General features: G+C 38.9%; 1 protein-coding gene across 2 annotated transcripts; it reads left to right on the top strand.

Moving 5' to 3' along the window:
* Nucleotides 1-14,624: 14,624 nt before the first annotated feature.
* VAPA (VAMP associated protein A) lies at nucleotides 14,625-60,398 on the top strand. Of its 2 annotated transcripts, XM_047827384.1 has the most exons (7): nucleotides 14,625-14,972; nucleotides 37,928-38,080; nucleotides 42,045-42,148; nucleotides 42,807-42,887; nucleotides 51,638-51,772; nucleotides 56,310-56,483; nucleotides 59,607-60,398. In XM_047827384.1, exons 1-7 carry the CDS (start codon nucleotides 14,894-14,896, stop codon nucleotides 59,763-59,765), a joined length of 885 nt encoding a protein of 294 aa, XP_047683340.1. In that variant the 5' UTR covers nucleotides 14,625-14,893; the 3' UTR covers nucleotides 59,766-60,398. The 2 variants fall into 2 exon arrangements, with proteins under 2 accessions (XP_047683340.1, XP_047683341.1); XM_047827385.1 differs by lacking the exon at nucleotides 51,638-51,772 and having other exon boundaries at nucleotides 14,630-14,972.
* The last annotated feature ends 11,691 nt before the right edge of the window (nucleotides 60,399-72,089 follow it).

Below are 72,089 nucleotides of genomic sequence, written 5' to 3'. Positions count from 1 at the left end.
CACACACACGAGATTTATCATGTGAGGTTCAGATACTATGCATGTTTACCACTGGTGTTCATGTTGAAGGCAGAAAGATAGGTATACATGTCAGTAATGAGCTCTACTCATAGCCAATGGGTGAACTGTTCTGAATGCAGGGAATATTCAGAGCCCATAGGCTGTCCTCTGGGAAGCCTACTTAGAGGTGTTCATGAAATGGAAAACTCCTGTGTTTGTAATTAAAATCAATAAATTGATTTTTAATTCTTAGGATTCTTCTATTCTTTATTGACTTGCTTAAATACGCACTCTTGATAACTCTAGTTTATCCCCTGGGATGGAGATTCAATGCCTTTTCAATAATTCAAGTGAAACATGTCCAAATGTCTCCTCTCCAGGAGGGATAGGGCTTGAGCTGACCAGCAAGCGAATAGGGAGTTCCTGAAGGTCAAGGGCTGAGAGTAGAGGTCTCTCTCGTCTCAGGCAGCAGAGATGCCTATACAGCTGAAAATGAAGCACTAACAATGAGACCCAAGAAACCAGGAGGGGACTATAGAAGTTGCCCAAACCATAGGGGTGATCAGGGGGTATAAAAGTCAAAATGTGGTTACTGGGCATCGAGACAAGATTGGCTCGGGTGAGATGACATGTGGAGGGTGTGTGGAGTGGAGGAGGCCATCACCTGGGACAACCACTGGTGAATGGGGCAGACATGCAGAGTTGGGTTGCCTTGACTTCAAGAGACATGGTCAGAATGTACAAGATCTTAGCATTTGAGTGCCACCCTAGCAACACACTTACTATGTCTTTTCTAAGTAGATCATTGGGCTGCACCAGAAATTTAAAATCATATTGTTTAAGAAATTTTTAGAAACTGTAACCAGATTATGTTTACCAATCTCACTGTAAATTAGGTAATAGAATGCATGTCCCAAAAGGTCTATTTGAAATACAAGATATTTAATCCCATAATGGAGTTTGTTATCCCTTGATAAAAGACAGAACAAAGTTTACTAATGTATGGGGGAAAAATTGACAATTTTGGGTCCTTGACGGGTGGGGTAAGAATCATCGCACTGGGTAAGTCTAGGAATGAACCTATTAAACTGCCCCCATTCCCCAGGTCGTAACGGTAAATCAGGGCAATATTGCATCACAGAGATTCATGCCTGTGTTAAAGCCTGAAAGGATACAGGGTAGTGGTCTCTCCTATCACATCTTCATTTGAAGAGCCAGTCTGGCACCTGCAGAAAACGGATGGTAGAACACCACAAGCTAAACCAAGCTGTAGTTCCATTGAGGCTGCCGGACAGAAGCAGTATTGATGCTAAAGCAGATTAATAAGGCTTCGGGTACATATTATATGGCCAGTGATTTGGCAAATATGTTCTTTTCCATTCTGGGGGAAAAAAAAACAGTAACAACCCAACAGTAACCTGTATTCAGGTGGAATAGGCAGCAACATTCACTGACTGTTCTGTTCCAGGGTGTTTTGAAGTTTTCCATCCTCCGTTATAACACCATATGAAGGAATAGGAAGTGCCTGGACATCCTGTATGCCAGTGATCCATGACATTGATGACGTGTGATGGAGCAGGACAGCAGGAAAAGCTAGTGTCCTGAAGGCCTTGACAGGATGCTGGAAATTCAGGGACCTGTCATTCAGGAAAGTTCTCAGGGGTCCAGTGATCAGATGGGCGCTGAGACACGTTCTCCGGATTAGAAGATAAATTCTTGTTTTTGCATCCCCTACCAGGAGGCAGAAGCACAGTGCCTGGTATGTCTGTCTGGCTTCTGGATGTAACGCACTCCACATCGAGAACACTGCTCTGGCTCAGGTGACACAGGAGAAAGGCCTCCAGCTCTGAGTGGGGCCCCAAGCCTTGCCACGTGGCCCATAGGATCCAGCAGAGTCTATGGTGTTGGAGGTGTCAGTGGTGGGAGAAGAGGCAGTCACACAGCTGATGGCAAGCCCTGGTGTTCTGGGGCGTGATCATATCACCTGCGGCAGATATTCCAACACTTTTTGAAAAACAGATCCCGGTGTGTCACTGGGACACCCGGTGACTATACACCTGGGACTGCCTCTTAGGAACTGTCATAAAGATTTCTGTCAGATCCACCACGTCGTAAAGTGGGACGGGCCCTGCAGCAGTTCATTACGAGAGATGGGCGTGATACGCTGGGACTGAGCCCAAGCAGGAAGAAGAGTACCATTAGATTGTCTGAACAGGGAGCTCAAACTCCACGCCACTCGTGGTAGATGCCCCAGCGCCCCACCACCAGCTCACATCCGTGGCCATGTGGAGGTTCTGTACAACCAGCTCAAGAAGAGGAAAGAGCTCAAACTTGGTTTACACATCATTGGTTAGCTCAGTATATGGGTGCACACTTCAGAGAAGATAATTAAAAAAAAAAAAAAAACACGGTGGAGATGAGAATCCCAGGGTATACTTCTCTTGCTTTTGTCCTGTAGCCCCCCCTCTGCAAGGCTTTGGGGTCAGCAAGGATAGAAAAACTGCAGGGAGGGGCGCCTGGGTGGCGCAGTCGGTTAAGCGTCCGACTTCAGCCAGGTCACGATCTCGCGGTCCGTGAGTTCGAGCCCCGCGTCAGGCTCTGGGCTGATGGCTCGGAGCCTGGAGCCTGTTTCCGATTCTGTGTCTCCCTCTCTCTCTGCCCCTCCCCCGTTCATGCTCTGTCTCTCTCTGTCCCAAAAATAAATAAATGTTAAAAAAAAAAAAAAAAAAAAAAAAAAAAAGAAAAACTGCAGGGAAAGGAGATGAAGGGATCTAGCAGTGGGGTCCAAGGTTGGTCTAAAACCGTTGCCAAGAAGTCCAGGTTCATCTACCCATCCCAAGTCTTAACTTGATTTGAAAAGGTTTGGGAGCAGGGGCTATCAATCAGAGAATTAAAAATATGCTGGTTTTGAAGTAATCTTTGAAACACATAGCTTTGGTGGGGGGGGGAACAAAGCAAAAGGGAAGGGAATTTGTCAACATCTAAAACTATACATAGAATTACCTTTGATCTAAAAATTTCATTTGAGTTTTTAGGTCAAACTCCAGACCTCCAACAATATGAAAAGACATATATATATATAAGGTTGTTCACTGAAGCCTTGGTTGCTTATCACAAAATATCGGAAACAGCCTAACTACTCATACAAAGGAGAGCAGTTGATAGTATCTGCCCTGTGGAGTACTATGCAGCCATAAAAAAGAGTGAGGAAGCTCTCTGTGAACTGATATGGAGTGATTTCCAGGATATACTATGTGAAAAAAGGGAAGTATGAAAAAGAATATAATATTTAGCCCTTCAAGTGAAAGTGAGGGTTATATTAGAAAATACACATGTATCTGCTCCTTATGCCAAAGGACGAAAAAAAGAATATTTTTTGACTCTAAGAAGCATATCCATGCTTCACATACCCCAAAATTAGTAATTGAAGCAAAGAGGAGAGGCAAAATGGAATACAAACAGTAAAAATGAATTTAAGTGTATTATAAGTGAATAATACAATCATACTGAATAATAGAACCATAGTGAAGGAAGTGAGAAAGAAAAACACGTAAGTAACCTTGGAAAACAGTATGCTGACTGTATACTATAAAGTATACTTTTACTGTAAAGTAAAAGACAATATGAACTGTACAGAAATATCCTGCCCTAGTCAGTAAATCTGTTTTTCACAGAGGTATGGGTTAGCGATTCTGAGATTCCTCTACGTGCATTCGAGGATTGAGCAAGTAAGTACATTTATTGTGGGTAATGAGAGTTAGGTCTCCTACTATCTTACATGAAAGAAGTTGCAAATAAGGAGGCAGAAGTCTAGAACGAACTCTGGGATGTTAGATTGGGATGGAAGGCATCGGTATGATCATCATTTTTGATGTAGATAGATAGATAGATAGATAGATAGATAGATAGAAAGAAACTATATGGATTTCCTAGCTTTGTCCATGAAAGGGCCTGAAGGCAATGACATTCCAGTAGCATGAGCACATCTAGGGGCCAATCTTGGTTTCTAACCAAGGTCCCAAGATCAGGACCTTCAGGGATTTAGCAGGGAAAATATATGATGATCCTGAAGGAGCCCCCACTGGCCAAATGTGGGACAAGGTGATCAACAATATAAATGATGATAATAGTGGGTTATAATAAAATAAATTTCCATGGGTCCATACTTAGATAAATAAGTGGATGAATAAGTAAAGAAATGATGGGAAAGGGACAGTTGTTCCTTCCAGCAGATTCCAGTGAGCAAATGTGGAAGGAATGATGGAAACAGATAGTCTCTGGTTCCAGGCAAGACTCATATGGATACTAAAATATACGAGTGAAAGTTTGATTAGAAACTGCGGCTGCAATGTCTCAAAGTGTCTTGTTACAAGATACTTATCACAAAGGGAAAAATAGCAACTTTCCAGTGAGGAACCTGGGAGACACCACCTTAACCACACGAACAAAGTTGTGAAAACCAGGAATAAACTGGCATTATGGACATCTGACTGAATGCACTGAGAAGGGCCGGCTATCACTACTGCAGTATCCTTGCTAAAAATGCAGAACCTCAACCCAATCAGGAAAAAAAATCAGACAAACCCCAAATGTGGGGCATTGGAAAATAATTGGCCAATACCCTTCAAAAATATCAAGGTTATGAAAGTCAAAAAAGACTGAGGAATTGTCCCAGTTTGGAGGAGATGAGGGAGAGATCACAGCTAAATGCAAGATGGGGACCTGAATTGTACCCTGGACAAGTCAGAAGACATTAATGGGAAAACTGGAGAAATTGCAAGAAGGTCTATGGGCTAGTCAACAATATCGAAGCAATATTGTTTTCCTGTTTTTGGTAATTGTTCTAGGGTTATGTAAGATATTAATGTTAGGGGGAGCTGAGGGAGGGCAAGGTGTAAGTTGAACTTGATGAACTCTTTTTGCAGCTTTTCTGTAAGCCTAAAATTATTTCCAAGGAAAAATTAGAAAACAATAAATGTATATTGAGTACCTTCTGTATCCCAGGCCCTGTTCCAGATGATGGAGATACAGCAGTGAACAAACTGAGGTCTCTGCTCACAGAGGCTACATTAAATTCTAGACCTCACATTAATCACTGACCATTTGTAATAGAGACAACAAGAATACAATCTTTACAGACAGAATTATTCTGACTCAAGGTTTACATAATTTATGGTGACACGCCGCTTCCATCTCAATGGTTTCATAAAAGCCAACGTACAATCAAGGACCGAGCATTGTTTACCACAATGCCAAACAATTTTGGAATTTATATGCCCTTTCTAAAATTGCATGGGGACTAAGTCTTCTTGGTGAGCATAGTCTAATTTCAGCGTAATGTATTTCTTCTGAAACTGAACCATGCTGGTAAGATTGATGTGTGATAAACCACACATTATCTGGATTGCACTTTAGATGTAACTATAGAAATGTAAAGAACAATTCATACACATTAAATCCATGGCTCGCAACTGAATTTCGATTTCATTTCCATCCTTCAGCTTTATAATTCTTCCAAATCTGTGATTCTATTGATTTTTCAACCAGATTAAAAATAGGAGGAATCATATATCCCAGGTGCTTTGTGCTTGGATTTATTTGTTTGAGTTGTGTCCAATTACCCTCTGTGGGTGAGGAAACGGCCAGAGGCAGCCTGGTGGGTCGGTTGTGATGCTGACTCTTGTCCCTGACCACAGAGTGCAATTGCAGGGGTATTGAAGAAACCCTGTAAGGTGAAACTGGCCAGAAATGAGGATGGGTGCTGTAAGTCTGGAGTCAGAGCTCTGATGTTTAGGTGACTTATTCTTTGCCCGCGTGTGCCGGCACTGGTGGATCAGTCATATAAAGGGAGCGGAGAGGAGATAAACAGAATGCGAAAAAAAAAAAAAAAAAAAAAGGCAACGTCTGTGTTTTTCCAAGGATCCGAGCATTTTTATCACATCTGTAAGGAAGTAAAATCTTGTGAACCACTGAGGCTATGGTAAATTTCTCAGAGCCTTTTAATTCTAACCAAAATGTCCAATCTGAGGAAGCAGCTCAATGAATGTCTTCCACAAGTTTCCATGGCCATGCAATTGTATCTAAATAAAATCAAATCTACATGCTTGGCTTCAGCTTCTTGCAAACATGCTGCAAATTGGCCATGGCTACTAAGTAAAGTACAAGGAACATTGCACTAAGGGCAGTACCTAGAATGCCTACGGTGTAGAGCACTTCCCCTATAACATCGCGCTGTCTACTTGACTTACACATTTCATGGCACAAACTGTCCAAATGAATGAATCAGTGGAGTCCAGGCACACCTCTGGACTGACCTGTTTAGTCCATGCCTGCCAGCCTTTCTCCACCTCACGGGAGCAATGGTTGCGGAGAGTGAATTTATACTGAACTTTTCAGTTTCCTGACTGGCAGCTGGTTAGGTCTCAGGTTGGGTATCTATTTCATCACTGGGTCCCCATCCTCCATTGGGCCCATTGGCTTAAACCACCGATTTTACTAAATCTCTGCAATAAAAATAAGTGATCCCCAAATAGACTGATATTTCTATTTTTAATGTAATGAATAAGAGCTTACTTACTATGCCGATAGCATATAATCCAGACTGATGTGACAGCACCAGCATCAAAGCTCAATGAGAAAAGCCTAAAGGGAATTTTTATGAAAGTGAGTATTTGTCAAAGTTTGCCACTGAGTTTCCAGTGGAACAATTCAATGTCTTGATTTTTATTTTCTTCATATGAATGTATGGTCTGAGGTATCCCAAGCTATATAATTTCTTAAAAAGGAGTCAAAAATGGACATTCATGCCTACCTATGAATGAGCAATTATGAAGTAAATAACAATAATGGTAACATTTATTGAGCCCTTACACGTGCCAGGTATTGTGTACAGGTATATACAAGTATTGTCTCATTTAATTTTCACAACAATCTTGTGAGGTAAATGGTTTTATTATCCCCATATAAATGACAGAGACAGAAATTGAACCCAGATTTGAGTAAGCCTGAGTTCTCATCCTCAAGCTATTGTTTAAAATGGCCAGGATAGGGTCTCCTGTTTGGCTCAGTTGGTTAAGAGTCAGACTCTTTAATTTTTTTTTAATGTTCACTTTATTTTTGAGAGAGAGAGAGAGAGAGAGAGAGAGAGAGAGAGAGAGAACGAGTGGGGAGAGAGAGGGAGACACAGAATCTGAAACAGGCTCCAGGTCTGAGCTTTCAGCATAGAGCCCGACGCGGGGCTCGAACCCACGGACTGTGAGATCATGACCTGAGCCGAAGTCAGACGCTTAACTGAGCCACTCAGGCGCCCCTATACGTCAGACTCTTGATTTCAGTTCAGGTCATGATCTTGTGGTTGGTGAGTTCCAGCCCATGTCTGGCTCCACACTGACAGTGCAGAGCCTGCTTGGGATTCTCTCTCTCTCTTCCCCTCTCCGTCTGTCCCTCCCTCCCATCTCAAAAACCAAAGCAAAACCCAACCCTACAAATTAAAACCAAACCAAACCAAACACAAACAGCCCGAGAGAAGCTACTGAAATGCAAGGAAATAGTAATAATACTGTTACAGAGTGAAACGAACAACCTATTTGTGCTAAACAAAACAAATGTTTTTAGCCTTTCATTTTATTGTGGTAAAAGTTATCTAGATGACATAGAATTTACCAGGTTAACCATTTTTAAGTTTACAGTTCAGCAGCATTAAGCGCATTCACACTATCTTGCTGCCATTACCACCATCCATGCACAACTGAACAGAAACTCTGTAACCATGAAAATCTAACTCCCCATTCCCATTCCCCGCCCCCCTGCTCCCCAGAAACCACCATTCTACTTCCTGTCTTATTTCACTTAGCTTAATTAATTCACTTCCTGGCTAATTTCACTTAGCATAATGTCTTTCAAGTTTCATTCCTACAGGAGCATGTGTCAGAATTTCCTTTTTAAGGCTGAATAATATGGTCTTGTATGTATCTAGCATGTTTTGCTTAACCACGCATCTGTTGATGGACGTCACGGCTGCTTTCAGCTTTTGGCTATGGTGAATAATGCTGCCAGGAACATCAAATTTTTTTGTTCTTGGAGGTAAACAACAACAACAAAACACCACCACTACCACCCACAACAACAACAAACTGCAAAACACCCTCCAGAGAAAATAAAGTGCTCTAGTAGAAAATCTCAGAAAGGTGAGTGAGTGAGTGTGAGTGTGTGTGTATGAGTGCGGGCCTGTGTGTTTATATGTACCTGGGTATAAAAAATGGCACGATCTGGGGCGCCTGGGTGGCGCAGTCGGTTAAGCGGCCGACTTCAGCCAGGTCACGATCTCGCGGTCCGTGAGTTCGAGCCCCGCGTCGGGCTCTGGGCTGACGGCTCGGAGCCTGGAGCCTGTTTCCGATTCTGTGTCTCCCTCTCTCTCTGCTCCTCCCCCGTTCATGCTCTGTCTCTCTCTGTCCCAAAAAATAAATAAAAAACTTTGAAAAAAAATTAAAAAAAAAAAATGGCACGATCTTGAAAGGGCCAGATACCTGCGACGCATTTCCCGACTCTCAAGGATTGAATGACTTCTGACAATTCTTCCATAATCCCTTTCAATTCCTTCCCTTAAAGCCCACCACGCATTGGATTATGCTTAAGTCCATTTATTTTATTATTATTTTTTTTCCAACGTTTTTTATTTATTTTTGGGACAGAGAGAGACAGAGCATGAACGGGGGAGGGGCAGAGAGAGAGGGAGACACAGAATCGGAAACAGGCTCCAGGCTCCGAGCCATCAGCCCAGAGCCCGACGCGGGGCTCGAACTCACGGACCGCGAGATCGTGACCTGGCTGAAGTCGGACGCTTAACCGACTGCGCCACCCAGGCGCCCCGCTTAAGTCCATTTAGACCATCAACATTTTCAGGACTGAAAGTAAGTATTAGTCTTCTTTGTGTCTGCCCTCCCCTATACCACAGGACTTGGCCCAAAACAAGTCGTCAGCCAGCAACGGGAATAAAGGAAAACAAAAAAAGGATCCTCATTATTTTCAGAATACCCTAGGAAATTATTTCCGGCTTTTAAAGTTTCTCATGAAGAAGATAACATTTGGTTGTGGGTTTAAATGTCCAATAATGTACATATATATGGCTTATATTTCAAAGGAGATATCAAATTTTGTGAACAATCATGTCACCATCGTTAAATGCCAAGCACTATGCTAAGCACTTTATACACATTGTACCTTCTAGTATGTACAGCCAATATCGAATGTGGGATGTATTGTTGCCATGTGATAGATAAGGCCATAGTATTTAATCATATGACAGGGATGGAGTCTGAATTCCAGTCTGTCTGATGTCCAAATCTATGTTTTTCACCCCACATCTACTCTAGGTTTTGTTAAGGCTATACAAAGAAGCCTGTGTGTTCAGAGACTATGAGAAGTCAGGCAAGGTGTCAGATGTGGATTTTATGTTCATAGGCATCTTTTAATTTCTTCTTGCTGGGTTGCCTTCCAGAATAACTGTATTCATGGGAGAAAACACATTAAAAGCCACACTAGGGCCTGGTGACAATGGGGGAGACAGACATCCTCACTCTGTTCCTGATGGAGGTGTGAGTTGTTACAACCTTTTGGATAAAAGTATGCAATATATATTGAAATAGAAAATATCTTTGATCCAGTGATCCCAGAACTGGAAATCTCCCTGTGGAAATAAAAGCATTCTATGATAAAGATACACATACAAGGATGCTTATTGCAGTGCTGTTGGTTGTGATAAAAGCCTAGATCAATTTACATATTTACCAGTAAGGGAGCAAAGAGTTCTATAGTAGGGTAATCTATTCTATGGATTTAGCTGTTAAAAGACTGAGTTAGAGGGGCCCCTGGGTGGCTCAGTCGGTTAAGCGTCCGGCTTCAGCCAGGTCACGATCTCGCGGTCCGTGAGTTCGAGCCCCGCGTCGGGCTCTGGGCTGATGGCTCAGAGCCTGGAACCTGCTTCTGATTCTGTGTCTCCCTCTCTCTCTGCCCCTCCCCCGTTCATGCTCTGTCTCTCTCTGTCTCAAAAATAAATAAACGTTAAAAAATTAAAAAAAAAAAGACTGAGTTAGATCTATGCCAAGACCTGGCCAGATATCAACAATATACTGCAAAGTGAATAAAGCAATGGTATGGTAATATGTTAGAATTCGTGTTAAAACACACACACACACACACACACACACACCAAAAAGCAAACTGGCTATGTTTGTATAAGTATGGATAAAGTTAGAGAGTGATAACACAACTCAGGCAGTTAAACGGGTTACTCTAAGTGGAGTAGAAATTGGGAGGTGTAGGAAGAAACTTTTTGTCCATATGCTTGTGGATTATGTCATTTGTTACAATGACACATGTTGCTTTTACAGTAGAAAAGATTAACTGAGAAAACGCGTAGTCTTCAAACGATTTTTCATAAACAAAGATGATTAATCTCACAGTCTTAACTGTTTTAAATGGTTATAAAAAGAAAAACCCCCAAGATAAGTCCTTTTTCTAACTCTTCTTCCAGCCTCGATTTTATCTGGGGAGATTCCCATCTGCCTTCTTTGAGAATCTACATTTCTCACGGATGTCTGACAAATATGCCACAATAAGCGCCACCAATTAATCCACATTTACATGACATTGCATCCCAGTGATACTTCTGGGCCTCGTACCTGTTTTGGTCAGTGGTCGGTCTCTATGATGTCTCTCTGTTTTAGACCCATGTTTTTGTGTGCACTGACTCAGGTTCATTCCTGGTTTACCTGCAGCATCCTTGTTACTCAGTCAGGAGTCACTTGCTACTCAGCAGATTTCCATCCTGTTGACCTCCTTCTTGATCCACTCTTGGCTTCCCCGCTGCCTCCCTCACTGCAATACTCTAACATCCTAAGCTGAAAGAACACATCGAAGGGAAGCAGGTGCTTATAAAATTTGGGGGAGGGGTGGAGAAGCAGGCTCTGGATGAGGCTCTCCAGGAGTGACTCCAGGGCAAGACTGACCTGCCCCACCTGGGCAGCTGCCGTCTCTGAGGCTGCACCTCTTGCCTCTGACCCAGGGCTCAGGAAGCTGGAGCCAAGAAAGGGCCGCTGCTCCTGCTGACCTGTAACAACGGTCTCTTGACATCCAGGAAGCAAGCTAGTAAATGGCTGCTGGAGTGTTGGTGCAGAAAACTGCAAGTGTCTGGGGGTCCTCGCCTTGCCTCAGCAGAAAACAGCCAGAAGGGACAGAAAGCTGGCCTTTACTCTCACGTCTAACTTTCAAATCTCGTTGGAGCATATTTTACTACTCAAACTTACTTCGAGAACAGAATCCTAGCCACAAGAGAGCTACTTCATGTTTGTCTCTCCTGCTTGGATGTAGCCCTACAGGGCCAGAGACCATGTCTACTGGCTCACCATTATGCCACCAGCACCTACCACGGTCCCGGGCACACAGCAACAATTCCACATGTGGCATGTATAAGGCAACAACGCTGGATCCAGGCACCACCCTAAGCTCTCCGTGTGTGTTAACTCATTTCATTCTCACAACAAGCCTCAGATGTAGGTATTTGTAGCCTCCCCAGTTTACACATGTAGAACAGGCACAGGGAGGTGATGTAAGCTGCTAAGATCATATGGTGGTAAACAGGACTTGAACCAAGCAGTTCAGACCCAAGGTCTGTACTCTTATTCAACACGCTTTACTGCCTCAATGTTTATGGCAGGTATGAGCATTTCAGTGTTTACTGAGTTGTATTCCACTGAGAATAACTGATCATATACAAATTCAAAATCACAGAGCACCTTTATAAAGTAAAGCTTAACGTGTTTAACTATGGAGAAGATGGTTATACTTTGTTACCATAGGTACTGGTAACTTCTTTTTTATTTTTATCCTTGCCAAACCTATGAGATAATCTGTCCAAAGGTGAATATTATTAGTGATTCAAGTGCGTCGAAGTAATATTCAAGGACTTCATACTTCTGAGACTCATAAAAACTTCTTAGTAGCTAGAGAAATATACTTGAGTATACATATACTCAACATATATGTATATATACTTTCTCTCTTTGCTAATACCTTAAGAGAACTTTATATAAAGTTCTCTTTATATATATATACATATATATGTGTATATATATATGTGTGTGTGTGTATATATATGTGTATATATATATGTGTGGGTGTGTATATATATATGTGTATATATATATGTGTGTGTGTATATATATATGTGTGTGTGTATATATATATGTGTATATATCTATATATATATCTATATATATAAAACCTTAGAGAGAGAGGGATTGCACACGAGTGAGAGAGCAAGCGCAAACAATGAACATTGTTCTCTTAATCATTTTCAGTTTTCATTTCGTTGCGGCTTTGGGAAAGGCAAAAATGCACAGGATGGAAAATTGGGCAACTTCTCCCCCATAGTTTAGCTCCATTACTGCCATGAGATGTTCTCACCTGCGTTTTCATTTCTCTATTTAACAACAAAAGTAAAACTTGCTGATATTCAGTTGTTCTGAGAAGAGTGTGATGATGTTTGTAAGGATCTTTGAACTGCTGGAAGAAACGTATTCATAAATACCAAAGCAGAAGCCACTTAAATAGTGCACTATTTAATGAGGAATAGACGATTCAGGAGGACTCTGAGTCATTATTAATTTAATGCTCTAAAATAGTAATAGGGGAATTATTCCAAAGATGTTTCATGTATTCTTAGACTACCAGATAAATTCTTATGGAGTTTAAGACCTATATCTATATGATATTTGAAGCCATACTGAGAAGGCAAAAACGGTTGATCCCAAAGGTGATGACTTAAATGGACTGGAAAACTGGAATACATCCAATTCAGGCTTCCTATTGAATTCATGGTGAAGGGGCAACCGTTGTCCCATATGGAAGTGACTGAGAACTTCCTCAGCATGTTATACTTGCTAATTGCTGTTTGTACACTGGGATTCCCAAATACTTTCCGGTAAGAGAAATGTCTGTCTAGCCGTGGAGAAGCCAGTTCAGCCAAGGCTAATTTGCCCATGGATAACAGTTCCGAGGCAAGCAAAGATACTGGAAGTTGTGACAGCTTCGGGTTGTCGGTTCACAACTAAACATGTGTGAGACACCATCCTATGGAGTAATTGTTAACCTAACCTTTTTCTTTTTTTAAACCTTAAGCCCTCTTTTGATAAACATACAATCGTTGTATTTTCCTTTAATGATGATTGAAATTTCAAAATAAATTTTGTGAATAAAAAGAAATCAAAGGAAAGGTAAATTTAGAATATACTTTTCAAACTATTTAAGCACTCCCATCCCATCCTCCGAGGTTTTTCACGGCTTAAGATACATTCTTCTTGTGTAGTGCAATCTTCTGCGGATGCTAGGTTAGCTATTCTGGAGAGCTATTCCCAGATGGGCTTTGATACATTTTTTGCACTTGAAAACTTTGGACTTTGTGCCTAAGCTTAGATTACTGTTCATTTGCTCATTTATTTTCAAGACAAACTGGGCTCCTCCTTCGGGGTGGCAGCATCAATATGTCCTTTCTTTTGTGGTGTTTCCTAGAGACTTCAAGTAGTACTGGACAGATTTATTTACGGCACGTTCATTTGTTTCATTTGATGTTCCTGTCCCTGATTACCCTGGCAATCGGGGAAAGATTTGTCACCACCTTTGCTCACGAGATTTTCCTCATTTGGTTCAGTTTACTACACGCTATCATAACGATGCAGATGGAATTCATTTCCAATACGGGAACGTGAACAACTGTTTCGGTTTTGGTCTATCATTAATAAAACCCAAGAACAGACGCCAGCAACTGAACGCTGTAGATTTTGACTTCTATTTCTAGCTTGGTAAATGTGCCTTGTCAGATTTCTCCAACGCCGCGTTTGCTTCCTAAACGTGGTGTGTTTCCTCATTTGCTTTCCATCACTGGATTGAATTCAGGAAGCAGTAGACGTTGGCTTGGAATACGACAGAGAATGTAGCCCTACCAACAGAGGGATGGGTCGATTTGGAGAACAGATTGACAAATCCTGGCCTGTTTTCCACAGGGCATATTTTATATTTCTAAGCGGGAGATCTCGGGTCAGTTTTCAAAAAAAAAATTTTTTTTTTTCCTTCTTAGCACAGACGAGACGATATCTGAGAGCCAAAAATGAGCGTCAGCGAGCCCCACCCCATTCGCCGCCAACGGACCTCAGTCTCCTTCCCGCCCACAAACAGCCACTACTACAATTCCCAGCAAGCATCGCACAGTGCCGCACAAGGGCCAGGCCCCACTGGTATGCTGGGAGTTGTAGTGAATGAACCTGACCACTCTTTCCTTCCACTAGGCATTCTCACTTGGAAGATGGTGATGTGCTGCTATAGCAGTTACTCCACTCTCGTAATCGGAGCTAAACGTGACCAAAGATTGCGCCCTTCTGCCCTGCGTTGCGCATCGCGTCGGTGCCACGGGGCTTAGCTCCGCCCCCTGCCCACACCCGTTCCCCTGACAGCTCGAGCTCCCGGCGGCCGAGAGGCCCAGATTGCGCAGGCGCACCAGCCGGCGCCGCGCTGGGCAGGACTTGAGGGCGGGACGAGAGCTAGGGGCTCCCGGCCGCCGGGGCGCGCACGTAGGCACGCAGGGGCCGTCACGTGGGGCGCCGAGGATCGCAGTGCGCGTGGCCGCGGCGGCTGGTGTGGGGTTGAGTCAGTTGTGAGACCCGGAGCTGCTGACCCAGCGGGCGGCCCAGTGGCCCGGCCACAGAGCGGCAGGCGTCGGGGGTTCGGGAGCGGTGAGCTGGCCGCATCATAGAGCTCAGCCGAGCCGGCGCCGCCGTCGTCCCCCGCCCCCAGCTAGCAAACCGCCGCCGCGGGCGCGCCCCCGCTCTGCGCTGTCTCTCCGATGGCGTCCGCCTCCGGGGCCATGGCGAAGCATGAGCAGATCCTGGTCCTCGACCCGCCCACAGACCTCAAATTCAAAGGTAGGCAGGGAGAGGGCAGCTGACCGGGGTGGGGCGGGCGGACGGCGAGATTTAGGGTGGGTGGGGGGGGTAGAGGGAAGGTCGGCGGCTGGCCGCGAGTGAGCGTCCCCTCCCCCACGGCCCGGCACTTTCCATTCTCCGGCTGCGCCCCGCTTCTGCCCTCGGCCCGCCTGCTCCGCGCCCGGCCCGCTCCCTCCCTCGCCCGCTCGCGCCTCGGTGCGCGCGCCGGCCGGGGCGAGGCGGAGGGGCCCGGCCCTGGCGCCGCCGCCGCCGCCGCCATCTTGCGGTCCCGCGGGGGCGCCTCCCGGGTGCTGTCCGCGCCGCTGCCCGCGCCTGGCACTTGTCCTTGGCCCCCGAGGGCCGTCGGGCGTTGTCTGGGAGGGTGTGGGTGGGCGGTGACCTTAGAGCGTGCGCTCTGGTCTGCGGCGGGAAGGGGGGCTCTGGGAGTGGCGCAAGTGCGTCGGTCGCCGGCGCCGGCTGTCAGCGGCGGTGGGAGGCGAGAGGCGAGGCAGCGGTGCGGCGGCCCTGGACTCGGTTCCGAGAGAGAACCACCCTTCGGCCTCGAGCAGGGCCTGGGTGGAGCCGGCCCTCGGCCCTCGCAGAGGGAGTTGCTGCCTCCCTTTTTACCTTGTTTAGAACTCGCTGTCAGGTACCTGGAGCGCTAGGGAGGCGGAGAAGCCCGTGAAGTTCTCTGGTTATGACTTACCCGGTTGTGTTGGCAGAGACCCAAGAGCGTGCGGGCAGGAAGGCTATGCGTCAGCCCGGGAATTGATAGTAGTAGGTTAATAGTAGACGTCTTCCTGGTCCTCCCGTGTGACATTTCAGCTCACCTTCTGTGCAGGGCGGACCTGGTGTTTGTCTGCTCTTGTTTAGCCCCCTAACTTAGCTTATTTCCTGCGGAATCTTCCGTATTGGTGACTTTTGCCTTTGCGTTGCGGTTTATGTGGGGGCCGATGAGGTGTTACTCAGCTCTGGAGCGTCCTTGTATATTTTGTAGCAACGCCTGTGATGAATTGTTAGTCCGATTTTGGTGATTCCTGAGGAACAATCTAAGGGGCCCCTTGGCCCATTTGGGTACTTTAGGGAAGAGAGTTAAACTAGTTTCTTTTTAGGAATACTGAAAGTGTGTGGAGATCCAAAAGCAGATTCCTTGCTGTCTTCGTTTAAGTGTATTGCGAATCGCCTTTTGGATGATTCCTTATCTTGTATTTCAATTTCAGCAGCTCCCATGAGAAAATTTTTGTGAAATGTGTAGCTATTCCAGTGCTTAAAACAAATGAAATCCTTCGCTGTTGTACAAGATTGAGTCCAAAGGAAAAACAATTGTTTTCCATAGGAAACGTTCTGAATAGTTTCAGGGATTTTAAAATACTGTCTTCTGGTATTATGAGAGTAATATTGTGTAACTTCTTTATTTTGTAAGCTTTGTAGTACATTTCCAAATATCTTTGAGTGGAAATGTAAGTGAGCTCCTTTTCTAGTAAGGGTTTCAAGACCGCTCTTAAATATTTTGAGGGGCACTAAGTGCGTCTTATTGTAACAAGTTCATGTGTGTGGCATGCTGTCACATAGCTTTAGCTGAAAGGAAAAAAAAACACCTTTGGGGAATCATGAAATTAACTTATTTTAGGTAGACATTATCTTTGGTTGGAGGAATTCAATGTAAATCTCTATAATCGTATATAACATATTTTTGAGAAGTTAAAAGAATTTTTGCTTTTACTTTTTGACAGGCTGAGTTTACAAAGTAAATTTCTTTTACTAGATGAGCATGTGTGTATTACCATTAGGGACTTAGAATCATTAAAAAGCCAATTTTAGGCCAGGAAATGTCTACAGTGTTTGAAGCTTTCTCCCTAGAGAAGTTGTAATGTTGCCATAGTAAGAGACTAATAATAGTGGAGAACAAGCTAAAAAACAAAAAAACCACCTAAAACCCTACACAGTAATATTCATATAGTTCACTTAGTTCAGGTATTGAAGAGTTACTACTTATGATTATAGAACAGGTTCTTCTTGTGTTAGGATGAAAGTAATTCACGAGGACCATTTTTAAAAGTTTGGACATCTATAACCACTTTTTAAAATTGACTTTAAAAAAAGTGTTTCATTGAAATGTTTATAGAAACACATTCAGCTGGGCCATTTAGTGAACACTTACTGAAAGCTTTGTGCCATCCCTAGATTTGATTAAGACTAATTCAAGTTACTAGTTTTCTGTTTAGGCCTTGAGTGCTAAACAAGGTGGGGAAAGGATTTACAGGTTGTAGTTTAATGGGAAAAGTATACGGTTAAACAGTAAACTGTGTTAGGTTTTATCTTTGCCCTTGAAGAACTCTGAGACTAGTGAGGGAGACGCAAAAGGCAGATAGGTGCTGTAACAAGAGGCAAAACTTGAATGAAGAAAGAAGCCCGCCCGTTGGGAAGCTTTCTTAGAAGAGGCTTATTTTCATTTTGGGGGGAAGGATTGGGCTAGGGAGTGGTTGTTTACTCAACCCCTGATGGGAGAGAACATGTGGCTTATACTTAAGTACCCTGTCAGTTTGCTGTGTGCTTCTGTTCTAGGGTGGGATAAAGGAGAGGATTGGGAAGGAGGAGGGATAGGATGAATTGGGAGGTGACCTTTGGTGTCATTTGATTCTTTCTTAATCTTATTCTTCTAGTCAGAGGTAAATCATTTGCTTTGATGTATTCAGTTGCACAGTTCAACACTAGGAGACTCATTTAGAATCAACAATGTATGCTTAGTTTGATAAGGCTATAAAGTCATTTCATTCTGACTTGCCCTAAATCACCTGTAAATTTTAGTTTAAGTCTATTAAAAGATAGTTTGCAAAATTCTTTATCATTCAGTAGGTTTATTCGAATTAGTTTGAACTCTACGTTTGACTAGGATGGATTCTCTTAAGTGACTCATTTAATCATTCTGAGAATAGGTGGTGAATTTTTCTGTCACATGCCTAACAATCATCTTGGTACGAATTATCAGCATTTTGCACAATTATGGAGAAACAGGTACCAGTTTAATGCATTTTTTAAATACCTTTGTATCTTACTTAAAAATTTTGTTTTAGGGGCACCTGGGTGGTTCAGTCGGTTGAGCGTCCAGCCTTCGGCTCAGGTCATGATCTCGAGGTTCGTGAGTTCAAGCCCCACATCCAGACTTGATTGCTGTTAGCCTGTCAGCGCGAGCCCGCTTCCGATCCTCTGTCCCCCTCTCTCTGCTCCTTCTCTGCTTGCATTCTCCCAAAAATAAGTCAATATTAAAAAATTTTTTTGTTTGATATGATTGTCAATATACGAAAGTGCTTTTATAATGGTGTGACGAATTCTACAGTAGCTCTTCTGTTGCATTGGTTTAATGAAAAAGAGGTAGGCATTTTCAAATTATGTTGAAACCCTGGCAGTAATTTGACACAGAATTCAGGTTTGAAATTTGATGTTAACATATGAGAGGCTATTTTTTTTGTCCTTAAATTTTTTACTATGATGAAATTTCTTCCTTTGTAGTATACATTTTGTTTTTCCTACTTACTAGTAGTTTTGGAGAAAAGTTGGAAGAAGGAAATTTAGAAGATGCTAAAATAAATTGTGAACATATTCTTCCTACTAACAATCCGAGAAAGGAAAATAGAGCAAAACCGTTGTGTTGAAGGTGGCCCGTCACAATATCATGCCAATAAAGAAAATTAAACTTTCTGAGGACCCCAGGAACCTGTGGTGTGTCAGCCAGAGCATCTTTGAATAGCACGTTACTAAGAAGTACAAATGAGGATAGAGAGTACTTTTGCTCTTGGCAGATACTTGGCACATTTTTAGGTGTTTCGCATCAGCTCCTATTTCACAGTGGCTGCATCAGATCCCTGAGGTGATTTCCCCCCTTTCCTGGGCCACGGATGACGTCTTACTACTCCATTCCTTAAAAGCTTTCAAGTAGCTCTTGATTGCCCACTGGATAAAAGTCTGATTTTTTTTTTTTCTTTTTTTTTTTTTTTAGTGTGGCATTTCAGCCCTTCCATTTTGTGCTGTCTTCTCTTGTAACACCTGCTCATCTGCACACATCCATACTTTCTTGCCTGAGAAAGAAAAACCCTCCTCATATCCAAGCTTGTTTGTTCTGCTGTTTTTGTTGATTAAGGTAAAATCCCTCATGACTCACGCTTAGACCATGTTCCCTCAGATATTTTCCCTCTCATGTTTTCAACCACTGGGTTCTTCTTTTCAACATATAAATACACTTAATTTTTTCATTTTAAAAAGAAGCAAACAAAATACTTCTTTGACTCCCAACTCCGTCTGGTACATGTCCCTCCCTGTCCCTCATTTCCTTTGCAGTCAAACTTCTTGGAAAAATAGTCCATGTTCATTCACTATCTGTCCTGTATCTCACCTCCTGTTCACTGTAGTACTACTCTCTCCTCACTGCTTATTGATTGCCAGCCACATTGATCATTTCCAATTTTTCTCTCTCTTTGGCACTTGACATTATCGGCATTTCCACTTTTTAAGCAATTGTTTTCACTTCCATATACTTCTAATTTTCTAATTTGCTCCCTTTATTGTCTCATTTGTGGGCTTTTTAAATGCTAATGTTTCTGAGGTTCTGATTTGTTTTTTGTTTTATCTCTGTAAACTTTCCTTGTTCAGTCTCATTGTTTTGATGGCTTCTCTTTCTTTTCCTTGCTCTCTTTGCACATGTTGGTACACACTCAAATTTGTATTTTTTTTTTTAATGTTTATTTGTTTAATTTTGAGAGAGAGAGCGCACAAGCCAGGAAAATGGCAGAGAGAGAGAAGGAGGCAGAGAATCCAAAGCAGGCTCCAGGCTCTGAGCTGTCAGCACAGAAGCCAGACAGGGGGCTCGAACTCATGAACCCTGAGATCATGACCTGAGCTGAAGTTGGGTGCTTAACCGACTGAGCCACCCAGGTGTCCCTCAAATTTGTATTTTAATTGGGACTTTGTTGTCAGTTTTAGAATTACTTAGTGACTATCTGGATTTGAGTTGTAACTCAGACACTTCAAACTCAGCATATCCCAAACAGGTGTTTTTTTTGTTTGTTTGTTTTTTACAACCCAAGCCTGTGCGTCTTCCCATCTTTTTAATATTTTGGTGGCATGTGTGATTACTCATACAGAAATACTCTGTATGTCTACTAATTAAAATCTGTATTTCTACATCCCAGGGATAATTCTTGAATCTGTACCCTTTAATGAAGCTTTACTTTTAAATTCACTTATTTTAATTTATACAATAAAGATTTGACTTTCTGCTCTATGTAGTAAGTGTTGAATAAGTGTTAGAATTACAGTTTGAGTAAAATACAATCTTTGTTTTCATGAGGCAGTTCTAATGGGAGAGATAGACACTAATTGCCTAATTAGAAGAAGGAAATGTAACTATGAAGAGGAGTGTAGTGCTATAAAAATGTAAAAAATGGGGGCGCGTGGGTGGCTCAGCCAGTTAAACGTCTGCCTTCGGCTCAGGTCATGATCTCACAATTCATGGGTTCGAGCCCTGCGTTGGGCTCTATGCTGACAGCTCAGAGCTTGGAGCCTGCTTTGGATTCTATGTCTCCATCTCTCTCTGCCCCTCCCCTGCTTGCGCGCTGTCTCTCTCTCTCAAAAGTGAATAAACATTAAAAAAAAAATTTTAAAAAGTAAAATATCTTCCTGGTCAGGGAAGACACAATTGGACTAAGATTTTCTAATATGAGTAGAAGCTGTTAACCTAGGTGAAAAAGAAAGAAAAATACAGTAGAAGCAGCATGTGTTTACAAAGATCCTGTGGCAGGAGGGAACATGAAGCGTTTACTGTTACTTAACCTGTTAAAGTAATATCTCATGTTATTTACAAGGCTGAGTCAGTGTAACAGTAGTGGAGACAGCCAAGGTGAGTGTGGTGCTGGTTTGTAGGTTGAGTAAAGAGTTTTGTTTTTATCCTAGCCCACTGAGAGATTTAAGCGGGTGGAATGGTAGAAATAGAGGGAATGGAGTGATAATCACATTTGTATTTAAAAAAAGCCATAATTCTGGGGGCGCCTGGGTGGCTCAGTTGGTTAAATGTCCATGGTTTAGGCTCAGGTCATGATCTCACAGTTTCATGGGTTCCATGCTGACAGTGCTGAGCCTGCTGGGGATTCTCTGTCTTCTCTCTCTGTTCCTCCCCCATTCACACGGTCTCTGCTTCTCTCTAAATAAATAAATAAATAAACTTAAAAAAACATAATTCTGGTAACGTAAAGTAGTATTAGAAGGGAGATAGAGATGAATTAGTTTCCTCAGTCCAGGCAAGAGGTGACTACTTGGTTTGAGGGACTGGTATTAGAGATGGTGAAAAGTTCAGGAGGATCAAGCCAGTGAAACTTGGTGGTCTATTAGATATGCTCACAGAGAGTACAGGTATCTTGGCCGTCTCTGAGATTCCTCGCTTATGTAACTGGAGGAATGGTGGTGCTGTGTGCTGAGCTAAAAAAGGAAACACTGGAGGGGCGCCTGGGTGGCTCAGTCGGTTAAGGGTCTGACTTTGGCTCAGGTCATGATCTCACAGTCCATGAGTTCGAACCCCACGTTGGACTCTGTGCCAACAGGTCAGAGCCTGGAGCCTGCTTCAGATTCTGTGTCTCCCTCTCTCTCCCTCTGCCCCTCCCCTGCTCACGATCTGTCTCTGTCTCTCAAAAATAAATATTTTAAAAAAATTAAAAAAAAAAGAAACAGTGGATATTTGAATGAGGACCACATGCATTTTACTTGGGGTTGTGGGAGAGTGGTAGGATGAGGATCCTCATCTCATTAGATATGTTAGATGTGTTTAGGACCCTTCAAGATATTAATGAAAAGGTAACTAGTAGGTTTTGGTTATATGGATGTGTTTTTCAGGGAGAAGTCTGGGCTTTGGGGAATTATTTATTTCAGGTGATTATCTCTTGTCTTTTCTCTACTAGTCTGTAAACAGGCCTGCTTTTCTCTAGTGTCTCTCTCTTTAGCCACACTGCTGCTAGAACTACCCTTTGTAAAATGCAAACCTCATATTCTTGCTCCCTTGGTTTATAAAGAACCTGGCATATTTTCCCATTACGTAGATGAAAAAGTCCAGAATCCACTGCCTGCCACCCCATTTCTCTTCTACACATAGCTTTAGGTTATATGAAACCATTTTCCCAAACATTTTAAGCTGTTGCAAGACTTTGCACATGCTCTGTCCAGATTATTATTCTCCCTCATATCTGTCAAGGAGTCTCCAAGAATCTCTTCCTTTTGTGAAGTCTTGGATTCTTGCAGTCCAAGTTGGTCACTGCTCTCTTCGGGCCACTATTGAAGCCTGTGCTTATCTGTGATAATCAGCACTTACATACCACATAACATAGTATTTATATTTACGTATTTTTTCTCTCCCAAACTTTAGGTTAACTACTTGAGGATATATTTATTTCTTTTATTTTTACATCCATGGTAACAGGATCTGCCATGGGTGATTGCCCAATAAAGTTGATGTATTGATAGGACTCCAGTGGTTTCTCCTATAATTCCCATGTTTTTCGTCTTGGATCTTTTTTCTGTAGGGTTTTTCATCTGCCTTTGCAGGTAGTTGTGGTTTTAAAATTTTTTAGTTTCGGGAAAGGGATAATAGGGTATTTTGTTAAAAGCTGACTAACCATAGATTTTTTTGTGCTTCACCTTTTTCATTTGTGGAGTGACAGGCAGGATTAGGTGATTTCCTGGGTGTTCTGGCCCTAAGGATTTTGAATATGTGTGACATCTGAGAACAAAAAGAAAACACGATTTTTCAGTAAAGTAGACAAATAATATACAGTAAAACATTGGTTTGTGAGCGTAATTTGTTCCGGAAACCTGCTGTAATTCAAAGCTCTCGTATATCAAAGCAAATTTAACCATTGGCTCAGTTGTGATCATGTGATGTTCGGCATCATGTACTACTCGTATCGCAATATATCACTCGTTTATCAAGTTGAAATTTATTGGAAATGTTTGCTTGTCTTGCGGAACACTTGCAGACCAAGTTACCCACAATCCAGGGTTTTACAGTGTAAGGAATTGGGAAAACTTGAGTTATACTTCAGAGTTTAATATTTTCTGATTGTCAGTATTGGTAATTTTCTTATTGGTTTACTGCATTAGTTACCTTTTATTAATTTTATATTTTAGACTGAAAGCGAGCAGGGGAGGGGTAAAGGGAGAGAGAGAGAGAATCTTCAAGCAGGCTCCACATCCAGTACAGAGGCCCAGTGTGGAACCTGTGGGGCTTGATCTCACTACATTCAGATCATGACCTGAGCTGAAATCTAGTCAGATGCATAATGGACTGAGCCACCCAGGTGCCCCTGTATTAGTTACCTTTTAATTTCCTTTAAGTAAGTCCTTCCTTCACCATGCAGAGATGTTCTGTGAAGAGAGTTTAGTAAGCACCCTTTTATTTTTTTAGACGCACTTCCTGATCTTTTTCTTGTGCTTTTGTATCTTAACCTTGATAGATTCATTGAAGTCTTATCTGCCTTTCAGAGGAGAAAGTGGTTAATACAGGATGGATCCTCAACCTTAAAAAGTTGTTTTGGTAGAAAATTAAATGTAAGAAGGGAGCTATTGTATGCAAATCCTTGTTTATTATAACTGAAATGGGACACAGATTACTAGATAAAAAGTTTAAAACTTCTTATGAAAGCTTTCAAACATTCATAAAAGCATAATGAACTTTTATATACTTAAATTTCATATACTTAAGTTTAATGATTATTAGCATTTTATATTTGTTTAGTTTTTGTTTGCTGTGTATTTTTTTTTTTTTAATGTTTATTTTCGAGAGAGAGGGAGAGAGAGACAAATCGTGAGTGGCAGAGGGACAGAGAGAGGGACATAGGATCCAAAGCAGGCTCCAGGCTCTGAGGTGTCAGCACAGAGCCCTAGGTGGGGCTCGAACTCACGAACTGTGAGATCATTACCTGAGCCGAAGTTGGACGCTTAACCTACTGAGCCACCCAGGTGCCCCAGCTGCTGTATAGATTCTGGATAACGACATTTCAAACCTAAATACTTGAGTTTGCTTTTCTAATAAACAGACATTTTCTTTACATAGTTGTGATGTCATTATCTTAAAACCAAAAATAATTATTTAACATCATCTAATATTTAACCTGTTGAAGATTTCCCCAATTGTATGTACTTCTATTTTTTATTTTTTAAAGTTTATTTATTTTGAGAGAGAGAAAGCGAGCAGGGTACGGACAGAAAGAGGGAGAGAAAGAGAATCCTAAGCAGGCTCTGCGCTGTCAATGTATAGTCTGAAGTAGGCTCAAACTCAGGAATGGTGAGATCATGACCTCAGCTGATGCTTAAGTGTCTGAGCCACCCGGTCTCCCCTGTATGTCTGTTTTTTAGCTGGTTTGTTCAGCTTACGCATTGCATTTGTTTGTCGTGTATCCGAGTCTTAATTTTAAACACTGCTTCCCCCACTTTTTTTTTTTTTTAATCATACTCTTGTTGAGAAGATCAGGTGGTTGAATTGTCAAATAGTCTAGGTATGTGTGGGATGTCTTTCCTGTAAATTTGGATTTAGATTTGAGGGCTTGATTAGATTTAGGTCAGTATTTGGTGGTAAAAATAATTCATGGATGGAATTGTGTCACATCAGGGATAGACAGTGTCTGGTTTTCCCAGTTTTAGTGATGTTGATTGGTGGTAACAGCCTTACTTCCGCATTAAAAAGTTGCATAAATATGAGCCTGTTTATGGTAATATGTGCAAGAAAAAAGATTGGAAAGAAAATGTTAACAAGTCATTGGCTCTTCTTTAGGATGTGAGTGTCTTTTGTATTTTTACTTTTCTGTTTTCCAGGACTTCTACAGTGAACTCTTTTTTTATACAGTGAACTCTTTTTTTTATAAGAGAGAAAAACTTAAAATTGTTTTGTTACTAGATAGCTTCGGAAGATGAGATCAGAAGGTTTTCATTTGTCCTTCCTGTATTATTTTGTTTAATTTTTAATTAATATTTTAAGTGTTAACAGTCTGAGGTCTTAATTTTTTTTAATAAGAGGGCAAGTTATAGAAAGGTAAATAGAAAACAAGTCCAATGTTTGCAACCTTCCAGTAACAGATCACAAATCAAGGTATATAAAGACAAATAGAAAACCATGATTATCTCAAAGTAGATCTTATTTATATATCTAAATCTAATTTGTAAATCATAACTATATAAATGTGTCGTTTCTTTGAGCTCTTGCTATTGGCATCAATTGATGGTCTCTTGTAAGAAGTATGACAAGTTTGTTTGGGGGTATTTACTTCTCTGAGAATGGCTTCTGTTTATAGATTCTGTTAAAGAGCCAGGTGGCTCTAAGCAGCAGATAGATTTTTAGGATCCCTCTTCCCCCAGTGTTGATTGTTTCATGGTGAGCACCTAACCCAGGGCCAGCCAATACATATGCTGATGACTGATTAGTCAAAATTTTGATACCGCCCCTTTAAACACACTTAGTTTAGATGCTAGGCTTTAGGTCTTTAAAGCAGGCTGATTTGTGCCACGTTTAAGCAGAAGCAACTCCGTTGAGAGAGAAGAGGGAGAGAAAAGCAGGCCAGAGATCTTGAAGTCCCAGGAACCAGTTTCTCTTGAATACAGCCTCCTCTTTTGAGGCCAGCTATACTTCATTTCCTGTGTCCTAGAGACTCTTTATATCTTTATAATAAACTCTTAAGTGTGATTTTTGTTCTTCATAATAAATTCATTGATTAAACAAGATTGGACTTCATAATTTGTGAAAATATGTTCAACTTAATGATTGTCCACATACTTCACTTTATGAAAATAATCTAAAACCAGTGTCTTAAATTTTTATGGGAAAAAGATTCACATAGATGTTTTTGAAGACTTGTCATTGATATGACATAGTTTGCCTGGTTGCTTTTCACTGGCATTTGGAATGTTCTTATAACTAGAGTAATCGTGAACATTTTGTACTGTTTTCAAAATTCAGGTTTAAATGAATTAGTGTAGTTAATGTGTATTTTAGCTTTTTAAGGGTGTGATTAAATTCAGTTACCATTTTTACAAATAGATATTAACTAAAAAAGAATTAACATGAGAGGACTTTAAAATACTTAGCTTGCAATACAATTTGTTAGGTTTCTTATGGGCCTGTGTTTTTACAGCTTTTATTTTGTAGCTCTGTGCTTCCATACATATCCGTGTACATACATATATTCATTTATATATATATTTACTTTAGTACTTGGATAATCTGACATGAATTGGAGTGACTACCATACTTTTTTTTTAAATTAAAAAAATTTTTTTTAATATATGAAATTTATTGTCAAATTGGTTTCCATACAACACCCAGTGCTCATCCCAAAAGGTGCCCTCCTCAATACCCATCACCCACCCTCTCCTCCCTCCCACTCCCCATCAACCCTCAGTTTGTTCTCAGTTTTTAACAGTCTCGACTACCATACTTTTAAAGGTATAGGGTATCTTTGTTTCCTGTTTAGTTGTTTTCTCTATTAAAAAAATTACCTTTATAACTTATCAGGGAAGATGAATCACTTGGTCTTGTTTGCTGAGTACTTTTCCCACTGCCAAAAACTTCAATAACAGTGAAATCCTCAGATGTGTTTTTCTGAATCTTTTCAGTTTTCCTCCAGCACGTTACAAATAAAAGATTTCATGAACAAATGAAACTAATATGTGTACATGTTTAAAAGTCCCATCTGATTATAAAATAAGTGCTTAATGTAGAGAATTGAAAAAGGATGGAAAAGTGTAAAGCAAATAAAAATTACTCAATCTTACCTAGAAATAATCTCTGTTAACATTTGATATATTTCTTTTTATATATTTTGTGTGTATAATTCTGCATACTTATATTCTGTATTTTTGTTAATACTACCATTTCTCATAGTACAAATATTTTCAAGAATTTTAGATCTGTAAATGGTGCTAAAAACATTTATTTTAATTTCTCTCCAAATATGCATTTTCCTTTTATTTCCTACCATCTTACTTATCTAGACTTTAAAAACTTTTCTAAACTCTTCAGATAGGGAGCACTTCTATTTTAATAAAGATGTTAAATTAAGTAGCGTGCATCCTTTATGTTTGGCCGTGAATAGAAATGTTCTCTTTCAAATAATTTTTTAGGTGTGTGTGCATCTTTTCTTTAGTAGATGGTTACACAGTGGAAGGACATAATTTGTATAAAGTTACAAATCAGAAGGATACTTCATTTCTGTGAAAAGGTAATTTATTGTTTATGCTCTCCTTCCTGTTTTCAAGACACTGGGATTGTTAAAGTCAGAGTGAACAGCCTATGCATCAAAAGGTCTGAAAAAACACTTCTAAAATGTTTACAATAACTTTATGCAAAATGTTAATAAGGCTGTGAGAATTTAGGATTGAATTATCTGCCATTTTACCATGGAGTAGAAGATAGGCAGTAGGTGAAGTTGATCATAATGTCACTTTATTTTTTTTTTTAATTTTTAATTTTGAGAGAGAGAGAGTGCATGAGCAGGGGAGGGGCAGAGAGAGTGGGAGACACAGAATCCGAAGCGGGCTCCAGGCTCTGAGCTGTCAGAGCCTGATGCAGGGCTTGAACTCATGAACCGTGAGATCATGATCTGAGCCGAAGTCGGATGCTTAACCAGCTGAGCCACCCTGGCGCCCCCGTAATGTTACATAATTTTAAAGCCCAGAGGAGCCTTGGAAGGTCATTCTGTCTACTAATGACCCCTGTCTACTGCAGGGGTTAGACTGTCCTGGAGAAGTCAAGTGATTTGGTTGGGGTCAATCACCTGGTTAATAGTTTTAGCTCTTAAGCCTCAAAACCAGTGTACTGTGTTACAGTTTTTATGAAAGTCATAGTACACCATTGATGACAGGAACTAGCCCCTCCCTCTCCAAAAGGCTTCCAAAGGAACAAAGAAAATAGATGTTTTGACTTTTTACTTAAGTGCTTTTCCATGTGAAGGTAATGAGTGAGTATTTAACTGTGTGATCAGAACACTACTACATTATTTGAAAGTGGTAGAGGAGAAATAAGACATGGTTCCTGCTTATTGATGAATTCTTTCAACTATGATTTTAAGACCCTAGAATGGGAACATTGATTTTTTCTTTTTGAATGGCTACACACTTCTGTACTCAGTGTATTTTGGAGATTTTTTTGTGATGCACTCTCATCATGTATTCATGATACATTATTAATGTCAGGATCCATATTTTTATAATTAATGTTAGTGAAATTTTATAACAAAATATGTTTAGTGTTTTTAAAACCTTCTTGAATAGCATTGACTCATTTTGTTTTCCAGAAAGTAGTACTCTGTTTATTTGGACAAAAATATTTGTACAATATAGTATTTATTCACTACCCTCTATGCCAGGGATTTTTACAGCTGCTGGGAATATGGTAGAGAACAGAACAAAGACCCAGTCTTTGTGGACCCCACATTCAAGTCTGAGATTTCAATGTGTTTGGAAAAAAACATAGAAAATGAAATAAATTAAGGTGACTTCATTTTTAAAAATTCTAAAGAAAATGTTATAGGGCTTTCTTGGATGTAAAACACAGGATATTTTCTCAGTGTTTATGATACTTCAGGAAATACTCAGTTGTTGACCTGTATATGGGACCAAGGGAAATATATCCATTTAAAAATCATTATCATATATTAATGATTTGACTGCAGTTTCATGCTTTATTGCTGCAGAAATCTGCCTGGAATGCTTATGAATTAGGAAGTGATTGTAGCTAGGTAGTTTGCATAAAATACATATAGAATTTATGAGAGTTCAGGCTCTGGAGTCAGACCAGGTTTGACGATCAACTTCCACTGCTTTGTAGTTTATGACAGGTGTTTTAACTTGTTGCAGGCAAGTTATCTGTAAAATGGGGATAATAAAGTGTCTTGTTAAAGCCTATGAGGGACATAATTCATGCAAAGTTCTTGATACAGGGTGAAGGCTCAATAAAGGCTAGCTGTTATAAAAATTTTTTTGTTGTTAACACTATTTTTACTGTTACTATTGCCATGCTACTATTACTGTGCAAATTCTTAATTGATGTTCTGTATACTGTATCTACTTCACATACATAATTTAGTATGACAGGTATTCAGTGTCATCTTCATGTAACTGGAAAACTGTTTAATCAGTGATATAGCTATTAATTTGCTAAAACCTGTGGAAACATTGAATAAAGTGTAGTCATCACCTGCTTTGCTGCAGCAGAATTATTTATGTGTTTGAGCTGAGCATCCAGCTTTCCTTATTAGAATTTTTACCTATTCTGTTTCAATAAAGGAAGGATGAAGGAGTAAAAATGTAATGGTCAACATAAATGACTTATGAAGACCTGGAGTCGTAGCATTTGAAACAGAACACACAGGGGCGCCTGGGTGGCGCAGTCGGTTGAGCGTCCGACTTCAGCCAGGTCACGATCTCGCGGTCCGTGAGTTCGAGCCCTGCGTCAGGCTCTGGGCTGATGGCTCAGAGCCTGGAGCCTGTTTCCGATTCTGTGTCTCCCTCTCTCTCTGCCCCTCCCCCGTTCATGCTCTGTCTCTCTCTGTCCCAAAATAAATAAACGTTGGAAAAAAAAAAAAAAAAAAAAAGAAACAGAACATACATATTTCTGACATTTTTGTCATTGTATGTTGATGAAAAAGAATTCATGTGACTGTCCCAACGATACTTCCAGTGTGTATTTACTTAACAAATAATATTGAACAGCTACTATGACTTAAGGTCTGTGTTAATTACTTCAGTTCATTCAAGGAGGAAGTGAATGTTTCTTTTTAGGGGAGCTTGTAGTTTTGTTGGATAAGACATGTATATAAAAAAGTAAGTGAGAAGTGCCATTGAGAGGTGTAGACTATGTATTGTGTGAATTGTATGGTCAGTCATATTTCTCCTCCAAGATTCATGCTTTGGTTCATTGCACTGTCTGTTTTTAATCATACAGAGGCTGCTAACTGAGTCTGTTCCTTATAGCCAAGAACTCAGAAAGATCTTGTCAAGAACTAAAGGGTCTAAAAATAGAGTGTACTACGATTTTATGAATATTGGTAGAAAAGATATATGTGATCCCCGGGTTTAGAGACAAAGGACTTTATTCTTCATGACACTACATACAGCACGAGCTTTATATTTGTGTTAATTTCCTTTGCCTCCTCAAAGGGCAACACACAGGGGTTCAGTTTAGGCAGATGCTGTTCCCATAGTGGTTCTGTGTCATAGCTGAGACTGTCCCTTGAGCGTAGGGAGCCTGAATCTTTCCTAATGGGCTACATGGAAACTTACCTGACCTTTTTTCTTAGAGGAAGACCTATTTTACTAGCCAGTAAGCAAACCTGTTCTCTCCTTAGGAAGGAGACATTGTTTTCCAAGACTGTTCACTATTTAAAGACATCCTTGAGAAGATAGTCTGGATGAAAGCCCCAGGGCCTCCTATTGGCAAAACATGTAGAAATGCTAGAGGTCAGTAGAGACTTCTCTCCTAATAGGCCTCTGAGTAGGTCATCTAAGTGGAAGTCACACAATAAATTTCATATATTGGAAAAAAAAAAAAAATGGAAGTCACAGAGTTCATGAATTAATGTTCATGTATGTTGCCTGCTTATTTTAAGCTTCATCTCAGAGGCATTTCTTTCCTTTTTCTTCTCTCTCTCTCTTTTTTAATGCTTTTATTTATTTTTGAGAGAGGCCGGGAGGGAGGGAGGGAGGGAGGAGGGAGAGGGCATGAGCAGGGGAGGGGCAGAGAGAAGGAGACAACAGAATCTGAAGCAGGCTTCAGGCTCTGAGCTGTCAGCACAGAGCCTGATGCGGGGCTTGAACTCGTGAACTGCAAGATCATGGCCTGAGCTGAGTTGGATGCTTAACCAACTGAGCTACCCAGGTGCCCCTCAGAGGCCTTTTCTGTTTCTAAAATGCTCTATGCTCTGTACTACTGCTTATCATGAATTAAAATTTGATTCTTTTCAGAGTAAGCAAATAGTGAACTCAAATTGATACGCATATTGAGGTATTTAGTAGAAGTGAGTGTACTGATGTCTTCAGCTTATTTTGAAATGCATTAAAAATAAGATGGATGGGCAGAGAGATGAAATAGATAAATCTTAAAGTAAATACAGCAAAATGTTAATTGTAGAATCTAGGTAATGGATATATGATTGTTTACAATGATTTCAATTTCTTTGTATGAAAATTTTCAATACAATGTTGGGGAAAAAGCCAACTGTTCTCTTCCACAACTCAGTTTTCTTTGCACCTAAACTCATCTTGACATTTCAAGAAAACTTCAATGGCAGTTCGTATCAAAATGTGGACGGGTGACAACATTTAAAAAAATTCTTTAGTCAGAGTGGTTGTACTTTTTTAAGCTTATTGGGGTTCCTTTTAAGATTGTGGGTTTGGAGAATAAGGGTCCCACTATTTAGAAGGAAATCATTGCTCTGAATGCTAGCATTTTAGGTATACTGAGTATAAAGGGTATTTCATGCTGGAAAAATATTTTTAGGTAAAGGAGGCAGGCCATTCCCACTTGGGACCTCCTTCTGGATGAGGTGACTTCAACTTGTGCTACATTTTTGAGATTTTAGCTTCCAGGTTTTTACAAATTTATGTTCAGAGTTTTTTTTACATAGAGACAATATTTGTGTGTGTTACATTGCTGATTTTTAGCATTTGTTTCTGGGTATAGGACTTTGGCTATAACAAAATAACAGTTGTAGTTGGAATAACAATTGTAAGTAATAACAATTGTAGTTGGAATTAGAATACTTGGTGACAGAAAATGTGGTGGCTGCTTAAAGTGAGACTAAAGGAGGAGACAACCCATGTAATTGTAAAAGGTAAGGTTATTTTGACTGTAGGTTTTTTTTTTTTCCAGTTGATGAGTACACATAAATGTAAACTATTTTGTGTAATTTTCTTGTTTTATATGGAATATAAATAGTGAAATTTACATATAAACTAAAATTTCATCTCTAACATAGGATGTATGTATGGTAGCTGTGATTGGTGACTAGTATACTACGAGGTCATCTTAAAATGGATGCTTTCATCAATATCACTCATCATCAGGGAAATAAAAATCAAAACCACAATGAGATACCACCTTACACCTGTCAGAATGGCTAACATTAACAACTCAGGCAACAACAGATGTTGGCGAGGATGCGGAGAAAGAGGATCTCTTTTGCGCTGCTGGTGGCAGTGGAAGCTGGTGCAGCCACTCTGGAAAACAGTATGGAGGTTCCTCAAAAAACTGAAAATAGAACTACCCTACGACCCAGCAATTGCACTACTAGGCATTTATCCACGGGATACAGGTGTGCTGTTTCAAAGGGACACATGCACTGCCATGTTTATAGCAGCACTATCAACAATAGCCAAAGTATGGAAAGAGCCCAAATGTCCATCGATGGATGAATGGATAAAGAAAATGTGGTATATATACAATGGAGTATTACTCAGCAATCAAAAAGAATGAAATATAACTGGAGGGTATTATGCTAAGTGAAATTAGAGAAAGACAAAAATCATATGACTTCACTCATATGAGGACTTTAAGAGACAAAACAGATGAACATAAGGGAAGGGACACAAAAATAATATAAAAATAAGGAGGGGGACAAAACAGAAGAGACTCATAAATATGGAGGGTTGCTGGAGGGGTTGTGGGAGGGGGGATGGGCTAAATGGGTAAGGGGCATTAAGGAATCTGCTCCTGAAATCACTGTTGCACCATATGCTAACTAATTTGGATGTAAATTTTAAAAAATAAAAAATAAAAAATAAAAAAAATGGACGCTTTTAGGAATTGTTTGTAAATGTTAAACTAAGCAGTTACGTTAGACACCTAACAGGATTTTCCTCAATACAGGGATTGTTAATAGTCCTCAAAACATGGACATTGGTTTTTACATAAATTGCTTCAGATGTTCACTTTCTCATCCAAACTGCTTTTCACTGTTGTTTTCAGGTTTGTTTTTTTTTTATAGGTTACATCAAGGATCAGCTTTTCTAAAAAAAATTGTTTTGCATAAATGAAAAATATGTATGGTTTGTAGAATTGTCAAAAAGTGAATACCCATGAAATCACTGCCTAAGACAAGAACTAGAACTTGGCTATTATTCTAAAAACTTCCTTGTACCCAATCCCAGTTACTATCTCTTTCTCTGCAAAGTTGATCCCTATCCTGACTTTAAGGTAATTCCTTCTTTCTTTCTTTCTTTCTTTCTTTCTTTCTTTCTTTCTTTCTTTCTTTCTTTCTTTCTTTCTTTCAGAGAGTAAGCACACAAACTGTGCATGTAAGCGGGGGAGGTGCAGGGGGAAGGGGAGGTGGGAGAGAGAGAGAGGGAGAGAAAGAATCTTAAGCAGGCTCCACGCCTAGCTTGGAGCCCGGAGGTAGGGCTCCATCTCACCACTGTGAGATCATGACCTGAGCTGAATCAAGAGTTGGACACTTAAGTGACTGAGCCACCCAGGTGCTTCTACTTGTTTTTCTTTTCTTTCCTTTTTCTGTCTCTTTTCTTTTGATGTTTTATCTATTTTTGAGAGTGAGAACACAGGTGGGGGAGGGACAGAGGGGCGGGGAACAGAATATCTGAAGCGGGTTCTGCACTGACAGCAGCAAGCCTGGAAGTGGGGCTTGAACTCACAAACTGAGATCATGATCTGAACTGATGTCCGACGCTCAACCACCTGAGCCACCTAGGTGCCCCTACTTATTTTTCTTACTGGTTTAACCACTTAAGCATTGCAGAGGATAAGTTTTCAGTCAGTCAAGCAGATTACTGAGGTGATGCAGTGGTTTTTAACCCTGTTGGACATTAGTACCCCATTTGTATATTTTATATTCTTTAATACTTGCTTTACTATCTCAAAATGAAATTCATATATAAAATTACCTACCAGCATAAAAATGAAAGTTTTAAAGTTTTTTTTTTTTTTTAAATGTTTATTTTTTTGAGAGAGTGTGAGCGGGAGAGGGATAGAGACAGGTGGGGACAGAGGATCTGAAGCAGGCTCCATGCTGACAGCAGCAAGCTTGAGGCGGGCTGGAACCTGTAAGCGGTGAGGTCATGACCCGACCTTTAGTCGGATGCTTAGCCATCTGAGCCATTCAGGTGCCCCCAAATTAAAATTTTAATATAATACCCTAACTATACCCTAAAAGAGAATTAAAAAAATAAATTTATAATGAAATATGCCTTTTAGTGTAAATGTTTGGGCATGACTATAACAAAAGACATAGTGAACTAGCCAGGTACTTGTAACCTTCCTAATAACAAGTAAGTTTGGATTTAAGAGAATTCAACAGTTACCTGAATTGGACTGACTGGTTTTCTTTAACATTTTGAAATAAGGGCAAAATAAAATTTGTGGATAGGGATAGAATCGGGTATGTCACCTACAAATGTCTCCTGACTGATAACAAGTGTGTTGTGGTGATTCAAGTGTCATGAGTGGTATTACTGTTGGTAGAATAATTTTCTGTGATGGTAAATGTAACCTTTTCAAGAGGAAGGAGAACAAATTTTTCCTTTTTTACACAATAGATCTATTTCTGGAAAAGAGATTTTTTTCCAATATGAATTTGAAGGCGTATTTGATGATTTGAAGGAATATATGATAATTTGGTTGGATGAGGGCATGATATACTTCATTGTATGGGACTGCCCAGGCATTGCAGAATGTCTAAGATCTTCATTCCTCTTCTCCCCCCACCAGTAGCACCACCCACCCAGTCCTGATGTTAGACAAAAATACCCGTGAGGAGAATCACCCTTGGATTTAGGATTTGGTTGTAGTGCTTACAATAAATTATGTAACTTTCCCTCTATTTTTGAGGGTCTGTAAAGGTGGATTTCATCAGGTCTTTCTAACCTGTAGGCTCAGGGATCTATGATATACCCCAGCACCCCCCACCCACCCTAATCTTCCTGTCTCACCCATATTCCCCCCCAAAAATTCCATGTAAAATTTTTGTGAACATTTCACTCACATGTGTTATTTTCTGGGGTAGTATATAGGTTTCATCACATTCTTAAAGGGTTCTGTGACCCACAAAAGTGGACCTGATGTTTCTTTCCAAGACCTCTTATAACAGTTAAATGTGGTCATTCTTATGCTAACATTCATCAGTAACTGCTGATTTTCCATTTTAACCGGGGAAAATGGGCTCAGACTCTGAACTGTCTGCAGGGAGTTATTTCTACTGGGAGAGCACTGTTAAGATGCTTGGTTATAGGGACACAGTGGAGCAGAAAATTTCAAATTCATATGTTAGGTGGGCTTATTTGTAAGTAGGTAATTTCACATTTTACTCATATGGTTAACATGTCCAGTTAAGAACTTTGTTTTAAGTTGGTGGGCTTTTTTCTTTTTGGTGGGCTGTTATCGTCATCTTTAGACAGTTTGCATATAAATTTTCAGTATTATTTCAGAGTTCATATGTTGATGAAAATTGATATATGGTCATTTTCTAAATCAGTTTTAAAAGTCAGTTATTTTGGGCACCTGGGTAGCTCTGTTGGTTAAGCGTCTGACTCTTGAGTTTAGCTCAGATCATTATCTCACAGTCCTGGGATTGAGCCCACCTCAGGCTTCTTGCTGAGGTGTGGAGCCTGCTTGGGATTCATAGTCATTCATTCATTCATTCATTCATTCATATTCTTTCTCTCTTTCTGTCTCTCCCCCTCTCTCTCCCTCCCTCTCTCCCCGCCCCCTCGTGCACACACACACACTCTCAAAAATTAAAAAACTTATTTTACCTTATTTTGGAAAATTGCTTTCCTCTAAAATTGGGATCATTTAAAAAATCTTACGTATGTTATAAAAGTATAGGATTGTTCAAAATTAAAGTTTTGTGAAAGGTTTCTTTTGTCATGTTACTAATAAATTGTTTTTTTGGCCATGCTTACTACTAATGTTAAAGTCCTACTTGAAATAGTCCTTTAAAAATTTATGTATTCTCAAATATCTGTAGTAACTTCTGAATTTTGAGAATATTAAGAAATGGAATCTATATCTTTAAGACCCCTAGTTTCATCAGTAGCTTAAACTGTGTTGCTAGCCAATGGTATTGTGGGTTCAAGTGCAAAATGGACAGATTGCAATATTCCCCTGTACCTCTCTTTTGCTAGTGTATGGTGGGGTTGTTAAGTAGCTGCTTGTTGAAAAATGCAAGCATTTAGAATTAAAGAATCAAAGGGAGTAAGATAATATACAAATTAAATGATCTTTTGATCATGTAATTAAAGGTAGCCATTTAAAAGATCATACTTCATATATATATATATTTTTTAAAAAAAGACCTATAACTGTTGATTTAAATGACTTTTTCTTTAATTTTTTTTTGTAACTGTTTCTCTGTCTTTATGTTTTCTGCTAACCTTTTCTCATTTCTGTCTCTTCCCTCTTCCTGGTTCTAAGTCTTTGTTAGAAAATATTTTATAACTTAAAACTTCAAGCATAGAATAAGATTATTTCACTCCTTAGTACTTGAAATAAGTACCTTTTAATGGCCTGACTTTGAAGTCTGTTTCTTTTCCTCTAGTTGCTCCTGCACTCTTCCTAGTGCCTCTTTTCATCCATTTGACTATTTGTTGTTCCCCATCAAACCTTTGTCTTAGATGGTTTTCCAGTATTCAACTAAATGGGAAACTACCTGGTAGAGCTGAAAATTTCTCATTCTGGGCTCCGAATGATAAAGTTTTAAAAGACATGTTTACTCTTGTTTCCTTAAATAAAGATAGCCTTTGTAATAGTAGTCTTTGATTTCAGCCTTTTTGCTTTTCAAAATATATAACTTAATGGGGCGCCTGGATGGCTCAGTTGGTTGAGCATCCACTCTTGATTTTGGCTCAGGTCATGGTCTCACAGTTTTGTCAGTTCTGGTCCTGTGTTGGGCTCTGCACTACAGCTTAGAGCCTGCTTGGGATTCTCTGTCTTCTCTCTCTGCCCCTCCCCTGCTCGGTCTCTATTTCTCTAAATAAGTAAGTAAATAAATAAAAACATTAAAAAATATAACTTAAAACTGATTGCTTTGAAAATGATTTAAAATTGCTTTTGTGTTAGTTATAAGTTATGTGGTTATTGCTTCCTCTTGGGACATACTTTTTAAATTTATCTTCTATGCCCAATGGAAAAAGTATTCATTTTATTGTCTGAATTGATGTACATAATGCCCTACAGTTTTGTTTTTTTTGTTTGTTTGTTTTTTTTGCCAAGGTAAAAAATGGCCACAACCTTTCTTTTATCCCCCCTTTAACAAAATGAGGTTCTAGTAGTTTAGGACTTACTCAGTTTAGGCAGGACTGGATTACCTTTCTGGATTCTTTGTTTTATAATTTCACGTTTGGGTACATCACCAAAACTTAAAACTTTGTATTTAGAGCATTTGACACAGTGCTCGTAATAAATACTTAACAAATATGTGAGTGAATGGATGAATGAGTGAATGAATTGAACCTAATTGAGATGTGAAGCAAGAGCACTATTGTCATTGGATGTAGTATCTTCAGATGTACACATTTTTGCAGTTTTCTTGGTAAATGGATTTAAAGACTGGCACTGGTTTGCAGAACACTGGAAAAACCTGATCTTTTTAGTAATGTGGTAAGAGCACACTATGTATAATAAAATTGTGGGCTTACTTCATAAATTACAATGTTTGGAATACTTTTTATTTGATAGAAATAATACATGTTCGTGTAGAAATTTTGTAAAATATAATAAGGGAAGAAGAAGAAAATAAAACTCTTGTAAGTGTAGTACCTGGAAAGAAGTACTGTTAGTGTTTTGATACAGTTAGGCACACAGATTTCATTATATACTTTAAATAAAATTGAGATTGTATACATTGAATTTTGAATTCTGCTTCGTATAAGTGTGAGTCCAGTTAAATTTTTTTTCTGTTTTTGTTTTTTAAACCTTACAGGCCCCTTCACAGATGTAGTCACTACAAATCTTAAGTTGCGAAATCCATCCGATAGAAAAGTGTGTTTCAAAGTGAAGACTACAGCACCTCGTCGGTACTGTGTGAGGCCCAACAGTGGAATTATTGACCCAGGGTTGACGGTGACTGTTTCAGGTAGCAAATCATGTTCTGATTTTGAACAGTATTAAATTCCGACATTTTTATGGTTATGTTTAATTTGGTCTTAATTAATAGAGTTTCATCTGGAGGGAGAGAAATTGTTTTTAAGTTATTCTGGCTTGCCTTTAATTATGTTCTTCTGTTACCTTACTATATGCCAGCTGTTTTAACATTTCTCACCCTTACCTTGTGGTTGGGGGTGTCTGTGGTCAATTTATAAGCAATTATTTTCAGTTTAAAATTTTATATCTTTTATTTCTACAGTTTACTACCACATTCTCTGCTCTATTTTATCTTTGAAATAGTGTATCATTTTTGTGATTGATCCTTCTCTTCAGATCTCTAGCTATTGTTACATATTGCATGCAGCTGTACAAGTATTATTCAGAATCTTAGAAATGTACAGTGCCTCTTTTTTGCTGGTTGTATCAAATTAGACGAGTGTTTCTGCCTTTTATTGTAAATGCCAAACAGTTTAGTTTCATGACTCCCTTTTGTGTTTACTTGTAATCCAGGGAGTATGCTTGGTTCCTTCTCTGTATGGATTGCTTACTCCTGCTGTGGAGTCTGTGCTGGTGTCATCCTTAATGCCCTCCATAAACTTCCTTTCTTCCATCAGACTTCCCAAGATAGTTGTCCTTAACAGTATTACCTGACATAGCTGAGAAATAGGAAACAAGTATGAGAATGGGGGACCTTAATTATGGGGGACCTTCTTAGGCTTCACATGGAGACCATTTACTCTTCCTTACTAGCAGTAGATTTCGCTTCCTATTATATGTCACGATAACACATGGAACAAGAATACACATGGACCTCCCATCTCTCACCTCAAAATCTCTGGGGGCATGACCCAGCCACGTATATGTTTTTTTTGAAAAAAACAAAAACAAAACATGCTTGTGTGATCCTGATAAGTATTCCTAAGATAATTGTGTCTCAGTTGCCTGGTTTTTACGTCCACAGCAGATTAAAAACACCAAATTATGCAAAGAGTGAGGGCCTATAGCAAGCAGATGGAGAGTGCTTAGAAGTAGAACTTGACTGCAAAGGCAGTGAAGGACACACTGCCGAGTTCTTTGTGACACTGAATCCTGTTTCAGTATGTAGACTCAAAGACTCAGAGCTAGGAGTCCTTCTAAAAAGATGTTTTTAGTGAATCTTATGATGTGGTAGCCGAGGAGGAATGTGTTGGTGTTTGTCCAAGTTGTCAGCTGATGGGAAAGATAGATGGAAAAGAAGATAAAATAATGACTACACTCATTCTGGAAGTTGCTCTCTAAATCTTTACGCCTTTTAGCTAAATTGGAAGACAGAATTGTTTCTCTCCATGTAGTTTAAAATAGTTTTTTGGTGCTACCAGTTTTATCCTTAGGAATCCATAAAACTATTCAGAATGACTTTTTCTTTGAGGGTTCTAGATTGCTAAAGTTCATTGTATTAATGTTTCTAAAGAAAAGTTTGAGTTGCGCAGGCCCAATTACATGTGGGTTTTTCCCTGTAAAGACAGTATAGTACTATAAATACATTTTCTCTTCTTTTTGATTTTCTTGATAATATTTTCTTTTCTCTAGCTTACTTTATTGTAAGAATACAGTACATAATACATACAGCATACAAAATAAACGTTAATCCATGATTTATGTTCTCGCAAGGCTTCTGGTCAACAGTAGACTATTAGTAGTTAAGTTTTTGGGGAGCCAAAAGTTGGATGTGGATTTTCAGCCGTATGGGGGGTTGGCATTCTGAGTCCCTGTGTCGTTCAGGGAACAGCCTGTACTTTTCAAAACATTCTCTCACGTAGCCCCTTGTGTTGGGCACTTGTTGTATTAAAAACTCTAGACATACTAGTTACTGTTTCCATGGTGTGCCTTTAGATCTTGTCCACTGAGAATTTAGCTCTTCAATTTTTAGTGTATTGCCTTCCCTTAAGGAGTCACTCAAACTGTTCTTCCACTGGCAACTGTTCCTTGATTGACTGACTGTGCTACACACTCATTTCTTTTTTTCTTTCAGTTGATGTATTCATGTATGTATGTGTGTATATGTGTATATATTTATATTTTTAGGATGATGTAACTCTTACTATATGGTCTGCAATAACTTGGACTATAACTGTCATTAAGTCACAACCATGTTTTTTCAGTTCCTAGTGATGAGCCTACAGTGATTGCTCAGTGAAGGGTATTAATGGACATTCATTGTGCTTTATCTGGATTCTGAGACATCCTTGTGCGTTTTTTTCCTGCTATGTATTTGGCCCTTTAAAGATTTTTTTTTTTTAACCATGATGGGAGTTAATAGACTTCTTAGATACACCTTAGAAATAAGATTTTCTTATATGATTGGTGTTTCTCACCATTGTTTAATTGCATTTGTTTTTTTTTTGAAAGTGTTGACACACATATATAGAAGGTATATCTTAGAAGTAATTTACCTGTTAACAGGGAATACTTTATACAATACCATATACATATTTTGTGTAACTAGATCCATTCTTATAGCCATTTATTAAGTTTATATTACATAATTTGGCATCAGTTATAATCATATGGAACCTCTAAAAATCCTTTAAAAGGCTACTGAAAAGCTTAAGTGCTTAGAAATATTTGAATTTGTAATTAGGACTTAAGAAAAATTCTTGAAATCATGAGAGTATATACCTTTTCCTCGTATACCTTGTTTTTTAGAATCAGATATAAACAGATTGGTAGACTTCCTGAGTAGGTGTTTATTTAAAATCTTTTTTTCGGGGCGCCTGGGTGGCGCAGTCGGTTAAGCGTCCGACTTCAACCAGGTCACGATCTCGCGGTCCGCGAGTTCGAGCCCCGCGTCAGGCTCAGGGCTGATGGCTCAGAGCCTGGAACCTGTTTCCGATTCTGTGTCTCCCTCTCTCTCTGCCCCTCCCCCGTTCATGCTCTGTCTCTCTCTGTCCCAAAAATAAATAAAACGTTGAAAAAAAAAATTTAAAAAAAAAAAAAAATAAATAAAATCTTTTTTTCAAAAATTAGTTAAAAAATTTTTTTTAATGTTTTTATTTATTTTTGAGAGAGAGACTGAGCAATCGGGGGAGAGTCAGAGAGAGAGGGTGACACAGAATCTGAGAAGCAGGTTCCAGGCTCTGAGCTGTCAGCACACAGCCCGATGTGGGACTTGAACTCGAACTTGTGAATCATGAGATCATGACCTCAGCTGAAATCAGCCGCTTAACCAACTGAGCCACCCAGGCACCCCTCAAAAATTAGTTTTATGAGAATGCTAACAAATGGTTGGGAGTTTTGAAGTTAGCTTTTAATTTCTCCTTTGCATATCCTAGCTAATTCTAAAAGATACTATCACTAAATACCAAAATGAAGCCTTATATTTATGCCTAGTTTTAATAAACAATTTACTAGATTTTAATCTGAGTTTACAGGTATTATCATAGTTAATGTTGGCAATATATAGAAAATTTACCCAAACCTAAATTTAGAGGGGACAGTCATAGGTTTATATTTATTTTTTATTTTTTATTTAAAAAAAAATTTTTTTTTTCCAACGTTTATTTATTTTTGGGACAGAGAGAGACAGAGCATGAATGGGGGAGGGGCAGAGAGAGAGGGAGACACAGAATCGGAAACAGGCTCCAGGCTCTGAGCCATCAGCCCAGAGCCTGACACGGGGCTCGAACTCCCGGACCACGAGATCGTGACCTGGCTGAAGTCGGACGCTTAACTGACTGCGCCACCCAGGCGCCCCTATATTTATTTTTTAAATAGCTATTTATTTTGTGGGTTGTTAAAATAGTTGGAGCTATAAAGGTGATTCTGGATCCTTACTGTAAATAATCCAGTATTAGGTTTCTTGAACTCTTTCTGGTTTTCTTTAAATTGGCATATTAGTGAATGAGGTAATAGGAGTGATAAGAAGCAAACACATTCAGAATACACAAAGTAATGTGTCCTTTCTTCTTATTTAGTAATGCTACAGCCTTTTGACTATGATCCCAATGAGAAGAGTAAACACAAGTTTATGGTACAAACAATTTTTGCTCCACCAAACACTTCAGATATGGAAGCTGTGGTAAGTATAAATGTGAAACCGAATTTATTTTGGGGAATGTTTTTTAAACCATGGATTTGTATAGTTCTCAGTTGAGAAAGCTAATTTTTAAAATAAAAAAAACCTTGTAAATCTGTTTATTACAGATAATTTCAAAAATGAAAGAATTTGGAATAGTAGAAATACTATTTCTTTTTTTTTTTTTTTTTTTTAATTTTTTTTTTCAACATTTATTTATTTTTGGGACAGAGAGAGACAGAGCATGAACGGGGGAGGGGCAGAGAGAGAGGGAGACACAGAATCGGAAACAGGCTCCAGGCTCTGAGCCATCAGCCCAGAGCCTGACGCGGGGCTCAAACTCGCGGACCACGAGATCGTGACCTGGCTGAAGTCGGACGCTTAACCGACTGCGCCACCCAGGCGCCCCAATAGAAATACTATTTCTTAGAAACACTTTAGAAATGCTACTACTAAGAATGCTGGCGATAGTAGGTTTCTTTAGGATTTTGTAAACAGTTCTGTGGCGTTGCTTGATAACAGTGGCAGAGTGATCAATATCAGGGTGCAGCCATGCCTCCTGACTACCCCTGCTTCAGACAGCTACGGTTGTCCCTGAGGGGAAACTTATTTGTCATGGTCATGCTTTCTCTGTCTCATGTTTGGTTTTGTTTGTTTGTAGTGGAAAGAGGCAAAACCTGATGAATTAATGGATTCTAAATTGAGATGTGTATTTGAAATGCCCAATGAAAATGATAAATTGGTAAGTAGGAAAATGTAAGAAGATTGGAGGCTGTTCTCGTTTACTTTGAGATGAATTTTGCTTCTGTTTTTGGCCTTTTTGGGTTGTGTAATGATGCTGTTCTACTTTATAAGATTCAGTGCTTTATTAAGTTTTTAAAAAACTTGAGACACTTTTTTCATTTTAGACATTTTGTTCATTCAAGAAGAAAAATGCTTTTAGATAACAATCTGCATGATGGAGAAGAATCAGTTAATTCTCCCCAATTTTTGCCACTTTTTAAACCACTTCAAGTTCTTTAGAGTGAGACATATATATGCATAAATATAATTAAATAATAGACATAAACTCCTTTTTGACAACTGTGTACCAGCAATCTGGGGATAAAAGATGTAATTTACATGAACAAGTAGTTTATTCCCAAGTTTGGCTATTGCCAGGTATTTTACTTACTATTGATTTTGGTCAAAATCCATATGATTTTATTTCTTAGTAAGTAATTTCTGTGTTGCTTTTGGGTTGATGTGAGGCAGATACAGTTTGGAGGACTGAGAGATATATGTGTGTAGTTTGGAAAGTCGTCTGTGATTGTATAGGATGAGTTGTGGTCAGTTTCCCTATTCCCCTTCTTAAATTCACATTTTAGTCTTTTTCTGTGATTTGTAGGAGGGACTAGACAAAGTTGAGTTGAGTGAGTTTTTTCTTTTGGTGACTTAATATATAAAATAATGTGGGTAAATAGAAATGTTGAGTACAGTTAGGTTACAGTGTGACATGACTGTTGCCTTGATCTGGAAGCCATTTGCCCTCTTGAAAAGTAAATTCCCAGATTAGATTTATACATGGGCTCAATTATTGGGTTCCTCTTTTAGGATAAGCTGAAATGAAAGAGTCCCTGAATGGTAACTAGGTGTCAGTCAAATTATTTGTGTTTTTTAATGCCCTTTTAAAGGCACGTTGAGGTATTTGCCAAAAATAAAAAATGTAAATGCATATATTCTTACTGGAAAGTGGGGGTTCAGTGGCATGTTTATGCTTCCCATTTGTAGTCTACTCTGTCTTTTGCCAATGCTGCTAGAAAGCTCATAGCTTGCATAGCTCTTAGTATTGGAACTGAGAAAACGTAAATAGCACATTGTCTGGGTTGACTAATAATATGTTATTTTTTTCCCAGTTTTATTGAGATATAGTTGACATATAGTATTGTACAAGTTCAACGTGTACAACATAATGACTTAACATACATATATTGTGAAATGATTACCATAATAAGTTTAGTTAACATCCATTATGCCATTTAGATACAAAAAAGGAAAAAAAAATGTTTTTTTCCTTGTGATGAGATCTCTTAGGATTTACTGTCTTAACTTTCAAATATACCATCCACCTGTGTTAGGTATAGTCATCATGTTGTGCATTACATCCCCAGGACTTAATTTGTCTCTTAATTGGAAGTATCATACTTTTTGACCACCTTCAACAAGATCCCCCATCTCCCTACCCCCTGCCTCTGGTAACCACAAATGTGATCTCTTTTTCCATAGGTTTGTTTTGTTTTTGTTTTTTAGATACCACATATAAGTGAGATCAGACAATATTTGTCTTTCTCTGACTTACTTCACTTAGTACAGTGCCCTCAGGGTCCATCCGTACTGTCAGAGATGGCAGGATTTCCTTTTTTGTGATTGAATGATATTCCATTTTATTCCTCTCCCTCCCTCTCCCCCCATATATATCACAACTGCTCTATTCACTCATCAGTCAGTAGCCATTTAGGTTGTTTTTATGTTTTGACTGTTGTAAATAATATTGCAGTGAACATGGGGATGCCAATATCTCTTTGATGTAGTGTTTTTATTTCCTTCGGATCTGTTCCCCAAAGTAAAACTGAATGGAATAAGGATTGACTTACTTGAAAAGCACACTTGGATATTTCCTCACTTGGAGTTGTATGCTTTTATAATTCCTTAATAAACGTAGTACGAACTGGCTTTTTATCTGGACTTCTGTTATACTCTGTGTAGCAGACAGTTTGAGAGGCTAACTGTGAAAAAGGCTGGAATGCAAGTACTTGATATTGTTGATTAAGAGGAAAAAGCCAGACCAGAAGTTGATGGAAGTGATATGGCTATGATAGTAGTGCCTAGCTGTTTCAAGTACCCCATAGAGGAGACTAGTAATCCAAGAAAGTGGTTTTGGATCTGCTAAAGGGCTTGAGTAAGTACTGAGTGGAATTTCTGGAGTCCCATACCGTGGAGCATGAACAGAAATAGTTTGGCCCTGGAACCTTTTCAGAGCAGGTATTATTAGTAACCTAAGGTCTGTTCAGTAATTTCAAAGTACTTCCAGACACTATCTGCCTCTGAGCCTAGATGAACTAGCTGCAGAATGTATTTCTGCTAATAGAACTACTTGGACTTGTGGTGTCGTTATTACCTATTTAAATGGTAAGGAGTAAGTATTAAAGGTAATGATTTTTTTAAAACCTTTTATTTGAAAAAACTTCAAACAGTTACACAGGTACAGTGAGCCTGTTAACCCCTGACCAGCTTTAAGTTACCAGTTTATTGTTAACCTTCTTTTATCTAACCCTCACCACTTTTCATTTCACGTATTAAGACAAACCCATACGTAATATAATTTTGTCTGTAACTATTTTGGTATATGTCATTCAAAGGTAACTTTACAAAAAGGAAAAATAATTTAATGACTGTACTATTCATCAAGCCTTTAAAATTAGTTTAAGGTATCATTTAATATTGTCAAACTATTCAGGCAGCATTCAAATTTGTCTCACAGATGCCATTTGTTTTGCAGTTTGTTTCAGTTGAGATTCAAATAAAACCTACATACTGCTATTGGATGATATGGGTGCTGAATCTCTTTAATCTGTAGATTCCCTCTCTGTTTTTCTCTTGCAAATTGTTTGTTGAAGAAGCTGGCTTTGTCTTACAGACTTTTCCCCATAGACTAGATTTTGCTGATTGCATCTTTTTGTGGTGTCGTTTAACTTTTCTTGTTTCGTATATCCTAAAATCAGATCTAGAGGTTTGATCAGATTTTGATTTGTTGTTGCTGGCTGGGGAGAGGCAAGACTGCTTTGTGGGTGTTGATACATTCTCTCAAGGAGGCATATAATGTTGGGTTGTTTTTTGTTAAGTTCACTAACCACTGGTGTGCAGTGTGTGGGTGAGTGGTTCTCAGCCAGGGATAATTGCCCTTGAGGGGACATCTGTCAATCTGGAGACATTTTTGGTTTTCTCAACTAGGCATCTAGTTGGTAGAGGCCAGGGATGCTGCTCAGCTCCTGTGGTGCCTAAGACTGCACTCACAAGGAATTATCTGGCCCCAAACAACAATAAAATCAAAATTGAGAAGCTATAGTTTAGTATATTAATTTATTTAAGATTGCATAATGATATTTTGTCATTCTTCATTTTATTAGTTACATTTGTAGACAGAAATTTGGCTCATCTAATATTTGGTTATTTATTCAGTGGTATAGAGTTTGCAAAGGCAAGGGAAATTTCCTGTCTTTCTCTTGAGTTCTGGGTTTTCAAAAAATGAGTTGGTCACAAGCGTCCCTCTGATGTGACTACAATCAGTCAGCCTCCCTTCCTCCTTCTTTCCCTCCCTTTTTCCCTCCCTCTTTTCCACATTATTATAAACTCATGTACTTGAACATGTTTGTGTTTCAACTCCTTGCAGTTACTATCAGTATTAATCTCATATGTAGGAGCCTCCTCTTGTTTGTTCCTGAGTCCTTTTACTATAGTTGTCTTTGGGAATTTTTTTTTCTTTTAATTGGAAGTTTTTATTTAAATTTACTAAGTTAACATATATGGTAAAACTGGTTTTAGGTGTAGAATTTAGTGATTCATTACTTACATATAAGACCCAGTGCTCATCACAAAAGTGCCTCCTTAATATCCATCACCCAGAGAATTTTCTTGATGTCTAGTATGGCAAGATATTTCCAGGCCCAGACCTGGAATCATTCCCTTCTTTCACAAGCTCTGAAACTTTTCAGTGGGAGATGGTATTTGAAGACCACAGTCTGGGCACTGGGGTAAAACAATGATTTTTAGTTTTGTCAGACTTTGTGTAAGACCATTCTTTTGGCCAAGATTAGAATGGGAACCTGATTGTCATTTGAAGACACTTCTTTAGATGGTAAAAGTTTAATGTTAAAATCATGTTAGCAGCACATAGGATGATGTGTCTCCTTTTATTTCTTATGGTAGTGATTGGATCTTATGATTGGGATATGTTTTTGGAGATGTAGGATAACTTAAAATGTGCAAAATCCAACCCTGACCCTGGGTACCCAGCAGGTATCCAGTGAATCACGTAAGTTGCAGTTGTCATGTATGGACTCTGTTGGCTTGCTAGCCTTGCTGTCATGATTCCTTGATGGGTATTTTTTTTTTTAATTTTCTTCACATTTATTTAGTTTTTTTTTTTTTCAACGTTTTATTTATTTTTTGGGGACAGAGAGAGACAGAGCATGAACGGGGGAGGGGCAGAGAAAGAGGGAGACACAGAATCGGAAACAGGCTCCAGGCTCTGAGCCATCAGCCCAGAGCCTGACGCGGGGCTCGAACTCACGGACCGCGAGATCGTGACCTGGCTGAAGTTGGACGCTTAACCGACTGCGCCACCCAGGCGCCCCGATTTACTTTTTTGAGAGAGAGAGATAGAGAGAGAGAGAGACTGAGCACAAGTAGAGTAGGGACAGAGAGAGAGAGGGAGACACAGAATCTGAAGCAGGCTCCAGGCTCTGAGCTGTCAGTGCAGAGCCTGACACAGAGCTTGAACTCACAGACTGAGATCATGACCTGAGCCAAAGTCGATACTTAACCGACTGAGCCACCCAGGAGCCCCTGATGGGGATTTTTAAGTGTTCGGAATTCACCTTTCCAGTTTTGCACATAAAATGAGACTTTTAATATTTCAATATATCAGTATTTCAAATTTATACACTTCAAATGTATACAAAAATTGCATCTATACTATCTAGAGGTGGCCTTAATTGAGTAATGTGCTTGTTTTAAAAAGATGGACTGAAACACAGTTGTTTTATGAGGCAGTATTTCCCAAAGTGTATTGGGTTGAAAGGGTTATGTGGTCCAGTGAATTTGGAAAAATACTACAAGTACTATGTCTCCCAATAAACACATTGCACATATGCATATTAATGGTCCTGAATAAAGGAAATATGTTAATCCAAAATTTGTTTTTTAATGTAATGTAATTCTCATAAATAACGATGTTCTGCAAAATACGCTTTGGAGAAGCACTGATTATTACTGCTTAAATGCATTCTTGTAGTGCTACTAATCTGCAGATGCTACAAGAAATCTTCATTATTGAGAAGGACAACCTGAGAAGCACACCCCCAAGTTCTTTCAGAGTGGTTAGGTGACTTTCTGTCAACTCACCTGTTTAATACTGCTTCTCATCTTTTGTAGAAAATAAGAAGCCTCAAAGTAACCAAATCTGGTATATAGTTTTTGCTTATTTATTATAACTTTATGTATAAAGTTTTTGTTTATTATAACAACTATAATATGTAATATTTAACAATTGAGAAAATCTTATATATGTAAATATATATTTATAAATATATATAGATAATATATAAATACATATAAAACACCCTTTTTTTATAGTACTTTATTCATGTTGATAACTGTGTCTTGCCATTTCCAGGTCAGTATTGTCTATAGATGAAGTTTATAAACCTGTTTAAATACCTTAGTATGTTTGACATACTAGCTTCTTTCTAGCATTATAGATAAAGTTACAAAATTACTTAACACCCTTTTTCTGTATATTTACCTTCAGTTTAACGTGAAGCTTGCTGTTAGGAAATTAGGGCATTCTTCTTCTTCTTATTTTAAATGTTTATTTATTTTGAGAGAGAGAGAATATGTGCCTGTGCGTGCGAGCAAAGGAGAGGCAGAAAGAGAGGGAAAGAGAGAATCCCAAGCAGTGGGGCTCAGTCCTCCAGACCATGAGATCATGACCTGAGCTAAATCAAGAGTCAGTTGCTTAACTGTCTGAGCCCTGGAAATTAGGGCATTATTCAGTGGTGTTATAAGACAAAGTTTGTTAGTTTACTACAAATAAATTGATAAAATGCTATATGAAGCTGAATCCTCACTTTGACAAATTGATTAAAGATGACACTCCCTTATTCAAGGAAAATACATTTAAAAAATGTTATGAGGGGCGTCTGGGTGTCTCAGTCAGTTGAGTGTCTGGCTTCAGCTCATGTCATGATCTCACAGTTCATGTGTTGGAGTCCCACGTCGGGCTCTGTGCTGGCAGCTCGGAGCCTGGAGCCTGCTTCAGATTCTGTGTCTCCCTCTCTCTCTGCCCCTTCCCTGCTTGCACTCTGTTTCTTTGTCTCTCAAAAATAAATAAACGTTAAAAGGTAATGTATATTTTTAAAAGTAGAGTACAAATACATTTTTTAGTTTATAGTTAAGATCACTGTAAATTCCTTGATCATTTGGCCCTTTGTTCTTTTTTAATTTATTAATATGTTATAAAAAGTATGTTAATTTAAGCAGAATTTCAGTTTAGTTTTTAACTAAATTAACTAAGTTGTTGGTGACAACTTCAGGTTTAATATACTTTCTTTAAGGGTGACATATGTACTTTGTATTTAGCCTTATTTACTGGTCAGAGCAGTTGAGATGTATATCCACTTAGTGGTCCCTTACACATTTAAAGCGTTGATCATTGGCATTTTTGATCTTTAGTAGTCAACTCAGAAGAATTTGGTTAGTATCCACAAAGCAGATAACACAGTAGCTGTCAGAGTTGCTGATGCTGTCTTCTCCAAGTTGCTATCCTGTAGATAGCAGGTTTCAAACTCTGATGTTGAGTCAGTGTATCTTACATTAACCACCCCATCCCACTTTCCCATTGTGCTCCCAGCACCTTACCCATCTTGCTCCCAAAAGGAGTAGATGGGCATTTAATTACATTATGTAAGTGAACCTTACCTGTTTGAGGATCTGGATCTTTTAGGTTTGCTGTTAGTTTTAAGGCATTTACATGTTCTAAGAATAGTGGAAAAGGAAGTGTTACTATTTTGTTGATTTCTTTAGGTTTGTAGGACCTTGATACTGAATATATAAAAAAAAAGACTGAAGTTCTGTGGTAAGAAAGGTACCGGCTTTAGAAGTGTATAGTGCTTGGGTTCTTGTTTTTAAAATTTTTGTAATTTAAAGAAATCATTTCTTGGCAAAACAGTTCTAATTTATTTGAGCCATCATTAGAGTGGGCTTCTTTTTGGGACATAGTTCTTTGATCTGCATCATAGATGGAGTGACCTAGGATTTCAGGAACCTTTTTGTCGTAAATGAAGGTGCTACTAATAATTATTCCAGGACAGCAAGCATTAACTAATACTGTCCTTAAGTGTGCTAAAATTTGTGGTCATCCTAGTTTTAGGGAATGCAGGTCTATTGGATATATTTCAGTAAATTAATGGCAGAAAGTCTTTGAGTTGAGTTGTGTTCAGCACAGGAGCCATTCAGCATGTTCCCTGAGTTGTTGACAGCTGGAGGAGGCAGAGGATACTAAAGTGTTGACTATTTTATATTTTACAAAGTTGGGTTCTTGAATTATTAGCTCTTTTTAGTTATTATCAACTGTGTATTATGAAATCTAGTATTTATTTGGTGGAAGTGTTTTTTTTCATGATTGAATGTGGTTTTAATTAGCTTGTTATTTGTGATGTTTTATCACCTATCTAATTCTTTGTGTTCAGTTAAAAATTATTTTGGTTTATTTTGAGGCCTCCAATTATTCTTGGTGTTTGCCAGATTTCCTAAATGTATTGCATTTCATTTATGCCCTCTATTTAATATATGTTAATGACATATTTTCTAGGAAAAAATATCAGTTTATCTTAATGAAAACTAATGGATTGTCAAGAACAAGGATTTTCTGTGGTCTTCTGTATAAAGATATTTTATGATTAAATATACATTGTTTTGTATTGAGACAAAGAACGGATTGGGGACTGCATTATTAAGTGAGATGGAGTTCTCATAGTCATATACAGTGATCTCTAGATGTCAATAAGTATTATTTATGAGTGTGTTTCAACTTTTTGGTATCATATTATTTTCATCTATATTAAAGGAATTTGAGAAAATGGGAATAAAACTATGGAGATACTGGTAAACTGGAATGTTAGGTGCATCCTTAAGTTTGTTTATTGGTCCTGGGAAGGGTGTGTGTGTGTGTGTGTGTGGGTGTGTGGGTGGGTGTTGAGTACAGGACAAGTTTATAAAATAAATTTTTTGAACCTCAAGGGGAAAAATTCATTTAATTTAAAATTGTTCAGGCTGAGTGTCACCAAAGGTAAGAAAATATCAAGTGCTTGTTTTTCAAATATTGACAAGGATTGATTGGCAATGAAAATTAAGAGTGCAAAATTAGAAGGTATTCATTTTAGGACAACATGAGGCGATCATAAATTGAATAAGGATTATACATTTAATTAGTATAATGCAAATTGATCTTAGGTAATTTTATTTGGGAAATAATATAAAAAGCTAGTTCAGAAACTTTTGTATTTTTTGCTTTAACATAGTTATTATTAGTGTTCTATCTTAATGCATAATATATTTTTATAGAATAAAATGTGAATGTTTTAGAGCCTAATGATTTCTCTGTTAGTCATTCCCAGTACCATGCAGGAGAAGTCAGTTTGTGAATCTGAGAATATGTTTCCCATGCTACCTCAGGGTATAACTCCACCAGGGACTGCTCCGGCTGTCGCTTCAATGAGCAGCATCAACAACACAGTTCCAACACCTGCCAGTTATAATACGAAGAATGACCCCAGGGGACTCAGTGTGTTCAAACAGGAGAAGCAGAAGGTTTGTTTTAGGGAGCTAACAGCTATAGGAGTCTGCTAGTGTTACTGGTTACGTTAATGTAGTTACCTAGCACGTATATGGTATTGAGTGTATTATGTGAAGCAGATAGAATTGACATTTTAGCCATGTTTAAAAATACAATAGAACCACAAATTGCTTGAAAATCATGCACCGAAACTATTCTCTGTTCTAAAAAAGCAAATTGAATACTTAATAAAATCTCAGTAGTGAGCAGGACAAATGGAAGTTGAACATTATTATGAAGTTGGTATAATTTTTTCTTTCATTGAGATTTGGGGCTCATTCTCTAAAAAAGGAGTTAGGAGTTTATTTGAATAGATGAGCAGTAAAGGTAGGAGCTGGCAAATGTTGCTATCCAGGCAAGTATTTTGTCATATATATTTTTAAAAAAGATAAATAAAATTACTATTTTATATTTTGTTATCAAACACGAATAATGGTAACCCCTCTTTAACTGTTATTGTTAGTTATTTACAGTACCCATGGTAGGAGGATTTGTGGTTAAACCCTAAATATCTTAGGTCATAGTTGAACGTGTGTGTTTGTATGTGTGTGTGTGTGCAGTTAACATTCACTCAAGTAAGATGACAGCACATCAATAAGATAAATGGTGACTTTGGGTGATGCAATGGTTGCTATATGATTCTCTTTACCGTTGTTTGCTTGCTAGAAACTTCAGGAACCCCATAGTTTGAACAGGTTGGTTATACTTTGATTTGGCTTTGCAGAGAATATGTATACTAAGGCTTAAAAATTTGATCCTTTATCTAAATGTCTAATACTTTATTGATTTTGTGATTTTAGTTACTTATTTCTGGGAATCATGATTCTACAGAAATAGTAAATTGTTTTTTTAGAGTGAAAATAAGTCTTCAGTAACCTTGTTATTCAAATACTCTCTCTTCCCAGGTTAAGGCCTTAATTATGCCTCTGACAGTTTTATGCCATAGCTGTTAATGTTAGTCTTTTAATTCCCTTTGCGTACATTTATACCCCTTAACTGCTAATACTCACAAGAACGTAACCCTGTAGTTAAATTCTTTAGCTCCTTTGTCCTTCTCAGGGCTTCACTTGCAAACACCTGTTTTGCCTTCTATTTTACTTTTCCCCTTCTGTTTCCAATCCCTTGCTCTCTTTTTCTGATTACCATTAACAGGAATAATTTAAAATATTAGAATTGAAATTCTGAAGGTTGTTAAAAAGGAATACGGAAGTGAATTCTATAATACATGGATGGAAAGGGATTAATGCAGAGAGGCTCAATAATCTAAAATAGTGGAAAATGTACAAGATATGGCATAGTTTCTTGTCTTACTTGATACCATGGCCTTGACCTTCCCATTTATTCTAGTTTGCAGTGTTAAATATAATGTTCATATACTGTTACTATTCATCAAGTTTCCTAAGAGTCAGAGCATGTTGAATCCTTCTAGTGTGCTTGTTTCATGGTTCTCAGAGCAACCAGTCTCCTCTTTCTGGACCAGTTTCTGAAGCAACTCTCAAGGAATGAGCTGTTTTCCTGGAGCCAAACCTCACTAATGGAGCTCCTGAATGGAAGTATATACTTAAAGTCCCAGCAGCCTTAGTGTTCCCATCAGGCTCTTCAGATGGTTGCTACATGAATGACTCAGCCCCCTGCCCAACTCCCTGTCTTTTTTTTTTTTTTTTTTTTAACTCCCAATTAAGTTAGGTTATATATGCTTATACTTTAAATATACACAAATAAATTAGATTTCATTGCATCTGCTACGTATGTTGACTGGTTTGTAGGGGGCCTAAATAATAGTATCTGGTGGCAGTGTACTCCAAGTAACTTGTTTTATGTCTTGATTCACTGTTGAAAATGTGTTTAAGCTTCACTGTATCCTTTGTGTTGTATATGTTTATGCTCCACAAATTGGTTATGACATTTTCCTTTTGTTATAAAAGCAGTATAATATTAAGAAAAATTTCAGTGAAAAAGAAAAATCAAATTCTACCAACCATGAGAGATATTTGTTGACATGTTATTTAAAATGCTGGAGAGAGGGAAGCTACCCATCAAATGTGTAACAAGAGTGAGATGTTTATTTATTTATTATTTTTTGAGAGAGTGTGCACACATGTACACACAAGCCGGGGAGGGGCAGAGGGAAAGAGAGAATATCAAGCCGGCCCCACACTGAGCATGGAGCTCCATGGGCTCCATTTCATGACCTTGAGATAGTGACCTGAGCTGAACTCAAGAGTTGGAGGCTTAACTGACTGAACCACCCAGGCATCCTAAGTAATTTTAGTTAGGCACAGAATAGAGTAATTAATTTCACCATGTCATTTAAAATGATAAAACATATACATATAAATGGATAACGATAAAAATGTTACAGTGCATGCTGGTTTTATAAAATGTGCATATGAGAAAATATTGGAAGATACTATTTGAATTTTTTTTTTTTTAACATTTATTTATTTTTGAGAGACAGACAGAGCACGAGCAGGGGAGGGGCAGAGAGAGAGAGAGGGAGACACAGAATCCGAAGCAGGCTGCAGGCTCTGAGCAAGCTGTCAGCACAGAACCTGATGTGGGGCTCAAACCCATGAACTGTGAGGTCATGACCTGAGCCGAAGTCGGATCCTCAACTGACTGAGCCACCCAGGCGCCCCTGGAAGATACTATTTAAATAATAGTTGGGCTGAGTTGATGAGATTGGTAGTTTCCTCTCCTTCCCTGTCATAATTCTAAATTTTCTGGAATTTAAAGAATTTATTTAAAAATAAAAAAGCCAGTTGTGAAGATTTTGAGGATTCTACATTTTAATTTTTTTTCTCTTATTGGCCTCATGTATCTCCTCTTAATTTTTAGTCAACATTCTGGTATGAGTCTATTTTTTTCCAAATTCTTAGAACCTGAGGATTCTTTAGTTGCCATAGTATTGACTGTTGGTTTCATCTTTATAGAGGAAGGCAGTGAACTGCCCTTATTTTCAGAATTTGGACTTGTTCTAGGTTGGAATTGGAGCATACTTGAAAAGTCATTTTGAAATGAATTCTAATTACTGTTAAGGGAAAGAGTAAGAAGATTGGTGGAGAGAAGATAGATCTGATACAGATTTTTAATAATAGAGAGGGACAAGGGAGGATAGGGTGAAGAACAAGAAAGCTAGCAAGAGAAAAACTCAGAGGAGGAAATTGGAAGTAGGCTTCTTAGAAACCCATCACAGCCTGAGAAGCTTCTGAAGGAAAATATAAAACTCTTGAGTGTTGACAGGTCAGATAATGTGGTGTTGTACATTGGAACCTCATTATAACCTTATTAATTTTTAATGGATTTAGGGATAGTGATCAAATCACATTCCCTTCATAAGTAATACTAGTTTTACCCCTTGAACAAACAACTATTTACATTTAATATAAATTTGGAACCTGGGATGGTGTGATAGATGTATAACCTATAATTAAATCTTAGGACTGTGGAATGCCATAAACTTGAAGTGTTTTTTTAGAGCTTATATCTGAATAAAACAATTTTTAAAATCTAACATGTTAAATTTCTAGCAAGTAAAATTTTAGTTAAAGAGATGATTCATTGCACTAATAACTGTTAAGATGTGTGTGTGATGGTATACATGACATAAGGGCAAAGGATATTGAGGCACGTTAGACCACAGGCTCAGGAACGCTTACTTAATTAGGCACTGCCCTAGATGTTTACCTGTATTGGGTAAGCTGGTAAGAATGACAATTTTGGGGCTCACAGTTTTAAAGCTGTCTGAGTGCTATGGTGATTCCATATTAAGTTTCATGAGTTAAAGCAAACAGTGTTCAAAATGATTTGAAAGAATCATTTACGTTTAACTCCCCTTCTCTTTTTTTCCCCATGATATGTTTGTGTTCATTATCTCCACTCTAGTGTTTATATTCTTCAGTTATTTTTCCCATTAATAGAAGTTAGGTTTTCTTTTAAATGTTTTTCTTAGGTAGTCTCCTAATTTTATTGGAATTATTACGATAATGTCCCCCCCCCCCCCCCGAATCTCATTTGAATTGCAGAATCAGAGCACTAAAAATGACCTTCATATTTGGATTTTGGTTGGCGTCAGTCAGCATACTTTCATTGAATAACCACTCTTGGCCAAAGTGCTGGGTTTAGGGGTAAATGCAAAGAGAAATGATTCTTGCTCTCCTAGCCTTTGAAGTGTTGTAGGAAAGAACATCAAAAATACATTATTATAATATATGATAAGTGCTATGGTAGAGGTAAGTGCAGAGGGTTTGGGGACTAGAGGAGGGAGTGGGCTGCTTATTTTGACTTCTCTAACTGCCGACCTTTATTGATTTAGTCCTTCTAAAAATTGTTCACAGATGACTGTAATGTTTGGAATTAAAAAAAAATTTGTATTAATGGAATCACAACCTCAAAAATTTGCATTTAAATAATTTTTTTGAAAAAGTGTGGAGTTTCAACTTGTATTTATTTGTTTAAAATCTCTAAGGAGATTTGGTTAGTTAAAAAAGTCCCACTGTCTTTGTAATACAGAATGATCTGGAACCCAGCAAAACTGTTCCACTGAATGCCTCTAAACAAGATGGACCCATGCCAAAACCGCATAGTGTTTCACTCAATGATACTGAAACAAGGAAACTCATGGAAGAATGTAAAAGACTTCAGGGAGAAATGATGAAACTATCAGAAGAAAATCGACACCTGAGAGTAAGTTGCTTTTTGAAAATAAGTTGGGTTAAATGAAGGCATAGGATATGTGAATATTATTAGGCCATTTTATCTGTCCGTTTTTAAACTTATCCTTGGTCAGTTCTTTTTTTCCAATTTGATTATGTCCTTGCTTCCTACTCTGGCCTCTTTTACAGTTTTACCATGGCTTCTCATTGCCTGCAGGTTCCTTCCCTACTAGATGTCTTAGTTATTTGTGATCTGGCCTGTGGCATTAAGCTTCCTCTCTTGTTAGTAACTTCCTTCACATATGCCCTAGTCATGTGAAGCGCCTGAAATGGTGCTGCCCCACAAAGTAGGGACATAGGAGGCTGTTCAGCACTTGAAATGGGGTTTGAATTGACACACGTTGGGAGTGTAAAATACTCCTTGATTTATTCGACTTAGTACAGAAAAGTAAAATAGATCTTTTTTATATTGTTATTTATTGAAATAGTATTTTGGTTATATGGGATTGAATAAAATGGAGTATATTGGATTGAATTTTGGTTCTGTTGGATTGCATTTTATTACTAAAATTCATTTAACCATTTTCTTTTTACCTTTTCAATGTGTTGTTAGAAAATGTAAAAGTATGTAAGTGGCTCACATTTGAAGCTCAGATTATGTTTGTATTGGACAGCGTTGGACTAGAGTATCCTGAAGAAGCCTCTCTGATTATGATTTCTTTTTTGCTTTCTCAAATTTTTCCTTCTGACTGGAATGCCCTGAAATCCTGTTCTGCCCTGACCAGCATTTTCATACACGTGCTCTTGTCTTTTGGTACTCGGTTCTTGTCATCTTTTCAGTATAACCTTTTCTAGGACTTTCTTCCCCTTAGAAGACAAGAAACACGGTTTTGGAATGCTGTCTCCTTTGTTTCCGTGAAGACTCTGTCAAGTTACTGTTCCTGTTTGTCGGAGGTCTTTCTCCCTCTAGTGGGCGGTAGTGCTTTTGGGGGCAAGGACTGTACTCATTCATCTTTGCATTCATAGAACATGCATACAGTAGTCATTCGTATATATGAATAAATGGATGAACTGGTGAATGAGGACTAATTTGAATATGTGTGGAGTGTATTAATAATACGCCTTTGAAAAATAATTACTTATTTCAAGACCTGAATACTTTTAAATTACCTTTTTAGGCTTTGAAGCTTTTTGTATCAAAAGTAGATGATACAAAAATGTATAGAAGTAATAAGCTAAATGAAGGGACTTAATCTACATTTGATTATTCCATCTGTTAGATGTATATAGAACTATATGTACTCTGGATCAGAAGCACTGTATCTTGAATTGATCTGTGCTGAAATAATTGTCTATCTCTTCCTGTTTCACAGTACCTCTCAGGGGCCCCCAGCACCTCTCTGGATAGTGGAAAGATTATCTTCATTTCACACCTAGATCTACACACCATAGATTTTTAAGGATGCTGTTTTCGTTACCTTTATTTTATCTGCCATGACTTCCGTGGCACAGTTCTCTTCTTTGATGAAAGATGTGCTCCTTAGCATACTCAGTACATTTGTTCCTCTTTTTGCGGGAGGGGAGAAGTGGAAATAGTAAGTATAGCATAAGTAGGGCAGGGCTGGAAAATAGGAAGAGTGGACAGGGAGAGAGGTGAGTGAGATTTGGGTGCTGGTCTCTCTTTATAGGCTGATGTTCTGTAGGAGATGTTACTTGAAAAAGCATTCTGCTGTTTAAAAGGTGAAACAAAAGAACTTGAAGACCATTGGCTTATAGAGTCAGTTACAGGCCCGTTAACATTTCATACATAAGGCCCATGATAATTTGTTGGCAGATTAACTTTCTTGAACATGTCTGATGACTGTTCCTTTTTATCTCTCTAGGCCTATGGTTCTTAATCCAGGCTGTGCATCTGAATCTCTTAGCGCTTTTTAAAAATACTATGTCTAGGCCCTCCCCAGACCTAGGAAATCAGAATCACTAGGAGGATTCTCTAAAGTTCATGCCAGGTTTGAGAATCATTGTTCTCTTCACACAGGACTAATGAACATAAGACTAAAAAAAAATCCCACAAACCCTCAAAGAATCTACTAATTGCCCGTAAAACAGTATATGAGCTGAGGTGGGACTCTTTTACTTGGTATTAGTAAGCATACTAGAGGAATCAATGTGAGAAAAGAAAAATCAGCTTGCACTAAGGAAGTAAAAATCTGCCCTGTCATTCATCTGGCTGGGATGATGGACACAGATAAAGTCAGTTGCCTAGGTAACAGGTATCAGTATTTTTCCCAAGGTCACACTGTGGCCGGTAAAGGGTCCTCCTAACAACTTCCTACTTTGAGTGACTTCTGCTTTCTTACTGAGAAACCTTGTCCCCTAAAATCATACTGTCAGAAAACATTGCTGTGTGAAATCATACCAGTAAGAACCAAGCGACCCACTCTTGTCTAGAGGATCTGAGTCACTTTGACACAGAGAAGCAGCCTTTCTCTCCAGATCTAGGGGCACGGTGTCAAAAGAGGGGGTGGGTTCTATGTACAACATTCCGTAGCTGTTGTAGTTTGTTGTTTCCGAGGAAGCAGGATTTGGTGGTTCCTTTGTAGTCAAGACCCAGTGCTGACACAGGGGGCCTCCTGCTTTGAGTTTATCAAAACACTTGTTACTTAAGTTTTATCCTGAAATTCCCTCTTCCTCCAAATCTTGTAAAATCCTGCCTTTTCTTTTTGGCCAGATAGTCCCTGTGCCTCTGCTGTGTGGATGCCCTGGTTGCAGTGTGTCCATAAACCTGTCACACCACAGCGTTGTTCCTGGTGGTCTTTGGTAACCAGTGTAAAAAACTATGGGCCACCACGGAAATCAGTGCATGCACAGAACTCTTCCTTACTTGTATTAGTACATTTTAGCAGGGTGTTTTTCTTCTGTATAAATATAGCTGTACCTGATTTTTCAGTTTGTTAGGAGTACAATTTTCAGCTCTAGTTTTTAAAATCACCCTAGAAAGTCTTCTTAATGCTGGTTAGTGTGGTTAATCCCTGTTCCCATCCCAGCCACGTGCACACTGATCTGCTTTCTGCCCATAGATTTTTAGTTTGGCAGTTTTACCGTGTGCATACTTGTTTTTAAAACCTCTTTTTGTGCGTATGCTTTTTTCTAGGATGAAGGCTTAAGGCTCAGAAAGGTAGCACATTCGGATAAACCTGGATCCACCTCAGCTGCATCCTTCAGAGATAATGTCGCCAGTCCTCTTCCTTCCCTTCTTGTCGTAATTGCAGCCATTTTCATCGGGTTCTTTCTAGGGAAGTTCATCTTGTAGAGTGAAGCATGCAGAGTGCTATTTCTTTTTTTTTCTCTTGACCAGAAAAAGATTTGTTTACCTACCATTTCACTGGTAGTATGGCCCACGGTGACCATTTTTTTTTTTTTTTTTTTTTTTTTTTTTTTTTTGTGTATACAGCGTCATATAGGCTTTGCCTTTAATGATCTCTTACGGTTAGAAAACACAATAAAACAAACTGTTCGGCTCCTGGACAAATTGTATATTACCAGATCATCACTAGCAGATGTCAGTTGCACATTCAGTCCTTTATGAAATTCATAAATAAAGAATTGTTCTTTCTTTGTGGTTTTAATAAGAGTTCAAGAATTGTTCAGAGTCTTGTAAATGTTATTTTAATAATCCCTTTAAATTTTATCTGTTGCTGTTACCTCTTGAAATATGATTTATTTAGATTGCTAATCCCACTCATTCAGGAAATGCCAAGAGGTATTCTGTGGGGAAATGGTGCCTCTTACAGTGTAAATTTTCTCCTTTACCTTTGCTAATATCATGGCAGAATTTTTCTTATCCCTTGTGAGGCAGTTGTTGACTGAGTTTTTCATCCTTACAATCCTGTCCCATGGTATTTAACATAAAAAAAAATAAAACTGTTAACAGATTCTTGCTCGATAGCTTGTTTGTGTGTCGTGTCATTAGGTGGGGATACCAGGGAGTCCACTGTGTGGTAATTTGAAGTTTATGATGCATAATTTTATCTTGTATTGAAACCCTTTCATATATTACAGTATTTGTAGTTAAAAGTCCTCATTCTGTTAAGGAAAGGAATTGATAACATTTCAAGCTACTTTTGGTATTTTGGAAGATTACAATCAGTTTGTCTTCAAGATAATATAAAATAAGGAAACCCATGAGAATAAAAATACTGTAATTTTAGTCAGTTTATGTGTATGTGCCTTGTGGCTCTGTTGCATTTGATTTATCCCATTCTTAACAGTTTCTTCTAGTGTCTTCTCAAGGAAGACTAATTCTTCGTGGTTCTCGTCAAGTGCTTTTTAACCAGCCTAATAATTACTTTTATTTTAGGACATTTCATAGTAATAGTTAAAAGTAGCTGTTTTTCCTGTCCAATCTGACATCAAGAGGAAATTTCTGTTACGGAAATTTGGAATTACTAAGCAAGCCTTGGGAATTTTCTTTGTGGAAAATGACTTTATCCTTTGCAAATCTACCTGTCAATGTGAAACACATTTTCAGTATAAATATGCATTTTAAGGTATGATGCTTTCATGTACTTAGTCTTACGTATTCATTAATTTCACTTGTGCTAGCATAGAAAACTTTGGAACCAGAGACAGTATATTCGGGTTTTCTACTGAGTGCAGTCTGTCACAAGTGAGTCTTGATTCTTGAAAATATGTGTTAGTTTTGTAAAAGATGCACTTCTTTCTGAAAGGGCAATTGGACTTTGGGACTTGATGTGGTACAATGAAGTATGTTAGGCCCAGGTCTGTGTCTACATTTTATAAACGAGTGAAATGTTCCCTTGAAGTATTTTGGTTGGCCTTTTCATTTCAAGTATGTTTTGAATTTGTCAGGTCACATGTATTGTGTCATTGTGCTCTATGGTATCTTTTAGAAAACCTCTTGCTTGTGTGCAAAAGTTACTAAAAACACAAGTAATGCCTGTCCATCACTAGCATGCTACTACAGGTAATGTTTCCATTGTTGTTCCAACCTTTTATAGTCACTGTAAAATTTCCCTCCCTTTCTGATAACTGGAAAAGCATGCTCACGAAACGTGTTGCATTTTGTCCCATACATGCAGAATCGGTACTTCCATGGCTTAAAGCTCTCTATGTAATCAGCATTATTGGTGATAAGTATCAAGCTTAATATTTCATAGGTATAATTTTTTTAAAAATTTAAGTTCTCAAAAATTTAGCAAAATCCCGTTTTATGGGAATGCTCCTTAGAACTCATTTATTTCAGCCCCTTTGTTTTATAGTCATGGAATCTGAGGCCTTTCTGAGAATCAAGGGAACTTGTCCTGTGTCTCACATGTAGGTAGAGGCAGGCTGGAACTAGAAATCTGCTCTCCTGACTCTAGTGTCTTTTCTGGTAACTTTGCAGAAAGAAATTTGTCCTAATTTGACATGACTGAAATTACAAACATAAGATGCTATTTGATAAACATATGTGAAATTTCCCATCATGAGATTGTATTCCAGGCTTCTGTTGAATAGTCTCATGTATATGTTTGGTTTTAGTGTTTTGGTTAGAAATCCCCCCCCCCCCCCCCCCCCCCCCGGGAATGAATACTGTGAAATAGAATGTATTTTTAGATAGGCATTTTACAGAATGCATTCTGCAAAGGTTGATTCTGGGGTAGATTGTAGTCTGGGCAGCATCTGCAAAATAAAGTATACATGGGCTTTTTAACTGCTTTACATGTCGGGAGATGCTCTCGTTGTATAGAAGACTTAATTTCTACTCTTTTTAATTGCTGTATCAAATGTGATCAGATTATTTTACTACCAACAGTTACTTTGAAAGACTCCAACTGTATTAATTGACTGATAATATATAGATTAAATTGTTTGTCTTCACTCCTTACATGTTTAGAAATTTTTGCTTTGTCTGCCTGCTTACTTGTGTATGTAAGCATGAGGGAAATCTGTTGCTAATATTGAAATCACAATCAAAGTAACTAAGGCCTTAAGTTCATATGTGACGCTAAATGCACTACCTTATTTCATTCTTTCTATAACTAATGTACCTTAACTCTGCCCGTTCTTGTATTTACAAGAAACATATTTAAGAATTGTATTCTGAGTGTGTGGTTTGTTACCTCTAAAAAAAAAAGCGATGACACTTGGAAAAAAAGTATGTGTTAATTTCAAAAAAAAAAAAAAGGGGCGCCTGGGTGGCGCAGTCGGTTAAGCGTCCGACTTCAGCCAGGTCACGATCTCGCGGTCCGTGAGTTCGAGCCCCGCGTCAGGCTCTGGGCTGATGGCTCGGAGCCTGGAGCCTGTTTCCGATTCTGTGTCTCCCTCTCTCTCTGCCCCTCCCCCGTTCATGCTCTGTCTCTCTCTGTCCCAAAAATAAATAAAAAACGTTGAAAAAAAATTTAAAAAAAAATTTTTTTTTCAAAAAAAAAAATGGTCAAACAAAGTATTTTTACTTTCTCCTTCAAGTATCTTAACTAAGAAGTTCTCTTAAAACTGATACTATCTGCTTTGGGGATTTCTTTTGGATTTTAATCATTCAAAATACACCACATTGAAAACCAGGTTTTATCAAGATAAACACAAAGTTCTTACCAGGGTACTTTGAAAACATTCAAGTGATGATTTTCCTAGAGCTTTGCACATTCCTGTTCACTGACTTTGGTGTGTGCATAGATTTTTAAAAATTAACCTTTATGAGAGGGAAAGATCAATGTTTACCGTGTGGAAAAACAACCAAGAAGGTAAATGATCTTTATTTTCTAGCTTTCAAAAGAACTCAAACTATTGCGTGAATAAATAAACTGTTTAAAGACGGGGTGAAGTGTCATTTTCCTTTCCAAGAAACAAAAGAAAAAAAAAAGGAATTTGATTTCAACAGATTATGATGGTTTGTATGTGTACGTTCTGTTACATAGTAATAGTCGGTCTCTCACTGGCACTTGAGTTCTGATGGCATATCGTCTTTTGCTTAGTGACCTAGAGGTAAAGTACTTTTTAGTGGGAAGTGGGAACAGCTGGGTTTTTCAGTTCTATGTTTGATAGCCCTCTGTTATTAGAAGCCATGCTCCTGGAGAGTTCTGTGCAGGAACAGTGGCCTCTTGGGATTGCTCAGCTTGATGGAGGTTGGTGTGAAGAAGTTTGAACATCTATCCTTAAAAAAAGGAAATTTTATCTTCCTACGTTTCTGACTATAGAAATAATATATTCATTTTAGGGAATTTGGAAAATAAATTGTAAAAAGGTAAAAAGTCATGGCAAATCCTGCCATCCAGCAGCATCGATTTGTGTGAACATTTATTTCCCTGTAGTATTAATTAAGCCCTTTAGGCATAATCATCATGCATACAACTTTGTATCCCATACTTTCCCTCAATCATTTCTCTGTAGTGTATTGAAAACCAAGTAGAAGTGATTGAAAAATTGCTTTATGTTTACAATCACGTTCTTGGCCATAAGGTTATGAACATTTTTATGTATGATGGAAAGCTTGATTGGTCAGGTGGGTTCCCTTTAGTAGTTAGGCACATCCTCCTACTTACCTCATTTCTTTTGTTGTAGAACTCTGTTTCTTATTTTCCAGTTCCTTTGTATTAACACCCATCTTGAAAGAAGGTGCAGGGAACTGTTAAGATAACTCTTCATTCTGTTTTTAGCATTGGTATTCAGCTCCACTAGTACATTAACTCATGTGAGAAGCTTAAGAAAATAAAGATACTGATGCTTGAACAGTACGTCCAGTGATAGATAATTGGCCTGGAGTGGTGACCTGGCATGGTCATTTGTTTTTAGCTCTAGTCATTTTAATCTGCAACCAGACAACTGCTTTATATAGGCTTTTAAATGCCAAAGCCAGATACAAATTAAGTTTATGTGAGACTTAAGTCTTACAGTATGGGGAAATTGCATTTTCGGCATTCTTTGTATATTAATCTTAAAAAAGTAAGTTGCAGGAGTCACCTTTAGGTATTGCTTAATTCCAGAGCTATCTGTAAAAGTTAAGATTGTTAACACACAAGCAAATAAATGTTTTGTAGATAAATGGGAGCCATCTGCAAAAGTGAGAAATTTTATGGGATTCACTTTTAATTACCACTTTGCTGACAACCCAAGTGATTATCTTTACTCACCTGAGAAATTTATTTTGCCTGTCAGATATTTCTCAAAGCATGAGATGGTTTTCAAGGTTCCTACAAGTATGTGCCAGGTATTTTATGTCAACTCATTTAATCGTCACTCAGATCCTTATTAGTGTGTTAAAGAAGGGTTATGTAACCAAGGCTGGAGTGGTCCTTTAAGATTTAACCATCATAGCCGTGCCTGGGTGTCTCAGTCGGTTAAGCGCCCCAACTTTGGCTTAGGTCGTGATCTCGTGGTCCGTGGGGTTTGAGCCCCACGTTGGGCTCTGTGCTGACAGGTCAGAGCCTGAAGCCTGCCTTTGGATTCTGTGTCTCCCTCTCTCTCTGCCCCTCCCCTGCTCATGCTCTGTTTCTTTCTCTCAAAAATTAAACATTAGAAAAAAAAAAGTTTAATCATTAAAGTATCTGAATTTTGACATGGTGTAAATTCTTAATACTGTTCTACAAGGAACAAAGGGTGCCAAGTAATACAGATATTACTTGAGGAAAAATACACATTTTTTTGAGGGAGAGAAGTTACACCTAAATTCTAAGAAAGTGTTACGGAGAGTTGAAATTGTAAGTGATTGAAAACTGCTTTACATACCTGAGCAATAAGAATTCCTCATTTTAATACTTTCTTGTTTCAAGGAGTAGAGGTCTGGTAGGAGTTACAGAAAGGTGTTAGTACGGTTTGGCGGGGGGGGGGGGCAAACTTGGTTTTTGTGTGCTACGTTAATCTAAAAGTATATCCTTAAATGTGTAATATGTAGGTAAATATATGAGGGGTGTATCATGCCACTCTAAGCTTAGGGAAATATTTCACTTGAGAAATTCCAACTTGTGAGAAAGCAAAGGAAAGTTTTGTTGCAAAGTATTTCGATGCCTTTTGTTCACTATCAAGCAAGGTTTATAATTTTACTGAAGTAAACTTTAGATTTTCGCTTAAAAGTTTAATGATCATATTTAACGATCATGTTTAATGTATCAGATAAGTGAATTGTCTCCTCAAGGGAGAAATGCTGTTGCATTTTGCGACTCCCATGGAATTTGTCCTTTGGGGAATTTCATTATATATGTTTTAATATATGTAAGAAACCATGATTTCTTAGATTTTACTGCAGTGAGGCAGTGTCTTAATAAGAACTGTAACGTTAATTGGGTAAAGTGGTTCTTTTGTAAGGTAAGTTGTGGGTGGAATGGGAATTTCAGGGGGTTGACTATATTGGAACATATGCCAGAAGTGCAAAAATTTGTGTGTTAATCATGTTTGCATAGCGATGTAGTAAGAGACTGCTCCTGTTACTGAGAACAAGTCTTGTGACATCTTTGCATTTAGTTGAGGTAATAAATGGTATAAATGTTTCCAACAAATGGTGTTTTAAACTACTTAAATGTGTAAATAATCCTTCCCATCCAACTCTTGATCTCTTAACTCCAGGAAAGTACACTGCAGATGCCAATAGATTATGGGATTTTATGTTCATATAATGTGTTCCCCATCTTGTAGTGTGGGGATCGGAGGGGCTGTTGTGGCTGCAGAATGGTGTTACCTTTTGCTTTGATTTTACTGTTATCATTATGAAGTTTTCCCCAGGTTTTGTTTTCCCATTTAGGTGTTTTGTTTTGTTTTTTTTTTAAGGAGCAGGTCCTCAAAAATAGTAACTGAAATCTCCTTTATACCCTTCCCTGAGCACATTTTCCTTTGTCAGGCCACTAGCATGAGGTTTGTGTGTATCCTCCTTGTCCGTGCATAGATTTTACTACATATGTATGTAATAATCTGTTACGTAGTGTGTTTTGTCTGTTTTAAAATGTGACATAAGTGTTTTTTACTTAGAATATTTCTTATTCACCTAAAATTTCTTATTCGGAAGTCCCCACGCTTTGAAGTAGGGTATCCTCTTCATATACTTGTGTGTATATGTTCATGACCTAACTAACACATTTCACTCTATCAGCTTGGATCTGTGTTTCTGTTGCTGCTTATGCTATAATTGAAATTCTGACACTAATACCTACCAAAGGCCTTGCCACTGCTGAAGCTGCTGGCCAGGGGACAGTTGGTGGGACAAATGTAGTCCTAACAGCTATCCGCTACTATGTGTTACTGTGTATGTACATATGCACACAGAATTTCAGTTAAAAGATTTTTTTTTTTAAAGTTTATTTTTGAGAGCGAGCGTGCGAGCAGGGGAGGGGCAGAGAGAGAGGGAGACACAGAATCCGAAGCAGGCTCCAGGCTCCGAGCTGTCAGCGCAGAGCCCGACGTGGGGCTTGGACTCGTGAGCCGTGAGGTCGAGACTGAGCCACCCAGGCGCCCCCATAATTTTAGAAGTAAAACAAGCCTAAGGGAAAAGACGAGGTGCTCAAGTACACTTGGGAGATCGCATTACCGTGCATCTTGGCTGTTTGTGCTTGGAGACTGCGTATGTGCGCGTGTGTGTTGTTAGGGGAGTGATTTCTCTTGTACATTCCTAAAAATAGAAAGATGTCCCCCCCCCCCCCAAACCCTGGAATTCCTACTTCTCAGAAAAGACTTGGAGCACAGGACTTGCGTTCCCATGGGCAATAATTTGCCGGGGCCAAGTAGCAGTTCCACCTACAGTTCTTTCTTCTCGTGCTAGTGACCTGCACAAGCACTGTCTGCCTGAATGTGTGACTCGGCTGAGATACTCCCTGCATAATACCGAATTCTTCCCCTGCCCTGCGCACTGGTGAGATTGCGAGTGGGATGTACAGTGGGATCTAGGGGGATCCTGTGGTCAGGAGGCAAAAGAATACTTACCGACACTTGTACCTAGTCAACAGGTGTTTGGGCCCAGAATGCCCCCAAAACATGGTCAATTGGAACAGGCGTAAGGTTTGAGGAACAAGAAAAACTATTTTTATGGTGTACCTACTGTATCTCAGGTACTTTATTTACACTATCTCCTCTTCAGAACAACCTTTTAAACATTTTAACAGAGAAGAACTTGGAGAAATGAACTTGTCCGTTCAGTGGTGGTCGATTTCCCACCACTGGGCCCGCCCCTGTGCCATATGGCTTTTCAAACAGGGAAATGATGCTGTGAACTAGTCTTCATGGCATTAATTCACTTACAAAGAGAGCTTGCTTCGGTCTTGGTCACTCTATTGGAAGTATAAAATATTGTTTCTGCTTTTGAAGATCTTGGCAAAGAATACACCTACAGCTCATTACACACTACACTAGTGGCCAGAGGGTGGGGTGTGGCAGCAACAAGCTTGCAGAATTTAAGGTATTTTGGAATTCAGACTCTTTATAGCTGGCCTTTCAGCCAGTTAACCTAGATTGATAGCTTTATAAGTGGTATTCATAGCATTATAGTTTCATATATTAAGCATGAGTAGCCTGGGAAGGAAGCATATGAAAGTGGTTAGGAGCACGGGATCTGGAGTGATGCTGTGTAAGGCTGTAATTTTGGCTTGGTCACTTTACTAGTTATGACCTTGGGCGTTTTATTTCTCTGTGCCTCAGCTTTCTCCTCCGTAAAGACAGGATACTAACCAGGCCTGCATCCCTGGGTGCGCAGGGAATAGAAGAGGTGCGGCTCCTGGAGCAGAGGGTGGCACCAAGCTCAGCGAATGTCAGCAGTGACTGTTTACGTACATGTGAGGTGGGAAATTGGGCAGTTGTCGGACGGGTTATTTGCCTTAAAAATTAAACGAGGTATCCAGACAGCGGCTATTTGGCTTGGAATTTTGTTTTTGAACTTAATAACCAGTTCTGCAGTTGAAGGCATTATCTGGCCACATAGACGCAACGGACTTTTATTGAGCACCTGTGGGGAGCCAGCAGGAGAGACAGCGTGGGTTTCTGAGGATAGACATACTTGGATTTGGAACTCAGCTGTGCCTTTGATGGGACATGTGCTCTTGAACAAAGTGATGGAACCTCTCCAAAGTGCAGCTTTGTCGCCAATGATGCCATCCGGTTTTCACCTTCCTCTTGTAACCTTGTAGGGTTGTGGTAAGGACTGTAAGACAGTTTGAAGAATGTAGCATAGTTTCTGGTACCTAATAAACATGGAAATTGCATTTTTACTCTGTCCTTCAATCACGTATCAAAACGATATGGCAAGAATTTATGAATTTTAAGAGGTGCTTAATGATCATGGATGATCTTGAGTTAGAAAATGTAAAAACACTTTAAAATTTAAAAGAGGCTATTCTTGTAGGTAAGCAGCCTATGGGTGTCAAGTGGGACGCACATTTCTTTTTTCTGAATGTGAAGGTGACATTGATTCATTATAGAAGCTTGGAAATTATAGAAGAAATCTATAGTAGGACAAACTTCAGGATCCCACTCCCCAGAGACAGCTTGTTATTAACAGCTTTTTAAGTGTCTCGGTGAATATCAGATCTATGTAATGTTTTATTTAGTGTAAATATATATTAATAGTAGCAAAATCAACATGGATGCTTTTGTAAACCAACTGGCAATTAATTCACTTCTTACCTGGATACAGTTTTTGAAATTGTTTAGTACAAAACCACCCATATACGCTTCAGGCAGTTTAACCAGTTGTTAGCATTTTGCCCCACTTCCTTCAATATTTGTGCTCTCTTCACACCTAAATATATATACACATTTTTCTGCGTACGTACATATGTGCACACACATGCATTCATGTATAACATACGTGTATACACACGTACGTTCACAAATGTGCATATATACCCATGTTCTGTTTTAAAACCAAGACTAATTTGCAAATAGCATTTGGCATGCATCTATGACCCCTAACCACATCAGTGCGTATTCCCTAGGAATGAGGCCTTTCTCTTGCATAATCCTACAGCAGCTGTCACCTTGAATACACTGAAAACTGAGAGAATACTTACTTTTCCCAAACCCATCGTCCACATCCATCCAATGTCATTTAGCATTTCCTCCGGGGCCAGATCCAGGCTGGGGTCCCATGTTGCATTTAATTGTCGTGTCTCTTTGGTGTCTAATCTGAAACAGTTCTCAGCCTTGATCTTTTATTACATCGATGTTTCTGAAGAATACAGTCATCCCTCACCTTTATTTAAAATAGAGTATCTTGGGGTGCCTGGGTGGCTCAGTTGGTTGAGCGTCCGACTTCAGCTCAGGTCACGATCTCGCGGTCCGTGAGTTCGAGCCCCGCGTCGGGCTCTGGGCTGATGGCTCAGAGCCTGGAGCCTGCTTCCATTCTGTGTCTCCCCCTCTCTCTGCCCCTCCCCCATTCATGCTCTGTCTCTTTCTGTCTCAAAAATAAATAAAACATTAAAAAAAATTAAAATAAAATAAAATAGAGTATCTCTCATTGGGCTTTCTTTGACATTTCCTCACGATTAGGTTTAGATTCCAGAGTCTTAGCTGGATTACTACAGAAATGGTATTCTGTCCTCAGGACCTCATGCCCAGGGACACGTGAGGTTCTGCCCCTCATTGTGAAGAAGGCACAGAAAGAGGATGGACACATTCTGGACTTCGGCTCTGGAGTCACACTGCCTAGGTTCGAATGCTGGCTTTGCCCTGTCACCCTTGGGCAGCTTTCCACATTGTTGTGTCTCAGTTTCCTCCTCCGTGAAACAGGGATTTAAAAAGTGCATTGATACCCACCTCCTAAGGTTCTTTGAATTTAATGACTTAACCTAGGTAGAGTGCTGAAGAAAGTGACTGGCTCATAGTTAACACCGTAGGTACTAGGCATCATTGTCCGTATTGGTTCTTCCAACCATATAATTATTACCGTTATGTTGAAAAGTTAAGAAACAAAGCCTCAGAAATGCTAAAATGCTATGTGCATTGTATCAGCTCATACAGGTAGGATTCTAATTCTCGTAAGCTACCTACTGAGCTTTCCTTATTCGTGATAATCTCTATTTTGGTTTTATAAGATCTGCAAACACACGCGATTTCTACAGACGAGGTTTGGGAGATTTCGGGAGAGCACATTGTTGTCTCACATGGTGACGGAGCCTCTTGGAGAGAAGTTGGGGTCATTCCCACACTCAATCTCTCTAGAGAAGTATCTATGTTGTGCTCTGCCTCCGCCTTTGACCAGAACTCATTCATTTGGGAGGTAGTGATTATTGTTGAAGTGGGCACCACCAGATGAAACAGATTCATATTATTTTGAAAGATCTTGGAACATTTGTGGAAAATATTTAGAGCTTTATAAGGATAAAAGGGCACTAATTTCCAAGTTGACTCTCAGGCACGGTGATAAAATTTGAAGTTTTCCTTTATGTGACTTTACAAGTGTGTTTGGATAGAACTGTGATCACTTGGGACCTGCATATCCCTTTCTCTTTCTTCATTTTTGGAGGAGGCTTCCTTTCTGTGCATTGGCACAGGCAGAGGAAACATGCTGAAAACAAGCTAGGTCTTCTCTCCTTTGCATAGATATTCACGTGAAATGATGTAGGTCTCTAGCAACGTCAGTCGTCTGATTTTGGGAAAGGATTTGATTCCGTTGATTTTGTAGAGGGGAAACCCTGCAATCCAGAAACTCTCACTGCAAAAAGTGAAGTAGACGTATAAGCAGAACCAAGCCCCGTCCAGGTGGCCGTCGCCCAATGGCGTGTATGGAATTCCTGGGTATTTTCCACACCATGCTAGCAAAACACCACCCATTTCCTACCTGCCCTGACTCCTGTCTCTCGAGTCATTAGTGGGTCAGGGCAGTGAGGCGGAGAGAATGGAAGGAGGGCAACAAGCTGAGCTTATCGAGAGGAAGAACTGAACCGGGAAAGATGGAAACAGTGCAGTTGGTTTTCCTTTTTTTCTTTTTAAAAACTGTCTTTACATTTATTTATTTATTTGTTCATTTATTTATGAGAGTTAGAGTGAGACAGAGAGTGAGCTGGGGAGGGGCAGAGAGAGAAGGACACACAGAATCCGAAGCAGAATCTCATGAGCCATGAGATCACGACCTGAGCCGAAGTCAGATGCTCAACCGACTGAGCCACCCAGGTGCCCCTGTGACTGGTTTTTCAGCCAGACTTCATTCCCTCTTCTTTTCGTAGCGAAACCCCGATGCCCTTCTGGGGAACTATTAGTGTCCTGTGGCCGCCGTAACAAATGACCACAAATGTAGTGGCTACAAACAACACAAATTTATTACAGTTCTGGAGCAGGTTGAAAGTCCAAAATCAGTCCCTGGACTCCCAAGTCTGGGCCATTTGCAAGGTTGCCTTCCTTGAGGAGGCTCCAGGGGAGAACCTCTTTCCTGCCTTTTCCATCATCTAGAGGCCACCTGCCTGCTTGGGCGGGTGGCTCCCAGCTCAGCAACCACATCACACTGACCTCTGCTTCCGTATCACCCCTTCGCTTGCTGTGACCCTCCTGCCGCCTTCTTATAGACCCTGTGATGACAGCGCCCACTTGGATAATCCAGGATTATCTCTTCATCGCAGGGCCCTTCACCCAGTCACGTCTACAAAGTCCCTTCGCGTAAGGCAATATCTCCACACATTCTGGGGATTAGGACGCTGGCATCTTTGGGGGCCACTATTCTGCTGAC

The sequence above is a fragment of the Prionailurus viverrinus genome, chromosome D3 (genome assembly GCF_022837055.1).
Source record: "Prionailurus viverrinus isolate Anna chromosome D3, UM_Priviv_1.0, whole genome shotgun sequence".
NCBI classification, from domain to species: domain Eukaryota; kingdom Metazoa; phylum Chordata; class Mammalia; order Carnivora; family Felidae; genus Prionailurus; species Prionailurus viverrinus.
This window is presented reverse-complemented; position numbering and strand designations above follow the sequence as displayed.

Excerpts from the sequence above, each read along its gene's own strand:
- VAPA (XM_047827384.1), top strand. The coding sequence starts at position 14,894 with ATGGCGTCCGCCTCCGGGGCCATGGCGAAGCATGAGCAGATCCTGGTC. Across the intron at positions 14,973-37,927 it reads CACAGACCTCAAATTCAAAG|GCCCCTTCACAGATGTAGTC; the intron begins GTAGGCAGGGAG and ends TAAACCTTACAG. Across the intron at positions 56,484-59,606 it reads AAGAAAATCGACACCTGAGA|GATGAAGGCTTAAGGCTCAG; the intron begins GTAAGTTGCTTT and ends GCTTTTTTCTAG.